The sequence below is a fragment of the Hydractinia symbiolongicarpus genome, chromosome 12 (genome assembly GCF_029227915.1).
Source record: "Hydractinia symbiolongicarpus strain clone_291-10 chromosome 12, HSymV2.1, whole genome shotgun sequence".
Taxonomy (NCBI): domain Eukaryota; kingdom Metazoa; phylum Cnidaria; class Hydrozoa; order Anthoathecata; family Hydractiniidae; genus Hydractinia; species Hydractinia symbiolongicarpus.
In genome coordinates, this window is record NC_079886.1 from 15,080,593 (window position 1) to 15,152,681 (window position 72,089).

The window sequence follows — 72,089 nt, forward strand, 5'->3', positions numbered from 1 at the left end:
ACAGAAACACTTGAGGTGCATGTCCCTTTTAATGAAGTATGCTTTGTAATAAAGTTTCAGTTTGTCTTTTTATATCCCAGAGATATTCAGAAATCAAAAATAAAATTTTAACGGCTAACGTTGATATATCACTTTTTTTAAAACGCGGTTTTACGAAACATGCATCTTTCCTCTCCCATAACCGTTAGAAATTCGTGGTGGTAACGTAACAGATGTAAACATTGATTTAAAAAAATTTTTCTAGGAGATACAAGCTGTTTCATATAAGAATCGTGTTTTTTGGTCTTAGCTTCAATATTCTTAACTTTTTTACAAATATTATATTCTTATAAATTTTTTATGAGAATATAATTTCTAAGTTCTTTAAATGTTTCTTACAAATACAACACGTAACAGAGTCTTTCATTTTATTGTAATCCAAGGAGCTAAATTCGTTGAACCATCGAGGTTGGAAAGAGCGGGTTTGCTTTCCGGAAGCAGTTTTTGGAAAAACAGTAACGTTGCTTTATCAATCGAGAATTGACTTTGCTCCGTGTTACTGGTTTCACTCACAACGATATTAGTTTCAACGTTAGTTTCTTTTCCAACGATTTCACTGCAAGCTGGTTTAAAATAATTTTTGATGCCCTTCATGTTGAATGCTCACGTCTTCTTTATCCTTTTTGCTTTTTCTTAATTCATCGAAAATTTACTCGTGTAACTTTAAAACAGAGATCTCACCCATGGGGTACTAATTATAACATTTTGCCAAATACTTCGTAAAATAAAAACATTTGCAACAGAGAGTCTTCTCTATAATAATAGCCGTATTTTGTCTGTTCAAAAGGGTTACCGATATTCCTTTGATCTTTCCACAAATTTTTAGAAACCAGGGGGGGTTGTTTAATTGGAAATCTTATGATTTATCAAAATAAATTACAGGAATTAATTTATTTCCTTACATAATTTAATTAATTTAATTAATAAACCTCTAATTTAAAAAACAAATTAAGTGATTAAAATGAATTCATTATTTAAATGCGTCATTTTTAATAATAGTTTACCCCCGTGACCTTAATCGCCGATTCCGCTCAGGAGCCCCAGAAAACAAATAGGATGGCTTTACTGACAGTTTAACTGACTTTGTTTTGACCGCTCGCACGTGTATACCAATCAAAACGCCTGATTCTTTGAAAAACCAATCAAGACTTTCGCGGCCTGGACATGCCAACGAAGAAACATGATGGCCATTTTGGTTTTTAAAGAGTAATGGTGGTCAGTGTTGTTTCTAAGCCTGTTTCACCTTTTTGTCTTCTATAAGCTTTTTATATTTGTAATATTTGTTTTTTTTATGTTCTAAAATGTGAAGATAAATATATTGTCACGTTTTTTAGCTACGTACAGATCTTAAACGCCCCAGTTTTAGGATTTTTGACTAGGAACGAATATTTTAAAGGCTAGCTAGCTAATAGCCTTACTTTTTACAAATTTTGTTTGGTATAAGAGGTTTTTCTGCAACCCAACATTTATTTTTATGTCGAGGATATAGCCATTTAGCTATCTCATATATTTACCTAAAAAGTGAGAGTATAAAAAATCAGTTTGGCTATCAATATCACAATATTCTCAGCAATAAATCTTATGCTAAATGCAGTTTATCTTTACTTATTTTCCTTAAAAAATTTTTTGCAAATAAAATGGCTGAGCAATTGCTTTAGCTGGAGGGGTAACGACAGGCTGTTTTCTGTGTTGTCATTTAAACCGAAGTTGTGATAAAGTGTTTTTGGAGAAGGGTACTGTTCAAGTCTGTTTAACTGTACTAAGCGGTCAGCTCAGTGTTAACAATAGCCTGTTTTTTGGAAAAGGCTGTTTCGCCTATGCGGGTCAGCCCACTGTGACAATTATTTTTTAAACTTTCTTGGGAATCACGCCTGTACGAATGTCCAACAATGTTTACCTGGTCTAACCGCTTAGCCCTGTGCAGGAAGCGAAGGACTGTTTCTTTTGTTTTTATTTAAATAGAGTCTGCAAGAAAGTTTTTTTCAAAAGGGTATTATCCCTATACACCCGTGTAACACCATTTAACTGTACTAAGCGCTCAGTCCGGTGTCACGATTATTTTTTTAACTTTTACAAAAACTTATTCCGCAAAATAAAATAATATTAACCGATTGTTTTTGCTATGACGGAGTCACAACGGTTGTAAACTGTGTTTTTATTTCAGCCTTTGTTGCAGGAAAGTTATTTTTTAAAAAATATGTTACAGTCGCAACACTATAATGGTGTGTGCGCTTCACTTGATTTAGGACATACTGCATACCTGTACTAAAGCGCTCCACCTGACTGTTTCGCACAGTTTGCAGTTCTTTTTAAGCGCTCCTTAGGGCATTCAACAACAGTTACTTGTGCCTCAAGATCGCAGTTTCATTTAAAACTACTTTTGGGTATTTTTGCTATTTGTTTACATGTTCATTCATCTATACTTTATAGTTAGCTAGCAAGCTAAGCTACTATTCAGCCACCTAAAGCTTTGTATTAGTTTTATTTGCCTCTTACTGTCAACTGTCACGTTCTCTAGCCATATATTAATCTTAAACAAAACCAATTTTAAGATTCTGGCTACCAACGTAGATGTTAGCTAACATTTCTGATTTTTGTGTTATCTTAGCCAATCTGATTTTTACTTGGTTGTGACTGGGGTTAGCCACCTCTAGCTATAATGTAAAAGTAACCAAATACAGTTTGCTGCAACAGAATTTTTAATTAATCTTTTTCATACTAAATGCAATTAAGTAGTTAGCTACCACTTTACTGTAATATAAACTTTAGCAAAAGTCAAAAGTTTATTAATGAGACACGGAGTATCTGTGCTATGTTCCTATCCCGTGTTGTTAAACGACGGTCTGTTTCCTATGTTTTTATTTAAACTGAAGTATTTTGGAAAAGGCTATTAAGCTTATATGCATGTGCGACACGTTTTACCTGTACTAAGCGCTAAGCTCAGTGTTAACAACGGACTGTTTTTTGGAAAAGGCTGTTACGCCTAGGCGCATGTGCGATGTGATTTACCTGTACTAAGGGGTCAGCCCACTGTGACAATTAATTTTTAAACTTTCTCTGGAATCACACATGTACGGATGTGCAACACTGTTTACTGGGCTAATCGCTCAACCCCGTGTTAGCAAAGGACTTCTTTTTGTGTTGTTATTGAAACACAGTCTGCGAGAAACTGTGTTTCAAAATGGTATTATCTTTATACGCCTGTGCAAAACCGTTTAAGTGTACTATGCTTTCACCAAAAACATTTTCCAAAAAACGTTTTCTCTGTTTTTATTTTAACTGTACAATACAGTGTACTATACAGTACTGTGCGATACATTTTTTTTGGAAAATAGTTTTATACGGCTTTTAACTTATGTGTGACACGGTTTAGCCGTACTAAGCATCCAGTCCAGTGTCACAATTAATTTCTTAATATTTACTGAAACTTATAAAATAATATTGACTAAATTGATTTTTTGCTATGACGGAGAAACAACGGTTTGTAAACTCTGTTTTTATTTCAGCTTTTGTTGCGGGAAAGTTATTTTTTAAAATATATGTGACAGTCGCAACACTACAATCGCAACGACATACTGCATATCTGTACTCAACCAATCAACCTGACTGTGTGGCACAGTTTACGACTCTTACTAAGCGCCCCTCAGGGCGCTCAACAACAGTTACTTGTGGCTTAACCTGGCGTTTCGACGCTGGGTCTGCCGGCTAATCAATCTAATATTTATCGTCGACGTGAAACACAAGCCAATATAATGTATATGTGTTATTGCACAGGTATTTATTTGGAAACAACAATTTTGCCGTATAATTGTAGCAAAAATACAGGGCATATGTATATATTGATCAATTAATAATTGATTAAACACATGATAACCTTATATTATATATATAGTTGGATAAGTTATTAATCTGTCATTTTAGAAAAAGAAGATAAAAAAGAGATGGTTTTTTACTTATATAGTTTTATGTTTTTTGGTATTTTGTTTACCTTTATGTGCAACCTTTTTTGAAAAAAAGAACACTTGATGACTCATATTGGGAGAATACAGTTACGCTAATTTAAAAATAAGAATGTAACAAAACAGTAGGGAGCAAAAAAATAAATCGTGTCCGTCTAAACAAGTTTAGAATAGTCCCAGATTGTCACATTAAAAGCAAATGGGGTTTTACCTTTAAAGTTATTGATAAATCTTTTCTCAAATCCTGCAGGATCTGAACCTTTTAAAATCTGTTAAATAGCAGTGTCATTTGGCGAGTTCTCTAAGATTTCAATTATACTTTTTTCAGTTTTCTATGTCTTCGGGGACGTTTCTTTTACAAATTGACATGAAAGTTTACAATAAATAAATTATTGTATTAATGCATCACACAAAATCTCATTTGATTTGACTTTCTTAACAATTGCATGTTGGTCAATGTTATACACGCTACACTAAAACACTTATGAGATAAAAGCTTTGCTTTTAGATAAGAATTACAATTTTTTTCACACGGCCACTAAAGATTTGTAAATATCATTATATATATTGTGGGAGTAATAATTTTTAAACAGATAGCAGGTTAAAAATAGTTTATTGTTTATTAACAATAAAAACATTATAGAATAAAAAACTATTAGTAAAATTATATAAGAAAAATTAGATTAAGATTAAGACCTTAGCTTGAAAGGTTTACTAGAAGTCTCCTTGAATTGTAACAAACTCTGCAAAGTTCTAACTCAGAAGGAAGACTGTTCCAGAGCCTAGGTGATCGGAATTTAAAGGATCTCCTAAAAAATCTGAACCCATTTGGATGCATCGTTAACATATAGTCTGAACCAGCTCGAGTGTTGTAACTGTGACTGGATTTTACAAGTGCAACTTTTTCACTTAAATAACTTGGGGCTGTTTTATGGATGGATTTAAAAATAGTAATGCCATGATTATAATTTAGTAAGTTCTCCAATTCAATAGGTGGTTTATTTATAAATGTGCTTATACTCTTGTACAACTTATCTGCTTTATTCAAAACAGATTTGTTAGCATTGCACCATGCAGAAGAACAGTAGTATAAATAAGGCATAACAAGAGCATTAACTAATAAATCTTTGGTGTCAGATGTCAAATTGGAACTAATGTATTTTACTAAGTTTGTGATAAGATTTACTGACAAGACTTTTTATCTGATTTTTCCAGCTCAAATTTTTATCAAAAATCACACCAAGATACTTTGCTGATACCAAAGGAATCCCATCATGACGAATAGCTACATCATTGCAAGACTTTAATCTGCACTTTTTACCAAAAAATATAACTTCTGTCTTACTAGTATTTATAGTGTAAGTTTAATTAACTTGAGCCAGTTACTTATATCTTTCAAATCCTGCTCTAATGACATTTTCAGTTCTTGGGTCGAGTCACAATTGCAAATGAGTATTGTGTCATCGGCATAAAGACGGAAAAAAGAAAGTTGTATGGCCGATTTCAGGTCATTAATGTACACAAAAAAAAGTAAAGGGCCCAGGACAGATCCTCCAAATCTTTAATTGATCTATTATTCTCCTTCTCTTTATCAGATCCTTGCATTATAGCCATAGCCATAAGTGGTAGAGAGATACCAATGCCAGCCATAAATATCATGACTACTGCATTTTCGAACATTTCGAATGTTGATTTACGGTTGCCTCATTTATATATGTTATTTTTACACAATTTTAACAACATATTTTTTTTCAATACACCATCAACAAATCGAGCTTCTGCAACAGCTCTCGTTTCTGCAATGGCTCCCGTGCACCAGTTCAAATCCAGGATATGATCCGGAACATAGTCGATCAACCTGGGTTCCTCTTTAACGGCTCCCATGCACATGGACTGACTCTTAAAATCATCTGGAACATACACGAGCATATGTGACATTCCCAAAACGGCCCGGGTGCACATTTCCTGAGTCTTGAATTGATCCGGAACATATGCGAGCATATAGGGATCCACCTCAACAGCCTTGTTACACATTTCCTGTGTTTTGCGATACTCCGGATAATATTTAAACCAATTCATTTTCTCTTTTTATTATATGAAAAAATTTGATCAATACATTTTTTTATTGAATCGATGCGGAACATACTTGATCAGGAGGGGGTTTTCTTGAATGGCCAGGGCGCACATTTCCTGCGTCTTGAATTTATCTGGAACATACATGAACATGTAAGGGTTATATTCAAAGGCAATGCTGCACATTTCCTGCGTTTTTAAATTATCTGAAACATGTGCGATCATATAAGGATTTTTTTTTAACTGCCTTGGTAAACATCTCTTTGGTTTTTGAAATATTTTCTAACAAAATCATATTTATTTAAATAATTATTTATTAATAAATTCAAAAAAAAATTTATTGATTACTCCCATCATTTTGAAATCTCTTGCTTCTCGTCCTCCGACATACACCAATCCCAATATCGACCTGGATGCCACGTTAATGGCATCAATTCATTTTTAATTTGAACCTTCTGTGCTTTACGCGGGTGATACATAGTATTGAACTATAGATTGATTTTATTATTAGAGAGATGTTCAGGTGTAATGAACTAGTATGGAATATACCTGAGTATATAGGGATCATTCATAACGGCATTATTACACATCTCTTTCGTTTTGAATTGTTCCGGAAAATACCTGAGCAACCAAGGGTCCTTTTCAACGGCCTCGTTGCACATACCTTCGGTCTTGAGATGATCTGGAACATACTGGAGCATATGGGCTTGTTCCTCAACGAGTTTGTTGCACATGTCCTGAGTCTTGAATCGATCTGGAACATACTTGATAATCCAGGGTTGCTCTTCAACTGCTCTAGCACACATGTCCTGAGTCATGAGATGCTCCGGAACATGCTCGATTAATCAAGGATCCTCTTCAACCACATTGTTACACATTTCCCGTGTCTTAAAATGTTCCGGGACATACTCAATCATATAGGAATTCCCTTCAACTGCTTTATTGCACAATTCCTGTGTCCTTAATTGATCCTGAACATACCTGAGCAGCCAGGGATACTCCTCGATGAATTGTGCAATTGTATTTATAAAAAAAAAATCATTTTATTTATTAATTTTTTTTGATCCATACATTTTGACACGGACAGAAATTGACACCTTGCGCCAGAACATCGTCACACTCTGTCGGAGATCATCGGACTTTTTTTAGCGCAAGCGCGGATTCTGTCGGATTCTGTCGGAGACCATCGGATTTATCGGATTTAGCGGATTCTCCGAATTTATTTGCGCATGCGCAGCAGCAGATTTTGATGACGTCATATGTTTGCTATGACAACAAAAATATTCGTGCAGATTTTACATGGAGTAGAGATAGGGAAATGTTACTTCTGGCACAGTCGCGCACGCGTACAACAGTGACGTCACAGCAAATCACAGCATAGTCCCTATTAATCCGGCACCATCCGATACCATTTCTTATTAATCTACATAAGACCTAGTATTCGACGACGTCATCAAAAGTAGAATAAGAGGTCCAATATTTTCTAACACAATTCCCTAATAATCAACACGCACATCTCAGGGAATTTCAAGCACCTCAGGTTGGCTATCGTTAAAATCTTTAGGTTTAGTTTCAAGAACATAAATTGCTAGAAATTCAGCATAACACATTTCGTCTAAGACAGAAAATTTTCCCCCTTTCAAATGTTTATCCGGACGTTCCATATATCTGTCTAAGTTGTTTCTTTTGAAAACATCAGTACTATCTTCTGGAAGTTGAGACAATTCATCTCTTGATTTACAAATTTTGTATCTCTTTTCTGGTAGGTCTGAGTTAGCAAATGCTACAACAGGAAATGTTTTTCTAAGCCAAAGCTCAGGCATTAATTGATAGACTGCTTCTTGCAAAGAACACTGTCGATTTGTCAAAAAAGCTATTGCCAATTTTTTCATCCGATCCTGATAAGAAAGATTTTCAGATTCTTTAGCAACATTTTTCATTGCCACAGAAGATTCAGTCTCATATTTAGAAAAATAAGAACACATATAGGTAACCGCCCTATAATAGTTAAATACTGGTTGTATATAAATATTTGCTTCCCAAGCTTGTAAACCAATTGTAAAATAGTTATTTAGAAAACAAGAATTTGGAGGTCTAAAAATACGCATTTCAAAAACAGAATCTTGAGAAATAGAAAGAGCCCAATAATAATCATCTTCTGTTATTCCTAATACATCTAAAGTAGCGGCTATGAAAGTTTCTCTATAAGATGATTTGTGGGGATCAAGATATTCACCAATATAATGCTTGACCTCTTTCAAAATAGCTTGACGTTTAGAAAGTATTGCAATTTTTTCATTTTCTGGAATTTATATGTATTTATATGTATTTTCGGCAAGATCGTGAATGACAATGTGCTTGATATTTGCTTACTAAATAATGAAATGGTCACTATCTTTATTGGGTAAATCTACTTGTACAATAGAATCAATGAATTTTACATACTCTTCTTTGGTTTCTTTTGTTAGCAGAGGAGTGTTTTTTACCCAAATAACACAATGAACATGTGGTGATCCCCTGAAAAAATTCTACTTTAATAGCATAATTTTAAACAGTGCCCAAAGGGCTTTTCTTGTGAATAATAATTTCTCTAAAAAATGTCTCCACTTTATATTGAAAGTGTCTAGCAACTAACACAGGATTGCTGTTTAATATTTCACATGTTTGAAAGTAATCAATTTCACTATTTTCATCTAAGTTTACTTTGTTCAATCTAGATATAATCAAAATCAATTCTTTCCATCGCAAATCAGCAGAAGACAATGTTAGAAAAAATGTTGGTAGTCCTAGTTGTGTTACCATCGCAAGAACATCATGTAAAAATTTTCCCAGTATGCAGGAGTACCTTTCACGGCTTTCATAAAAGAGTAACCTTTCTCTTCACATACAATTGATCTAACGGTTTCCTTTAAATTGTTATTTAGCTGACCAGCATTTAAACTACCCTTTACTTTAGTTGTAGCTATATTAATTTGATTAAATAAAATAAGTTGTTGCAAAATATAATGAGCGAAAAAGACATAATCACTATTTGAGAAAAACCTCTGAGTATAATTAAGCAGTCGTTGATTGAAATATTTGACAGTGGACAGTGAAACTTCTCTTGTTACTTGATAACCAAATCTACCTTTTGGCAAAATAAAAGATAAAGCTTGTTCTTCACAAAATTGGTCATTGAAAAAAGATTCATGGGCTTTATTTTGACCTGGAGCGATATCTAGCACATTTTGTGAATCATTATAAGTACTTGGAGTAACACACATTTCATCACTATTCGTTCGTTCCAAATCTAAGGGATTGCTACCTTCCAAATGTTCATCCTTTTTATTCTTGACAGCTATTTCAAATTCATTCTTTTCTACGATACTTTCAATATCAAATAAACAAAGAAAATCTCGATTAATATTATCTAGATCAATAAGAATATTAGAGTAAAATGAATTATGTTCCTTTAGATAGTTTAATGCAATTTCAACGAAACTTGAGGGAACACTTTCAAAATAAACATGTCCTATAAACTCTATTTTTCTTTTTAACTTGACTAGCACAACACCATCATCATCGTAAAACATTAGAAATAGCATCTGTATATTACACACAGCACCTCTTATTTTTGGTTGTTGACCTTTAGGCATAACCGTTATCTTTTTAAACAAAATTCTTTTAGAGATCAAGGTTTTTTTCTAAACGATTCAATGTTTCTAACACACATGGGATTGGATCTAATATTAATTTGTTGGTTACAGCTTGGGAGGAGTTTTATTTTTTTTGAGATGCTTATCACAAGTAATACAAATATATTTATACCCATCAAAACTTTCAATTTCATGAAATAAATCGCAGGAAACGTTATAATGTGTTGTCATAAATTTTTTTACAGATTTTTTGTAAAGACATCTATGACAGACAATACAAATATAGTACGGTCCCTCAGTGATAGCTTTTTTAAAACACAGATACTCTTGGAGAATTCAAATTCTTAGATACCTTACGTTCTCGAGATTTTTTATTTTCAACTTCAGTCTGTTTACGTTTTCTACTTTTTCTTTTTCAGTTTCAGTCTGTTTACGTTTTCTACTTTTTTCTTTTTCAATTTCTGTCTGTTTACGTTTTCTACTTTTTCTTTTTCAGTTTCAGACTGTTTACGTTTTCTACTTTTTCTTTTTCAGTTTCAGACTGTTTACGTTTTCTACTTTTTTCTTTTTCAATTTCTGTCTGTTGACGTTTTCTACTTTTTTTCTTCTTGAGTTTCTATCTGTTGACATTTTCGACACTTTTCTTTTTCAGTTTCAGTCTGTTTACGTTTACGACATTTTTCTTTTTCAATTTCAGAATTTTTCCTTAGATTTTCAGCTTCAAGCATGTAAGTAGATTTAGCATCAAAATTAGGAGCATTTGGCATTTCAATTTTCACATATTGAACTGCTAAACATACATATTCCTCAATTGTGTCCTTAAAATAAGTTTCCAAAATATGTCTTTCTAAAGATTTCCGAGAAGAAAATTTAAGTAAAACTGAAAATCCATCAGGACAAATTTTCCCATTAACGTCACGACTGTGAGAATCAAACAAAAAGTAATGCCTACTTATGCCAAGTAACTGACATTGTCAAACCTCTTAATGTAAATAAAAATAAACAGGATGAACACTATAATTTTGAAAAATGGCTTTAAATTGCGAGTAGTTTTTAAATGAAAATTGTTGTGGCAATTGATCCATTGCTACATATCCATCAATATTCAAACTTTTATAAAAGCGTCACCATTTTCAAGAATAAAATCCATATCACTATAATTCCACGTACCTTGACTTTTTATCCATGTAAATGCAACTGAAGATAACGCATTACATGTACATTGTCTACCAGCTGTTAATCCAAATCTCTCATTCCCTTGATTAAAGGAGCCTTGTACAGACTTCAAAATATTTGTTTCTGTTGACATCATTTTACTTGTTTGAACTAGTTTTTACTTGTTTTGTTTTGTAAAGTACTTAACCGTCCTGAGAAAAGTACTGTCCTCAGATAGTCCTTATGTGAGCTTTAAAGCACTTGTCTAAGACAAATACTGTTCCAGATATGTCAATATCTGAGCAAAATATAAACAGAATAAGATTCTCACAATCTTTAAATGGATTGAGAGAAAATACGTTGCATAGAATAATTAAAAAATCAGCAAGGATTTCCAAGATTTCGTGACATTTCAAAACCACACAAACTTCAGCTACTAATGGTTTCAAAGAGACCTTCAGAAGCGTTCAATTTTCGGATTCCAGCAACTTATCCAAAAAACGCCTTACGCCCACATAAGTCACTGAGCTATAAAATTTTTGTTAGTTATATGAAAACGGAAAATGCCATATTCACATAAAAAATGTAATTCATATAATAATATAATATGTAATTCAAAAATCTATTGAAATATGCTCTCCAGCATAGAGTAAGCCATGCAGTATAGAAAAATTTAGTTCTTAAAAAAAGCCTCCTGGATGGTGGGTTAAAATACTCAAGATTTTTTCACAGCGTGCAGAAATTTTAACCTCAACACGGTGTGCAAACCGGTCACTTTATGAAACATGTCATTTTAAGTAAACCTGCTTAAACCTCAGTATAAAACTGGCTTTTATATAGATCTGTCCCTGCTGGGTTTTCCTCATATTGGCCTTAATGTATTTTTAAAATTGGATTTTATGCGCTAAGTAAAAAACGCCCTTAAACGCCTTTTGTTCTTTTAACGCCCACTTCTTAGTGACTGGACTAACTTGTTTAAATTCTTGTATCCGCCCCTGAGTTTAGTTCACTAGACTAGAGATGGCGGGCGAAAAAAGACACAACGATAATGAAACTATTTTGTCGATAAAAGCAAAATTGTCAGAATATTACTGACGTAAACTCTATTAATCTGGCTTAGCTTGATTGTTCAATATTGGCGAAAGGCTTTTAATTTAGAAAATGTTTTGAAAGTTTGTTTCTATTAAAATTCATGAGCTCTAGCTAGCTGGGCTGTGTACTATATACTGTAGCTTCCTAGCTAGCTAACGTGACATCCTGACACAGCTTTACTCGACCACATATGAAGGACATATTAAATGGCTATTATTTTCCAGGTGGGTGATCTTGTTAAGAAAACGTTAGAAATTGTAGGAGAAGATCTGGGTACTCTAGTTACACACAAATTTTGCTAATATGCACAACAAATTTTCCTGTTTTTAAAATCAAAACTAAGAATGTCAGGTTGTAATGCTAAATTTATGGATTATTCTCGGATCCGGGTTAGTATGCTTGACACTTTCTCATCATTTTCAACCATAAAATGACCAACATTTAAATTTAGCATCAAAATTTATGGGATCTTCCATTTTTCAAATTTATACTTAAACTACCCCTATTAGTAGCAAAGCATTTAATGTTTTATAATGAAATCACTACTGATGCTTTTTAATGAAATGACTACAGAAATCAACTGCAGTGAAAATGGTTCACTACAGTTGAATATTAGTCAAACTCTTATAAAATTAAAAATATAACAAATGTGTGAGTTATTTTCTCCAAAAGTTTTTTTGTTTTCCCATTAAAATAATCATAACGGAGAATAAAAAAAACTATTTCTACCAGTTCTAAAATGTAAACATTTGCCATGTTGTTCTTAAATATCTCTATAATAATACGCTAAGTGTGTCTGTCTGTGACAGGAAAAGTGGATGTGTTAATTTTCCTTTGATGTCGCCGAAAAAGTTATGTCTTAAATGTTAAATTTTCTGACGTTACGGCGCTACGTCAATAACACTACTTTAACGTCAATATCTTACGTTAAGTTAATGAAGCCATTTACAGTGTATCTAAAACTTTGAGGCCAGATAACTTGGAAACGAGGTGGTGACGTCAATGATTTTTCACCGCATGGGTAACTAGGGACCACCTGGGACCAATTTGGGTAAATTTCCCAAACCTGGTTCCGGAATCCGTTTCGGAATTGACGGTTCGATGACGTCATCAAAAAAACCTTTAAAACTCTGCAACCGTTTGTCAAAAGTACATGATCCTATACATTTTCTTGATCAGCAACGGGTATAAAAATTTCTAGAAAAACATTTTTTGGGTTTCGACGGGCCATTGCTGACGTCAGCAAAGTTTTTAAACCCATATATCTCCTCTGGAGTTCGTCAAAAACATATAATCTTATACATTATTTCGATCAGCTATCCAAGCTCTGCACAGTAGAGGCAACAAGTGAACAAATTTCTAAAAAAACAAAAAATTGTTCTTTGAGGGGTCCTTCCCGACGTCATTGAAATTCCAGTGGCGGTTTTCTTTTCCATTGTTCTCCTGCCTAAGTGGATTTTTCCATGGGCTTTATCGACTATTATATATATAAACTGCCACCAAGACAAGAAACCTTTTATTGCGGATTAATATTTAGAGATTTTGCAAAACCTTATTTTGTAAAAGAGACAATATTTGATATCATTAAACGATATAAATAATGGGTTAAGTTAAAGCTGGTTTATTATATACGTGCAAGGTAATAATTCCAAAAATGCCATTTGTGTTTGGCCACGATATGTGAAAATATGCTGGTGGAGCATAATCAATCACTGGCCTAAAATAAAAATAGGACCTTTTTTGCCTTAGAAGAATTAATGTGTTCAAAAACCTTACTTGTTTATTCATATTTGGTCAAGATTTAAAAGTTTTGTTACAAAACCCTTATAGGCCTCATTTAAATTGCTCACATTCTGAAACCTAAAAAACTAATACAAAATCATTCTTTATATCTATCCTTAATTAGGAATAAAATTTGTGATATGACAAATTTATAAAAGCTTTCTTCATTTAAAAGGCAGTGCCAAAAAAAGCACAATACAGGTTACATTAAAGTGCCTCACTTAATGTACATTCCATGGGCCTGGTTAATATATCAAATAAGCTCATCATATTTACCTACTTATATACATGAGTTCCAATGTTTACATTTTTTAAAGATTCTTGTCCATGGCCAAAAAAATCAGAAAATCTACAGGCAAAAAAGTGCAGACTTCAGGTGAAGAAAGTCAAATTATGGTTAAAAACTTTTGTACTGTTTGTGTTCTAAATCTAAACTATATGCAAGTTATATACAATATTTTTAATTTCATTTTTAAAGTATTTCTCTACCTGAAAAAAAACGTTTGGAATGAATTGGCATACGGCTAACGTTTGCATTTTTTGCCTGCCTATTTACGTAAAAGGTTTAGGAATTATAAACAACACACTGTAATATTGTATTCAGGGCAGGATTGCAAAGAACGAGACAAGTATAAATGTATAAACAAGAACACATAACTTCGTGTGTTTAGGGGCCACTCACATATCGATTTTTCCTTTTGGTCTTTGCAGGGTATTTGCCCAGATGATAATATCATCACTGATGTTTCTAGCGTTTTTGCAATCTGTCAAAACTTGTTCAATTTGTTTTCTAAATTGCTCGAAGGCACTGTTGACACCATAGATTAGTCTCTTATACTGAAACAACCCTTTGTGAGTGGCAAATGCTGTTATGGTTCGGCTGTTGGGATGGAATTCGATCTGATGATATCCTTCTCTCAAGTCAATTTTTGAGAAGAACTTGGCTCCATGTAAGTCTGGAAGTATATCATCAATTTTGGGGATCGTGTGCCTTTCTCTGATAATGGCCTCGTTGGCCCAACGCATGTCGAGACACAATCTAATGGAACCATCAGACTTCGGCACAGGTACTACTGAATTTAGCCATGTGGTAGGGTCAGATATAGGTTCGATGGTGTAGTTAGCGAGAAGACGTTGCGCAATTTTTTCGCCAACCACAAAAAGTTTGGGTCGTGATTTTTCAATATTTTTTTATTTTCCCAGTATTTTGCCGATTTTCGACCCAAAAACAGTTAAACTACCGATTCAAATTATCATAACGTATATGTATAGTTAAATCAAAATCAAAATATAGCAAACAAATAATCAAAACAACAGATTACGCCACGATAGCGCACTTCAAGCGGCTTCCATATTCATTTATATGTATCGGAACTAAGAACGACAACAAACAGCATTTCTGAAATGGAGCGATTGTAATGTGCATGTCCCAGAGGTTCAAAAAATTAACCCAGCGTAACAATTAAGCAAGGCTAATGAGAAGACTAAAGTAGACAGTAAAATCATATTTTTTTTGTCTGACGAAAATGTAATAAAAATAATCTGCCAATCGACCGACCCTGAAACAAAACTACGAGTCGGAAAACGGCAAACTAACAATTAATTAAGGACGGCCTGAGCGCTACGCAACAGCCACACCAAACATTGGCACCATCTTAGCTAAGTTGAAACCCATGAGCATAAATACAATCAATTATACTAATCATTATAAACAAATATGGTGGCTGCTTGAACTGCGTTATTGCAGCATGCTCTGTCGTTTTCATTATTCATTTGCTAAAAATTTGTTTACAACATTTTTATTTAGCTATACTTCTACTTTAGAGAAAAATAATTTGAGTTAGTACAGTTTAACTCGTTGGGTCGTAAATCAGAGAAATACTGGAATGTTGAAAAATATTGCGTCGAACTTTTTGTAGTCTGCAAGAAATTGTGTAGGTTATTCAGAAAACAGCAAACAAGTAAGATTTTAAGGACAACCAATTCTCTAAAATGATACAAAAGTTGTGTCTGCCTGTGCTTGGCAAAGTAAATATTATTATTGAAGTCACCAAAAACATCTTAAATGTTATTTGTCAAATTGAATGTCATGACGTAAATCACATGTATACATTTAACACGAATAGCTTAAATTTAAATTAATGTAGCTATTACAATGTAATCATAGCTTTGAGGCCAAATAACTTTAAAAAGACGTAGTGACGTCAGTCATTTTTTACTGTGTTGGTTACTAGGAACACCCTGGGACCAAATTGGGTAAGTTCAGAATTGAAACTTTGATAAAGTCATCAAAAATGCTATGCATTTTCTTGATCAGTGTTTCCAGATTTTTAAGATGAAGGCAACAGGTATACAACTTTATTTGTTCTTTGAGGAGGGAATTTGCTGATGTCAGCAAAAATTTTAAATTTATAATTCTTTAACCGTTTGTCAAAAGCACGTGATCAAGATATTTTTTTGATCAGAGTTTCACCCTATGCACAAATGCAATAGGTAAACAAATTTTTAGATAAAGTTTTGTGTACATTGACTTGTTTTTTCTAAGTCAGCAAAAGTTTTAAACCCTTGTATCTCTTTAACCCTATTCGGCTTGGGTTTTTTCAAACATACTTTGACCAGGGGGCTGAATCTACCCCTCCCCTCCCCTCCCCCTTAACTTTTTATAGGCTTGTCCAAGTTTAATCAAACTTAGCACACTTATATTACGTCACAAAAGGAACAAAAGGAACAAAATGACAGGAATAAGTTTTTGCTTGCGTCAGCACATAATTTGTGGCGTCTTCAAAAATTTAAAAGTTGTTCAAAATACCACTATCTGCTTAAATTCTGATTATTGATTGCATGAAAAACTGCCAAATATTGCCGAAAATCCGCCTTTTCCGATTTAGAATTTAAAAAAAATTGGGAAATCTGATTAATGTCTTACTGTCCGGTGATGTTGAAACTAATCCTGGGCCTTACTCTGTTTTAAAGTCGGTACAAGGATCTTTTCATCAAGTAAATGTCAGGCTCGGAACTTTTATTGGCACACAATGTATGTGTAATTCCCTGTTTGCGATCGTTTGGTCGGTTATTAAAAGGTTTCTTTTTGGAACCCAGGTGATCTTGATCATATCCTCTGCGAAGGAACAAAAGCTGTACACGAGCCTAGGTCACACAAATCAGTACTTGAGTGTAAATGACCTCCTAAATAGTTTGACTGTTGAAAACAAGGTGATACAAATACAAAGTTTCTCATATTGTTACAGATAATAGCACTACTTTACGTACATTTCATAATTCATCACATTCCGATAAAGGACAAGGAATGTTGGGCATTATAAGCGGCGTTAGTTTTGCTATAATTTAGAGTCACCCACAAGTTTATTTATTTGATCCTCATAGCCAAAATAGTTTTGGACAAATAACAGAATGTGGTACATCAGTCCTTTTAAAATTTGATTCATTACAACAAGTTGAAAACTACATACGCGAAATATATGTGTCCACTGGTCAAGGAAGGTGTCTCGAGACTAAATATTTTAAAATACTGACAACTGAACGGATAACCGATAACATGCTTTCCATTCGTAAAAAGAGAAAACTAGATCAGAACAAAAAGTACCGTAAATCCGAGAGAGACCGAGTAAAGCAAAAAGAGTCAACAAACACTTATAGAAAAACAGAATATGGCCAAGCTAAGCTTAAAGGTTGGATAGGCAAACACGGAACAGGGCCAAGCGAGGTAAAGAGAGGCCATAACTAGATATCGTGAAAGTGAGCAGGGCCAAAAAAACGCAAAGAACTGCAAAGAAACGACATGAAGCTCAAGAGGGTAAAGAAACTAAACGTACGCGTGTTTACATTTTGCCCGATTCTAATGCAAAAATAAACCAATTTAAAAAATGCATTGAGAATGGACCATTTTATATTTGTGTCATATGTAATCGTTCTTTGTATAAGCGTTCAATTAAATTGTTTCGCCATGTCAATTATGCCGCCATTTCAGAAGAACATTTCCGTTTCAGAATACAAAGTTTTGATGGCAAAGAATATATATGTACAACATGCCATTTAAAACTTACGAAAGGAAAAATTCCTTCCCAAGCTGTATTTTCAAATGTTTGATCTCCCAGAATCAATGAGCACATTACGACGATTGGAAAAAATCGTTATATCCAAAAGAATTTTATTTAAACGAATTTACAATAATGCCTACAGGTCAGTGTCCTAAAATAAAAGGAGAAAATTTGTACTGTTCCAATAAAAGCTGATGAAATAAGCAATGTCTTACCAAGATGAATGGATAATAATGGTGTAGTGCAAGTTGCGTTAAAGAAGAAACTCAATTTCATATCTAACGTTTACTTAGAGTCTGTAAGGCCAGATGTTATTCGAGAAGTCCTTTATTATCTAAAACTAGTTAACCCTCTTTATGCAAACATTGAAATTAATCTCACAAACATACCACCTTCTTGGATTAATTTAACATCTGAACATGAAACTAGAGAAAGTGAAAATGAAATTAACATTGACTTTGCAATAGAATCGACACCAAGTAATAATGCCAGTGACGTAAAAACCAAGAATGAGGATTACTCGGACGATAACGAAGAAGAGAAAGAAAATCCGTTAAACGAACCTTGCTTGCCTTGCCAAGAAACATCTTTTGTTCCAACTACTCCACATCAACAAATTGACGACGGAAATATTGTTATTGCTCCAAGCGAGAATAAAATTCCCATACCGGTAATTTCTGATGAGCATTGTGCAGAACTTTCCCTCCCATATCTATTTCCAACAGGTAAATTCGGATAACACACGAAAAGAAAAGTACCACTTTCCCCAACCAAGTATTTCAACCAAAGATTACTGAATTATGGATAGAAGTTTGTCTCTAATAGTGATTACATTTGTTTGCTCATTCAGTGACGTAACATCTTAATTTGAATAGTCGCATAAACATCGCTATGCAAAAAATTAAAGCAGACGGTCTTACAGCAGGAATGATGTCTTTAAATTTTAAAGAAAGAGTTAAGTCGTTTATAGCCAGTGACGACGCTTTCACGTTTATGAACACGTTGAAAGGAACTCCTGCATATTGGAAACAATTTCTTTTTGAACTTTTGGCTATGGTAAAACAGCTAGGATTTTCAGCGTTTTTATGACTCTGTCTTGTGCATATTTAAGATGGAATGAACTGGTTAAAATCATCATTAAATTACAAGGAAATGACTGAAGAAGAAATTAACAATCTAAATCACTATCAGCGAACCGAGATTCTGAACAGTAATCTAGTTCTTTTAACAAGACATTTCCAATACCGAGTCGAGACCTTCTTTAAAACAATAGTTGTCAACGGACCGTTAGGTATAGCTACTACGCCATTAGAGTTGAATTTCAGGTCAGAGGAAGCCCACACATCCACTCTTTATTATGGGTTGTTAATACACCGATTTTACTAGCGATAATAAGGAAGAATATATTGCCTTTGTGGATAACATAGTTAAATGCCAGCTTCCTAGTAAAGAAAGCAACCTCAGTTCTTCACAAACTAGTTTCGACATATCAAACACATCCTCACTCCAAATCTTGTCGTAAATATAAAAACAAGAATTGTCGATACTCCTTCAGGAAATTTTTTACAGACCATACAATTGTCGCTGAGCCTTTGCCTGACAACATCTCTAAGGAAGAAAGGGAAACACAACTAAAGGAAAGGAAGACTATACTAGAAAAAGTAAAAACTTACATAGATTCACATTCGAATCCAAGATTAAACAATATTCTGCATCCAGATGAACCTAGTTATACCCAACCAGGTACAATTGAAGAAATTCTTTAAAGTTTAGCATGAAAACGCACTGAGTATATCCCCTGATAGTGGATTTCAAATTCACTTTCAAAGGCTTCCAAATTCCTGTTTTATCAATAATTATTTTATCGAAGGTTTGATGGCATGGGAAGCCAACATAGACATTCAACCTGTTCTTGATTATTATAAAGCAGTCTCTTACATGTGCGCTTATTTATCTAAAGCTGAAGACGAATCTTCAGAAGCAATGAAAAAAGCCGCATCACAAGCACTAGAAGCTGGCAATTCGTTGTTTGTACAAATGAAATCAATTGCAAATGCGTATCGAAATCATCATGAAATGTCAGTTCAAGAAGCAGTTGCTATTATAATGCCAGAAATATGGTTACGAAAGACATTTCATGTTGTAGTTTTTGCAAACAGTAACATTCCTGAGAAGAGATATAGGGTCTGTCGTAACGAAGAAAAGATTTTAAGTTTGCCGCCAGACAGTACTGATATTTTTAAACGAAATATGTTGGATAGATGCATGGATAGACCAAATCCAGATTTTAAAAGAAGAGATACCCTATGTTGGAACAAATGTGTTATGCTGAATTCTTGTCAAACTACTCTATGAAAATAAAACCGAAACCAGAAGATGAAAATGACAGCTAACCAGAAGTACTTGAAGAAATAATAGCTGATACTCACATGGAATCTCCTTATCCGAAAAATCTTATGTCTTTAAAAGAAATGTTGTCTTTACGAAAAGAAAAGCGTGTTCTAAGGTACCATGTGCCTAGTCGACAGAAAAATCCAGAAGGGTATGCACATCATTTGCTCTTTATGTTTTATCCTTTTCGCCAGGAAGCAGAATTGTTAAGTGAAAACTCGTGTACTTACTCAGAGAAATTATTACATCACGGTGTATTAGAAATTATAAATACAAATGAAGGAATAGCGAACCATTCGGTGAACTTGTTTAAGAAGCAATGATAAATTTTCACACGAATGTAAATAATCTTGATTCCTTCGCTGATCCAGAAAATGACGATGTTTATGATGAGATGAGCAATATAAATTACCATAGCAATGACAATGTTCCAAATGAAGTCGAAAACGTCACAATTATCGGGAACAATTTTTCATCGGTTAGTAATTCTGGAATTTCTGATGACGAACTCCATGAAAATATTCGAGCATTAAACGAAACTCAAAGGGAAGTTTTTGAAGTCATGAATGATTGGGTTATAAGGTACACAAAAAGCTTGGCATGTAACGCACACCATAAAATTGAGCCAATTCACATCTTTCTAACAGGAAGTGCAGAAGGTGAAAAGTCACATTTGATAAAAACAATTTCTGACATGCTAAATAAAGCACTTTCTTATGGTACAGGGAACTTAAAAAACGATAAAATTCTTATTCTGGCGCCAACTGGTGTTGCTGCTATCAATGTAGAGGGAAATACAATACATTCAGCCTTAGGTATACCAGTTGATAGAAGTTTTACTAAAAACATTTCTAAGTTGAGTGATAAAAGGAGATACATGCTGCCAAATAAGCAGAGCTTGGAGTGTGACATTATATTTGCTTGTCTCTGGTGGGAATGTAGGATTTATGATGTGAAATATATCTTGTGTCTAGACCAACAAGATGTAGTAGCAGAGCTTGTTTGCGATCATCAGATGCAATGCCAGAAGCTATGACAAAATATTTGAATGCTGGCTTCCATTTGGGCCAGCGTTGGGGTACTGAGCTTGGTACTTCCTTTGGAGAAAAAGGGCCAACAGTGGGAATTTGCACGGCCATTTCAGAGAAATAGTATTTTTGCCACGATTATGTACAATATTTACTTTATGCAAAATAATACCTTTTTGGTTTATTTATCATGATTTCCGTTATTATTGCCGGCAGACTAATATCTCTCTTTATTCTGCCGGTAGTTGGTTACTGCCGGCAGAATTAATACCCCCTTTATTCCGCCGGTAGTTGGTTACAGCCGGCAGAATAAATACCCTTACTTATTCTGCCGATACCGGCAGAATATCCACGTCCATAATATAGATTTAAAATTTGTTTTGATTTTTCTAATCACACACTGTTCTTGGCAGTTTTAGTTCTTGAAGTGAGAAATGATGTTTTGTATATAAACCAGCCTGCCCCGGTTATGTTCGTTCTATAAGTGAGAATTAATATAAAAGTGTTGTACATAAGCCGGCCTGCCCCAATTTAGTTCGTTTTATAAGTGCCAAATTATATTTTTTAACTGTGTTCGTACATAAGCCAGCTGATTATGATGGCCCGATTAAGTATTTTCTGCTCTGTTTTTAAACGGGGGAAGCTGCCGTACATAATCCGGGCAGCGTTCATAATCCAGGCAGAACAGTTGTTCCTCCATTGTTGGTCGCATAAATTAACGTATGACCTGGTCATATATTGGCCAAAAATCACTCAACGATATCAGATATTTTTCGTCGTCTTCTCTCAAATCAATAAGTCAAAAACCCTGGGGACGAGAGACAAATCAAGCTTTGGTTTTTGTAGCTCATTGAAGTCGAATAAAGATTTTTTTAAATTTATAACCTCCACAATGCACTTCAAAAATCAGGACCATAGTAGATGAATGTGGATTAATTGGTGAATTGGGCAAAGAAAGTTTTTTTCAATTGACCACGCCCACTTTTCCGTATAAATATTGCTTTTGTTTTTATAGTTTTTATAGTCATTCTTCACGAACAAGTAATTAATTTATTATTGTAGTAGTACTTATTAATTACTTTTTATATTCAATTAACGAAGAGGTTAGTTAACCTCGCTTACTCTCGTCGCCGCAATAGAAAAGACACAACGAACGCTAGCAACAAGGTTGAATTGAAGAATATACCCGAAGTATAACTAAAAATTAAATATCGGTTTTTGAAAAGTATTATAGAAAATGTTCATACACTTTATATCCAATGTTTATTTTCCTTCACATAGCTATTAAGTATTCTTGGATATGGATAAAGTGAAATTATTTTTTTATTACTAGTTGTACTACTCTTTAAAAAAAGCTAATCAAGGCCTGTAATACTTTTCCAGTCGCCAGATCCTGAAATTGAGGTTGTTACTTGTTATCACGCCTCCAACAAAAATACGTATAGTAGTATTAACTAACTCATGTTACAACAGTACCAGTAAAATTTGATAACCTCAATCAAATAATTACGGGTCCAGAAAATGATCCGAATTGCAAAACAAAAGACTGCGAACTTTTTCATTGAGATTACAAAATTTTTGAAGAATTTTAAACCTTTTACGTAAAAAAGTTTTGAATTCTAGTATAAAAAGGTTTTTTGTTGAAAAACCCGTCACTGGAAGTTTAATTAACAACGAATCTTATAACTTCAAACTCGTAAGGGATTTATTAGATTATAACATAAAATCATATTCTGCACGCTTGTTTTGCTTTAATTTCTTATGGATAATAAATATAAACGTGTTATTATTAACAAACCATAAAAATTTAAACAAAAAATTATTTAATATATCGAATATATATTACCAAAAGGTTATGTTGTTTGAAGTTTGTGCTAAATATTTTGCATATTTCTAATTTTAAAAACGCTATGAACATTTCGCGAACCGTTAACTTTTCCTGTTTTTTCCATATATGGCGTCTAGTCCAAGTCCCACAAATACCAAACCAACAGCAAAAGATTGTTGAGTTGTTATCGGATTACCAAAGAAAAGAATAGAAAATAATATTGTGAAAAGTTTTCGTGTTGTCGTCACAACGGAACAAGTGAGCGGACCGAAGTTTGTGACGGTAGTGAAGATGAAATTCTAAAAAATAAATAAATATATATGTTTTTGCAGATAGTTCTACAACCCCACCAAAATTTTGAGGCAATTGCCCTTCGGAAATTAACTACATACCTGGCCTAACGCACTTGCCACAGAAAACAACAACATGTTCCATAACACGTATGGGTACCGACCACAAAAAGCCACGAATTGAAACAGTTCTCCAGTAAAAATGATGGCTAAAAAGAAAGCTGAGAAAGTTAAAATACTACTTAAATAAGAGACAGTTCTTGAATAGTTATCCAAATTTAAACTTTTTACCAATGTACAACCAATATGTTAACGTTTCGCAAAGTATATAGCGGTGATCAGCTATACCATTGGACTAATTATGGGGTATTTAAATTTATTTTTTTTGCTTAAAGAAGAACTAACGATTGATAACAAGCTGTGCTTAACATGTTCATTACAGTATAAATACGAACTGTGTAATTTTTTTTATATTTGTTAGCTTTGGTTCTCAAGATATTTAAGGTGAAAGTGGTACTACGGTTGCCGCCATGACAGTGTCGATGAGGCATTTCTGTTCGGTAAATTACTAACTTGCATGACGTAATTCTGCGGGTATGTAAACAAACGCATTCTGGATAAACAAAGCGAGGGATAGTCTAGTGAACTAAACTTATCATTTTTCCCTTCTTAAAAAAAGCTGCTTTAAAATAAATATCTTTCGCAGAATATAATGTTTCACTGTCATAAATATAGTTTGGGGATGAGTTTATCACTTCAAAATTATAAGTATTACGTGTATTTGATTTTATGAAATTTTTCCTGTGTTATTTTTTGTATCAAAACATCCTGAAAGACGACTGGTGCTTTAATTTGCTAGTTTCGAAAACAGAAGTTCAAATAATTATGGGCAATGAAGTGTACTTGAATAGATTTTGTGAAAGCAAAGCAAAACAAAAACTTTTGTTTCTTCACCTGTTTTCGCATTTAAAATTCTTTTTTCTACAAGGACGTTTTCTACTAGAATTTAAATTGTCTTCTTCAGCGCTCGAATCTCACGATAAATTTAAATTACTCTTAAAAGAGACAAACAGTAAATATTTTTATGAAAGATGGTATTTTGGCAGATTTCTATTGGTGACATTTAGAATGAAAATAGGTTCTTTTTTAAAGCTTTGTTAAAAAACAATTGGCAATTCAGCTGGTGAGAAAAGACATGTAGCTAGCTAACTATCTTGCTAACTTGTCAGGGCGCTATCGGCCATAAAACTGGACGAGTACTTGTAGTTTTTGCGGACAAATTTTAAACATATAAAAATCAGTTCCCTACTACACAAAGAAAACAGATTTTCTTTTACTGGCCCTTTCATTTTTTTTGTGTGGTGAAAAAATAACAAAAACATTCACATAAAACGTGAACATAAATTCTCGCATCCAAGACATTATCTTTTTACACCACGGAAGACAGCTTTACTTTTAACTGCAAGACTGCAATTTCAATGCAGAATTACATGAACAAAAATAAGTAAAACGAACAAGCTCCTTATATTTTCAATGAAAAACAAGGTAAAATATTAAAGCTTTTAAATTTACATCCGACCACTACTTATTTTATAAAATGAAAACGTTCGATTTAAAAAATCGAATACCCAGGTTTCCAGAAATAAGGAGAAATCGAAAGTGTGGGAAGTGTGTTTCACACGAAGAAGAAGAAAGAAAGGCAGTTAGAAATGGCCGCCGTAAAATGCTTTATTCACAATATAAGGAAATTACTTAAGAGCATTCACAGAAACGTCATTGGAAAAAGTGAGAAAAGAGAGTTTTGATTATTTCATTTTTATATAACTTTTATATAACCAGACTTCAGTTGTTTATCAAATGTCAAGTCAGTTGAATAATGGGGGAAATTCACAATTGGGTTGTTCTTAGTTCTGAAACAACTTTACGCCTGTAGCTGTTATTTTTTTTTTGGTAAAGTCTCGTGTTCATATAAAAAACATTTTTATTTTGTTATCTTCATAACAGAATTGTCGTATTATTTTGCTGTAAGAATAAAAATTGTGAAATTGAACTTCTCCCGTTATCAAGAGAAATCTTTTCGCTTAGCGAGGTACTATCTGCACTAGAAACTTAAGACATCACATCTCTGCGATTTCATCAAAAATGTTATGATAGCTACACAGGTGATTTAAAGCAAGACAACACACAGCTTCTTGTCGACTTGTTTGGTAAGCAACGGAAAATTCATGTTATCGTGGTTACACTAGAGCTAGTAGAATCCTCTTCGATGATGGCAATATCATTGAAAAGCTTTCCCCGTTAATCAAGGAGACTGTTTCAGACAACAACAATGTAATGACATCAAATAAGAGGTTAGACAAATACAATTCTTTGTTGTTAACCAATTTCAAAGCCATATCAGACGCTAGACTTGTTATTGATCCTATTTTAGGGTACTTCGCAGTAGAGGTGTAGCTTCACGCGCCTCAATACGGTTGTGCTTTTGTATATAATGATAACTAATCTAAAGGACAAATCATCAATCGTTTCATGAAAAAGTTGAGGGTGGATACAACTGCGTCAGAAGCAACAGAAAAGTGAACTTCTAAAATGTAATACTAAATTGCCTTTCCCATTGACCTCATTTCTCACCTCGTTGCTTTATAACAAGAAAAGTCAAATGCCTTAAAGGAAAAATGTGATTGTCATCTTTGGGACAAGATATAATTTACAATGTCACAAACGCAAAGCATAAAACTATAAAGAATACAGTACTGTCCCTGTGCATGAAACGGAAGACTCGGTCTAAAGTAATTGTAAGATGGCTTAACAAATTTGGACATAGTATATTTTATTACGAGGTAGCATATGCGGAGACAACACTGGCTACAGATAAAATTGATAAACAAAGACTTCCAACCTACTGATCATCTTCAAGGTACACGCGCTCTTCTTTTTGTTTACTTTCTTAGCGCACACAAACCGGATATTGCGTAGTTATGAAGTAGTTCTATTTTTTGTTTATCAATACCTCTTATTTTTTTTATCGCAGGTTTATCACTTTTTTTTGGGATAATAACGACATCAATTCCGAAACTTTGACTGGTGTATCCATGCACTGACAAATGGTATTGTAATACATATGCGTAGTGAAACCAACTGCATTCGCACCAAAAGAACTGTAATTGTTAGAGACCAAAACGAAAACGTTCCTTTAATGCCTTGCATAACATTCAGGCTTCTTATGTTGTAAAGAAAAAGGATAGATCCGAATCATCTTTAAAATCTCGACCTAAGTTATTTGGAAGAAAAATAATTCCAAGCATCACAAATGGCTGATTTCATGTGGGTCTTGTGTTCTTCAATGTCTCTCGGTAACATTCCAAGTTGGACAGGATTTAACTTCCTACTTTACGATGATCGTAAAGAAGAAAGCGTACATACTATCAACTACCTTCATGCTATCGACCAGTGTTCAACAAAGCTAGATAATGTTTTAGAACTACTAGTATAATCTAAATGCAAGACTGAGAAATTAGGTTTACAAGATACTGATGTGGCGCTGGATTTTCTAAAGCCGTCGAAATTTTACAGAATCCAAGCCACGTAAATTAAAAGAATTTCACACTTCGTGCATATTCATCGCGGTTATAAAAATCGAGTAATCGAGTCAAATGTGTTAGGTATAATGTTTCTTTTAACTTCTAATACATAATTTTACATGTATGCTTATACTTCGATTCACGCATACTTGTCATGGTCTCGGCATTTATAATGCAGACAGAGGATGGCTATTTATTGGTGAATGCTCGGTCGATCGTATGTTGTCTGGCAAGCAGTACAACAACGCTGTTCGTATATTAAAGTATTTATATAACGCTATCTGCCGATTGCGCGTTGAACATTTTGAAAGTTAGTTATTGGACAATGAATATGGTGGGTTAAGTAATTTAACTACAAGAGCCGATTTTTTACGCAGGGTAAGTATTTTTATTTCTTTAAAAACTGAAAACATGACAATTTCTGCAACACACTGTTTATCAGTGTTATTTAGCCTATATTGGAAATTTGGGGGGCGTTTTCGATGACAGTGAGAAACTGGTGGAAGCTCTACAAGCGCACAATACAGCAATGAAAGATGACGGTGTATATGGACCAACTTGTGGATTCTGGAATTTGTTTATTGAAATGGTGAAAGTATATTTGCGTGTTTATTCGTTCGATAAAGATTGGTTAATGGGAATTGCACTTTGAAGCAACAAGAAAAATGCTGCCTCCGTTCTTTGCATACCACAGACAAAGTTATGCACGTTTTCTGACACTTTATTTGTCCGATATGGTGCAACTGCCAGAAACTTACACAGAAATATATGGGCAGTTCATGTAAGTGGATGTTTACGAATTTTTATATTGCAATTTAAATTGTTAAAACCTTGTGTTGTACTTTAGGGCTTTTGTGTAAAAAGATCTATTGGCATATTCAAAATTCCATCCGATCAGATCATCGAACAGACAATAAACCGAGACCGGAAATGTCACGGTGGAATAACTGGATACAGCACTTCTGCTATAAATATCTAACGCTGGGTCCTTAAAAGTCATACTCTTGCACAATGTCAATTAATCATGGAGGACTGCATTCTCGTAAACACAATATCGTCACGCCCTAAAGACCTTGGACCTTCACGAGTAAAGTTCGATGCAGATTGTGTTCAACGATTATACGATGTCCTGGTAGAATTGGGAGGGTCTTCCGAATATCGGGAATCACTTGTGAACCTCTGCTGAGGTCTTTAAGCTCCCCGCGACGTAGCCAATGATCTATTAACTGCTTGGAATCTTGGTCCAAGTGGGTGTAACGACTTTATCCGTGATCGTCCTTAAAATGGAGATACTTCTTTTTAAGTTCCCATAAAAAGGATAAAGTTAAAGTCGTTTCAGAGCCTGGTGGTAAAGAAAGTTGTCAAAGGAAATGAAAGTTGTCAAAGGAAATGAAAGATGTCAAAGGAAATGAAAGTTGTCAAAGGAAATGAAAGGTCTGTAACCATTGCCGCCGAACGAAGCATGTTTGGAAGTTGTAAGTTCTCGCCAAAAGCAGAGCTACCATCTTACTCCAAGACGTACTGTCATACTCCCTGAGTCAAATTCCTTGGCTATTGGGTCTACTAGATTGAGGAACAGTAAAAACTGTGAAGGCAAAACTTTTAGGTATAAATATTTCGCTTGTTATAAAACCTTTTCATTTAAACTAACCGCTAATTGCTGGTCGCATTTAGGAGCTGTAGAGAGAGTGCTATAAGTCCTGCTAATGATACTGAATTTGACGCATGGATATTTGATGGAATGGTCATACTTCAACAGCTAGCATCGGTTAATCTTTTAACATTTGGCGACGTTTCAAAGTTTGCGTTACGGCGAATCAAGGAGGCCAACGCTGAAATATAACCGACCAATATAATCAAAATTCAATTAAATCATTTGAAAGAGACAAGAACCCTGCGAGTGAGGATTGAACGACGCGAGCAGCATCGACCAAGGCAGTGGGCGAAGTTTATGAGAAACGATTTAACTTAAGCGAAATTGTTGATCACCTTTTACAGGATAGGTCACATGCATCTCGCTTTGCTAAATATTTCTCTGCGCAATCTGCTCTATATGTAAATTCCGCTTCAAAGTTTTACAAACTAAATTGTGCAAACGGAATGAACATTTGTTCGGAAGAGGAATCACTGGAAACAAGTGAGGAAGTGGCAGATACAAAGATTCTCTTACGCGCAAAACACGTCCATGCAAGCGGAGGCCATTCTACTTACATATCTACCGTTGGCAGTGACATTACAATATATGCATTCCATTTTGAAGAACAGATTAGTTTAGGTGACCACAGATCGTGTCAGATATTGTTCAGCAACTGGAACGCAATCTTTGCTGAGCACTTCCTGCACTTCATACATTTACCGGGAACGACTACACCAGTGCGTTTTACGGTATTGGAAAGGTAAAATCCTTTAACATCCTTAAAAAATCTATGGAGTCTCAAAGCGACTTTACAAGAATCGGAGACACGTTTGATTCAACACTGTATCCAACACTGGAAACGTTTTAGTGTCAGCTGTATGGTATTAACTGCAACAACACCAACGAAGCTCGTTACAAAAGGTTTTGCAGTAAGAACAAAACACCAGAGCCCCAAAAACTTCAACCAACACGTGACGCCCTGTTGTGTCACTGTAAAAGAGTTACGTACGCAAACTGCTTTACAGCCTGGTTTAAAACATTTTTTAGTAATAGTTTTCTGTTCTTATTTTGTTATATTTTGAATTTGACGCTATGTATTACGGATATTTTAAGTTATTTTAATGTATGATCTACATCTTGAATTTGTTTCTGGTCTCTGGACAAAGTTACCAAAAATGTCATCTTGTGTGCTAAATAAATGTATATCTTTTTCTCATATTACAGCACTTGTTTCCCTGATTATCTGTTACATCAACGTTTTTGGTAATATTAAAAAATGGTAATATGGAAATGAATATTCGAAATATTATGTAACAAGGGGTTGGGTGGTGCTAGATTTGTTACGATGGGTTACAAATGGTGAAAAAACATGGCTACTTTGTGTGTTACGTAATTATTAAATAACACCATAGCTATAAAATATATAACAAATTAAGTGAAAGAAAAGATTAATCTCTCTCTTGGGTCAGGCAAGGCAAGCTAAATTGCTAAGGCCTTTCTTGATCACAAATTTCTTAGCTGGTTGTTTTTAGCACCTAGGACCTTTACTTTACCAACACAGCAAGGGAAAGGTGAACCAGACCTTGACCCTTTGGATCATGTTCATCGGTAGTGAATTTATTCCTGATGTTGCTGTTTAAACGCAGCATATATTGCTTCTAGGAAAATTTTTACCATAGTTTAACTGAGAAAGTTGCTAGCTGAGGAAGGGAAAAGATCGCAGTGTAGCGTAGCGTAGATATAAGGACTGAAGGCTGCTAAGCAATATGCTAATTTTGACCAAATTTTAAACCTAATAATATTAACCTGGGTTAATTAATAAACAACTGTTTAGCCAACAACTGCGTTGGTATAATAAAAGTACAAGGTGCTAAAATTATTCAGCCAATTATTCAAACCAAAGCTATTCAAGCTAGCTTTGGTTTGGTTTCCCTGTCTAAGACTTACACTTTTTCCTAAAGAGTACTACACTTGTAAAATATAATAGCTAGCTAGCCAGCTAAATTGAGCTAGGTTATCTTGTATCAGTATATGCAAACAAAATAAGCTTGATAAATAAGGCTTCTTAGAATATTTAATCACTATAAAATATAGCTTCAGGGTGAACAAATAACTTGTTTTGAAATAAAATTTTCATGACATTGTTCCCACCTGTGTGAAGAACGAGGAGTCGATCAAATTGCTCTTACTAGCCGCAGGAACTGTAACAGCAAGACAAACTCATTAATTATTTATAGTAACCAATATACTGGTTATGAAAAGCAGCCTGTGCCACGGTCTCGCTTAGCTGTCAAGTAAGCGCTAGCGGCTTTGACATAGGGAACAAACCCGGAGGACGAGGATGCTTAGAAGACGAAGAAGTGAGTGAATCTTACTTCATCGTGTTACAAATTCAGTTGAGCTATGTACGTCGTGTGACGTCATAAATCAACAAAATATGTACGAACCAAGTTGGCTTTTGTTCTATATTGGCGGCGACCGTTAATGTAATTATCAATTTTTGGAGACAAAATTTGAACAAAAAAATAAAAATATTTAAATTTTTTTATGTTATGTTGTTTTCGTGATATGCAGAAATGTAGGTTTTGTACGTAGTTTTTATCGTTAGTTCCCTTTAATTTTAATCAAAAAGACAAATTTCGAGCGTCCTGCGAAGGGGGTCCCTAATACATTTAAAGCTCCCATTTGAGATATTGAAGGCGTGCAAGTACAGCAACTGCTCAACTATACAGCCTCCTAAGATATCAATCCTATTCTTGTGCTGAGCGTCAAGCAGAAAGGATTGATTCACACTTTAATAGTCTCTGGCATGACATGGCCAGGATTTAAACTCAAGACCTTCTGCACTGGAGGCAAACGCTCTACCACAAAGCCATCAGTCGGTATGAAAACACAACTATAATGCTACCATATGTCAAGATATTTTCATTTTATCTACGCTTAACAATAAACCAACCTGTGCCTAATAAAAACAAGGACCATTTATTAACGGAATACATCATTGCATGCGCTTGTGTCTTGTACTCTACACGCATTCTTTCCTGGCTTGCACCTGTCATTCCGTCCAATGCCAGTGATACCACCTGAAAAAATATAGCAACAAAGAAATAAGACACAAACCTAAAAGTAAATTAGGCCTGAAGACTTTCATAGACACAACTCTAGGAAAGTCTGCAGAAACGATAAGTTTTTCTTTATGATAATGATGGTATCTAAACTTGTCAAAACGAATAAAAACTTCACTTACGTATGAATGGATGTAAAATCTAACTTGAATTAAGAAAAACAGAGAAAGGTATTTCTGGATGAAAAGCAAAGCAAGCGAATACATTTTCTCCTAGAACTTGTTAATTTTTTTTTTACGGAAATGTCATACAGAGAAAACAATTGTTTTTTTAAAATCTGCACACCTGTAAATGGTCGTATGCACAGAACTAAAAAATTAAAACACCTACCAAAAGTAGTTCTCCAAACCCAGTTGATTCCACTGTTGATCCTTTTTTCTAAAACAAAAAAATACGTCAAGTTGAGGAGAATACGTAGTACAAGAACGACATATGCTCAAACCAAGAAACATGGCCAATTACTCTCCAACTGAACATCTGAGTAATTTTTATTTAAGTTTATTAAATGCTAGTATAAGACTTCAGCTAACAATCAGAAGTATATACAAACCTCCTTGAAGAAAAATAAAGCAACACCAGCAACTATCATCAAAACACATAAATACTTTATAAGAGGATATTTTTTTCGTGCTAACAGTACACCAAGTATCATCACTATAAGGAAATGTTTATGTATAAACAGTATATGACACATGACGAGATATGTTAATACATGCACAGTACTTTTCAATGCGCACAATTTTTGAAAAAATAATCAAATAATTACCTGGAATAGGCTTGCAAGACTTTCCAAGTACCTATAAAGAAAGTTAAATACTATCAGGGGACAAAAACAAAGACAAGTAGATGTAGAATATCGAGTAAAGAAGGAGATTTAAAGTGTGGACTTAAAACTGAAATATAAAATAAAGCATGCAAGTAAATTCATCGATAAACATAGTTCACCTGTGTTGGATAATTTACATATCGAAGAGACATGTTACTAGCCAGCATAGCCCCCATATACGACATTGCACACCAAATGTACATAAGTGTCGGTGTTTTGTCTTCAAATGATCTGTGAGTTGCTTTAATAACTAGAGAAATATGATATCTGTAATAATATTATAATAACTAGTTGATAAAGCCCCGTGGAAAAATCCACTTAGGCAGGATAACAGTGAAAGAACCTTTACTTAAATTTTAATGATGTCATCAAGGACCCGTCGACATAAATTTTTTTTATATATGTTTGTTTACTTGTGGCCTCTTTTGTGTAGAGCTCAAATAGCTGATTAAAATAATGTAGAGGATCAAATGTTTTGGACGAACAACTAAGGAGTATAAGAGCATAAAAATTTTGCTGACGTCAGCAAAGACCCGTCAAAAGCTTAAAATTTTTTTTAGAAATTTGTAAACCTGTTGCCTTCATTGTATAGATCTTGAAACGCTAATCAAGAAAATACATAGGATCATCCACTTTTGATAAACGGTTGCAGAGATATTAGGGTTTGAAGGTTTTTTGATGACGTCATCAACCCGTCTATTCCGAAACGGATTTGGAGACCCAGGTTTGGGAAAATTAACCAAATTGGTCCTAGGTGGTCCCTAGTTACCCACGCGGTGAAAAATCATTGACGTCACCACCTCGTTTCCAAGTTATTTGGCCTCAAAGTTTTAAGTGCACTGTAATGGCTTCATTAATTTAATATAGGATATTGACGTTAAAGTTGTGTTATTGACGTCGCGCCGTAACGTCATAAAATTTAACATTTGAGACATAATTTTTCGGCGACTTTAAAGCAAAATGATGATATCCGCTATGACCGTCAGATACACTTCGTATTATTATATAAGACTAGTCGATAAAGCCCGTGGAAAAATCCACTAAGGCGCAGAAGAACAATGGAAATATAGGTTGCTTTAGATTTTTTGCTGACGTCAGCAGTGCATATACAAAAAGAAAATTGGTGAAATTTAGACATTTGTTGTCTGTAATGTGTAGAGGTTGAAACCTTGATCAAAATAATGTATAGTATAGTATGTTTTTGACAAACGCCTAAGGAGATATAAGGGTTTAAAATTTTGCTGACGTCCGCAAAGTCCCTACCAAAAGTTTCAAAAAAATTTCTTCATAAATTCGTACACCCGTTGCATTCATTGTATAGATCTTGAAACGCTGATCAAGAAAATGTATAGGAACATGAACTTTTGACAAACGGTTGCAGAGATATTGGGGTTTGCAGGTTTTGTGATGACATCATCAACCCATCCATTCCGAAACGGATTTGAGGACCCAAGTTTGGGAAACTTACCCAAATTGGTCCCAGGTGGTCCCTAGTTACCCACGCGGTGAAAAATCATTGACGTCACCACCTCGTTTCCAAGTTATTTGGCCTCAAAGTTTTAAGTGCACTGTAACGCCTTCATTAATTTAATATAGGATATTGACGTTAAAGTGGATATTGACGTTAAAGTAGTTATTGACGACGCGCCGTAACGTCAGAAAATATAACATGTTAGACATGCATTTTTCGGTTACTTCAAAGAAAATTTCGGTAAGATCAAAGGAAAATGAACATATCCACTTTGCCTGTTACAGAGACACAGAACTGGCGTATTATTATAGAGATTGACGTTAAAGTAGTGTTATTGACGTCGCGCCGTAACGTCAAAAAATTTAATATATTAGACATGCATTTTTCGGCAACACAAAAAGAAAATGAACACATCCTCTTTGCCTGTTACAGAGACACAGAACTGGCGTTTTATTATAGAGACTAGTCGATAAGGCCCGTGGAAAAATCCACTTAGGCAAAAGGGCAATGAAAAATAGGTTGCTTTAGATGTTTTTTTGACGTCAGCAATGCATATACAAAAAAAAATGTTCTCAAAATCTTACACAAAATTTCAAATGCCAAATCGCATTAAATCCTCCACATAAATCTTACACAAAATAAAAAAGAACATCTTCCAAGGTGTAAAATCTAATTGATGAAAAGAACGACACTCACAACATCGACACTCACAACACCAAACCCACAAAACTGACAGTAAGAACACCGACAGTCACAACACGGATAATAACAATGTTAAAAACAACGCATCTCAAATATGCACATCTTATAAGTGATTATGTTGAAAACCCTCAGTATTTTATTCTGAAATGTCAAAAAGGAGGTCTGCAAGAGTTCGCAAAAATCAACAAAAATAAATTTTTTACACATTTTAAATATTATCTTTCCCTTAAAAGCTTATACAAAAATATGAAACAGCCATAGTTTGGAAAATATCAAATTTAAATCTACACAAGAAGCCCTGGGGGCTCTAAAAATTTCCGCGCGCTACCAAAATATTTGATGAAAACCTGCTAATTCGTTGTGTTATTGTGCCAAACATTCGAAGGGGTTTGGTGCATGAACCTCTGAAGATAAAGCACACCAGCAGGCGCGGATCCAGGGTTAGTCAGATAAGTCGCGTGACTAAGTGTAAATTTGACGAAAATGTTAGCCAAGCGAATAATGTCGACGATCTAGGTGTTGCAGACGGAGCGCGTTAAAAAATCAGAAATAAATTTATTTACGGCGAAAAGCCATGGTTCACAGCCCTCTCCATTTCGCCTATGGCGATGTTCATGTTGTGACGTCGCTACCATATAGACTGAGAGGGTTGCAAATTATAGCTTACAGATTCTGACTGATTCATTCTGACTAATCAGTCACTCAGTCAGTCAAAATTCAAATAGCTATGGCCCGCAACCCTCTCCATCTCACCTAAGGGGCATGTGACGTCAAAGTCGTGACGTAATTTTCACACTCTATGCGTAGTCCAACAATATGTGGCCCACAGCCGGCGTCGGAAATTTAGGTTCCGTACTGCGTGGTTACATATAACCTGTTAGGCTATAGTTTTAACTCCCATCCATCAGGATTAGTCAAAGACTCACGCCTTTTGGCTTGGATTCTTTCCGTACTATCATGGCTACTGTAGACATGTTGGCGCGGCTGCTTACAGATTTAAAGTGTGATAAATGTTGAATATGTTCGTAAAATCCAAAAAGAACTTTTAGAAAGTGTTTATTCTCGGACATTTTTGTTGTTTGGGGATATTTATCCCTTGATTGGTAAAAGTCTTCATCGGAATTCAGGTGCAGATATATACATTCCATCTGTTTCCATCTGAGGCGAGGTGTGAAGATAAAGGAATTATTGCTTTAAAGTGAGAAGTATGTTTTTTACTCTCCAACACGCCGTACATTTATTTAAAGGTTTTCAGTATATTCGCTACGAAAAGCTGGTTGAGGGAGAGCTTTTTACAACAGACTATTAAAAACAAATAAAAAAGATTTATTTAGCTATAGCTAGCTGGCTAATTGTTTTTGTATTATGAGCTTTGAACAGAATTTTCAGCATTGTGGAGGAGTTCATTCTCAATTAATATTTGTGTTGTTATTAGAAGCAAGAACTTGACATCTGGATAAGTAAGGTTGGTGATGAAAATAAACAACTCTTCGATTGGCAATTAGAAAATCAAGTTTGTTGAGTGAAAGGTCATGGTAAAATATATTATTTTTAGATCCAATCCATCAGGAGACTGTCTATACAGCTCAGCATCGTTGGTATTGGTAGGTGATAATTCTCTTGTAGATGTTTTGAGAATCTTATCCATAGACCTTTTCTTGCATCCTTCCTTTTATTTCAATCATCCTTGTTTTCAATTTGGTTTTAAAAACCAAAAGGCAAGTATCTGAAAAAAGTTTATTCAGATTTTCCCATATTGTTTGTGATATAAATCTTTCTCCTGAGGAGGCAGTTAAAGTGGAAGCAATCAACAACGGCACCCCCAAGACATGGTCTCCTTTTCTATCAATACCTGCCTTGTCAACAGTAATAAAGAGAAAAATTAATACGTTTTACCCACAGTTCGGCTTGTTACGGTTTCGAACTCTCTTTAGACAGTGTATTTTGCCACGCCCATCTATTTTACCTGATGAAGATCAGTTAAAAATTTTATTTTGTTATGAAGGTATTGTTAAGTCTGGTATAGACTTCAAGCCAAATCATTACGTTCCCCTTGTTCCAGGTTGCAACTTTCTTAACCGAAAGTTGCATTTTCCTATTTCAGCATGCAATAAGCAGGAAATTGACCTTCTTAATTCTTCTTTTAAAGTTTAAACGAAACTTGAGTTTAGCCCTATGAATAAACAAATATATCTGAACGAATACATGGGTTAAGGTGTGTATGTACCATATCACACGTATGTACATTTCATCTTCATTATCCTGATCTTTCCATATTCTTATTGTTTTTGTTATGATTGTGTTTTATTTTGCTGTCCATGGCTGGTGTGATCATTTGATTCACCTAGTCATGCTGATGAAGCCTGATATTGGCAGAAACAGCAAGAGTTTATAAATATTGAAATATATTCACAATTGTTTCACTTTATTGTAGTTAATCCCTGTTAATTTTAGTGCTTTTATCTATTTAAAATAAGACGTGTAAGACGGAGAGTTGATTCTTATAAAAAATGTTCTTGGAAATTGTCTTATAGCTTAGCGTTTCTTTTCATCAATTTTATTAATAACTAGATAAATCGGAAGACAATTTTCATCGATTTTTGTACCCGCAAAGTTTAAATTAGCGAAAGATTCTGACCCCACCTGGGGGGGCTTACAGCGCCCCCAGGACCCCCTGCTGCTAAATTCAAGACTTAGTCCAAATATTGCTGCGCAGCAGCAATATTTTGACTAAGTCTGATAAAAGTCTGGATCCGCCCCTGACCAGTGACATTATATCTTACAACAAACGCAAACAAAACGAAACGTGTCATTAAACTCACATTGAAAAGAAATTGCTAACAAAAAATACAGCCTATCATTCATGGTTGAAAGTCTTGCGATTGAAACGTTTATGGTCTTAACCAGCATTAGTTGACAAAAAATTAAAATTTTGATGTGACCATCATTTTCAGCATACTTTTTTTATTAACTGTATCAATTTTTGTCGAAAATAAAGCAGTTTTAATTTTTGGATAAATTTTGGCCTGAAATGACATTTAGGTGACAAAAAATCAAACTTTTGTACCATCATCATTTTCAGCATACTTTATTGGTTAACTGTGCCAGATTTAGCCAAAAATGAAGTTGTTTTAATTTTTGGACCAATTTTGGCCTAAAATGACATTTAGGTAACAAGAAATCAAAATTTTGATGTCACCATTATGTTCAGCATACTTTTTTTTGTTAACAACTTTGCCAATTTTTGTTGAAAATAAAGTAGTTTTAATTTTTGGACCAATTTTGGCCTGAAATGACATTTAGGTGACAAAAAATCAAACTTTTGTACCATCATCATTTTCAGCATACTTTATTGGTTAACTGTGCCAGATTTAGCCAAAAATGAAGTTGTTTTAATTTTTGGACCAATTTTGGCCTAAAATGACATTTAGGTAACAAGAAATCAAAATTTTGATGTCACCATCATATTATTATATAGACTAGTCGTTAGCCCGTGGAAAAATCCATGGGGTCGCCCGTCCTTTTTATATCACATTTCGTGTTTCCGTTATGGGACGCGGTAACCTTTTGAACACACAGACAAAATACGGCTAATATAATAGAGATAACAGATTAAATAATTTGCTGTCACGCAATCCTGTGGTTTCTCCACATAGGGTAAAGATTAGATGTGAGTATTAGACTAAGATAAATCTTACTTGTTTTGGCAAATATCGCATTCACAACACACTGTACAAACACTAAAGTTTGTTGATATGTGAATTTTTCTTGCTTCCCACCATATGGTACACGCGTTCTAAATGTATAGTTAAATTAAAATATTATTTTGAAAACAAAACAAAAAAAGGTTTGACAAGAAAACAAGAAGTGTACTCTTAAAATACTTAACAGATTGCAGAATGCAAAGTTACAGGGCGTTAAACATTGCTATATTTATTTTAACGGTATGGTCCTCTGAATGCATCACAGTAATCAGCTTTTACTATAATAGTAGTAGGACAGAATAATGAAAATACCCCCAAAAAATTATTATAAAGTTGAAACTTGGTACAGAGGTAGGTTATAGTGTTAGGATTCACAGGAAAAAAAGCCCCATTGACTGAGTCCCAGCAACTCCCAAAATTGGGCAAAATTCATAATGCTGTATTTGGGTATTGGTCAAAAATTCGATTTTTTAACATATTATCATGTTATACATCGTTGGAAAGAAAATTTCATACTGAGTAACATTTCAGCACGGGTTGGCCTTAATCAGTTATGTTTTGAGAGGCCTCGGCTACAGTAGGTATTTCTTAATCATGATGAAGTGTTTCTTTTTTATAGCGCAACTATGTATACTTCGAATAGTAGCAGTAGTATTTCGAATAAAGTATAGAATATTGGTCGAATTAGCATGCTATGTAATGCCATCATAGTAGATAGATAAATAAGTAAAAGTTTGTCCCGCGTTGTTGTTTGTCTGATAATGATTGTGTTTTTTTTTTAATTAAATTTAGAGATTATTTGATCAACAATAACATATTTTTAGAAGTAAATACATTTACATGACACTAAATAATTTATGAATTGTGGCGAAATGGAAGTTTGTGCACTATGCAAAGAAAAATATGAGAATGAAGCAATGAACATGGATTAGATGAGTTATGCAGGTATATAGATAATAATCTTTTTTCTCAGTATTTAGTAAATTTATTTATTAAGAAAAAGCTTGGAAAGTTCTTTTAATGCCATTTGAAGTATAGTAAAGTATTGGTTTTAATTGTTTTCATATATTTCAAAGAGTTCGCAAAGCAGTTCAGCCTAAAGTTCTTGTGCATCATAATTGCAGACGGAAATTTGTTGATACTAGAAAATCCACTAGTTTAGAAAAGCCTAGTAAGAAATTAAGATCATCAAGTACTTTTAGTTGGAAAACAAACTGCTTTCTTGTATGAAAAAAGCAATGTGAAAGTACTTAACTGTTGCCAGAGTAACAACGCTACCATTGATTACAACACTTATGATTCGATGTAAGAGTAGAGGAGATACATGGTGAAATACTGTTCGCTCTATATTGAGGTCATTGTTGCAGAGAGAAGTTCCAACTGGCACCTACACATCCAAACAATCATGAAAATGATAAACTTATTTGCAGCTTCGGGTCATATAAATTATGCTAAATGCTCACAATTGTACAGTCAAGAAATGCTTTGCCTATCGTAGACAAACCCATGGTTACACAACAGTTTCAGGAAGGTCGCCATGCTGTACGACGATCTGGAAGATTCTGGGCAGGATTGTGGTCTGACCTAGTCATCAAGCAAACTTTCATGCGCTCCATAAAATGCACTGGTGGTCTAACAAGGGGAAGAGGTTTTGGAGATAATGTGAGGAATCTATGGATAATAAGTATCACATTGCAGCTGTTCATGAAAGCATGATTAAACTCTCAGGTATACCCACTGGCTTGAGGGATCAGAATTTTGAAATGGGAACAAAATGACAAGAACGTGATAACAACGTCTGCCAAAAGTTTTACAAATGGTTTGAGATCAGAAATCCATTCTGTATGGAAGATGGAAACCTCCACTCACCTAATATACAAAAAGTCATCAGATGTAATTGTTAATCTTCTTCAAAGAACACATGCGGAACCAATATTTGTTCATGTACAAAAAAATGGTTGAAATGCATGTCTGCATGTGGTAGTTGTTGTGGAGAGGACTGTAATAACAAGGCGGTAAGTTAAGTGTACTACATACAATGTGCCCAAGTTGCATATTAAAAGACAACAGATTCAAATATAATATTTGTATTTTTAGGATGTTTATGGGAGAATCGATGTTAGTGATGACGAGACCGATGGACATGATGAAGAAAAAAATGCTTTTGAAGATCTTTTTTAACCTTGATTTCTGTAAATGATTGAATTACAATAAACTATTGCTCAATAAGCAGCAAATACTTTTTTATGATCATTTTTAACCTTTACTTCCAAAGAAAATATTGCTCAGCATGAAATTTCCTTTCTAACGATGTATAACATGATGATATTTTGAGAAATCGAATTTCTGACCAAAACGTAAAACCGCCATTATAAAATTTGTCAATTTTGAGAGTTGCCGGGACTCAGCCAATGGGGCTTTTTTCCTGTGAATCCTAACAGTATAACCTACCTCTGTAACAAGTTTCAGCTTTATATTAATTTTTGGGGGGTCATGCTGCTTTTTTGTCTAATTCTATTCTACTATAATTAAAGTTCATGGGATCAATATTTGGAATTGTGTATTTTGAAGATTAAAAATTGAAAGATATTACAATGATATAATTTTTTATTAACATGTTTTAATGGTTTAAACATGGGAGAAAATTGCAATCCCAAGTCATTGTTTAAGAATAATATTGTGGAAAATTGTTATCAATTTTGGAAATTAGAGAAATCAAGTTTGCTTTCAGCATTTACGAAATATATCCTTTTTGTATTAGACATTTTACAGATAGTGAAACTGTTTATGGTGACTAGTTTTCATATACAGCAAAACTGCCTGATGTAAGATTGTACGTGTTGTGTCATGTTAAAAACTTTAAAAGCGTTTAAGGGGGCTAAGGATTTAAATAAATGCTTTATCATTAGGGTATTATATGTATACTAGTCGATAAGGCCCGTGGAAAAATCCACTGAGCCAGGATAAAAATGAAAAAGAAGCGTTATTTGAATTTTGATGACGTAAGCAGCCCATCCACAAAAAAATAATTCAGAAGCTTGTTTTCACATTGCCTCTATTGTGTAGAGCTTAAAGCGCTGATCAAGAAAATGTATATGATCATGTGCTTTTAATGAGCGGTTAACGAGGTATAAGGGTTTAAAATTTTGCTGACGTCAGCAACAGCCCGTCAAAACCTAAAAATATTTTTTTGGAAATTTGTATACCTGTTGCCTTTATCGATTAAATCTTGAAACACTGATCAAGAAAATGTATAGGATCATGTACTTTTGACAAGCTGTTGCAGAGTTATTAGGGTTTGAAGGTATTTTGATCACGTCATTAACCCATCCATTCTGAAACGGATTTGCGGACACAGGTTTGGGAAAATTACCCAAATTGGTTCTAGGTGGTCCCTAGTTACCCACGCTGTGACAATTCATTGACATCACCACCTCGTTTCCAAGTTATTTGGCCTCAAAGTTTTAGGTGCACTGTAATGGTTTCAAGACACATTTGAGACATGCATTTTTCGGCAACATCAAAGGAAAAGGAAGACATCTACTTTGATTATTGGGAATTAAATTAAATTTTTAAATAGATAAAATGGTGATCTTCTTAAATTATTAAATGCTTCTATTCTTAGTTGTATGCATCTTTTTGACCAAACAAAATAAAAAAAAAACTTTTTTGTGTCTGCAAATTGGTTTTTTTAATGAAGTGAGAGTGTTTCAAAAACGTCTCTTTATTTTTTACAAGTTAAGAAATTTCAAATTAATTTTGCACTATTTGATAGGTAATAAAAAATACTTCTTATTGATGGATTAATATAATTAAACTTTGATTTATCGTTGCTGAAAAAAAAACTTTCATGCTAAAAGGGTATGTCATACATCCTTAACAAAAAAGTTTTGCAAACAAGTACAACTTGTAAGCTCTCAGGAGTGTGAAAGTTTGTTTTAACTATGATAGCAGAAGTCAACCTGCTACAAAAAAAACATACATATTATTACTAAAATTATTTACCCAGGATAGCATCTTCAGTTCTTTTTGGAACTGCTATCAACAAGGGTCCTGCAAAGGGATGTCCTAGTAAACTTAAAGCACGGCAATTGCATATAGCTAGACAAAATTATTAATCCTATTCTGCTGAACCCTAAGCAGAAAGGATAGATTCACACGTTTATAGTGTCTGGCATGACTTGACCAGACCTTCTGCACTGGAAGCAAACGCTCTACCACAAGGCTACCAGTGAGCTTTGAGTATTATATACTAAAACTGCCACTTTCAGTATTTTTATTTGTGCAATGTTTGTATCTTTGCTATTTTTGCTTGATGCATATTTATTTTCAAAAAATAATTACCTTTCTTATAGCTAAATTACAGACTAGTTTTAAAAACCTTAAGTCTGTAAGTTGGAAAAATTCAAGATCAATTTAAAAAGTAGCTGGGGGCACTATTCAAAAAGATTTCTAGATACTCCGCATACATCAGGGTCATTCCATGTCAAAACAGCTCTAAAATGATGAGTTTGACACCCACCATCTCAGACTTAGCTGATTTTTTGCATGTAAGGTAGGATTCTAAAGAAATGAAAGTGTACTAAATTTAATTTTAATGTTCTATGGGAAACACTGTCAAAAGAATTGCTGAAATCAAGATTTTTCTAACATGATTGCTGTTTTTTAACACATTATGCGATCTTTCAGTAACGTTAAGCATGTGCATTTCAGAAGAAAGATCTTTTCAGAAACCCCATTTTTTAACACTAATAAAATAGCATCAATGATCATGCAACTCCTTTCAACAGTTTATTTGACAAAGTGAGAAGAGAAATTAATCATATTTGCTACTCACAGAAACAAACAAGAAGTTGGCTATTTCTAAATTTAACGAAAGAAAGTTTTCATTCATGTTTACAGATGTTAAAGGGAAAGATTTTCATAAGAAATTCCCAATCACATATTCACTTTTTGTTAAAATAGTGAATTGTTTCAAGGGCAAGGGTGATGCATTAGAAAGGGGTTACTATAGAGGTTTGAAGTTGGTTGATCAAGTAATGAAAGTTACTGAAAGAGTGATTGATAAGTTACTTAGAGAAAGAATTGATATAGATAAGATGCAATTTGCAATTGCAATTTTGTTCCAGGGCGTGGCACTACAGATGCAATATTTTTACTCAGACAGCTTCAGGAAAAGTATTTAGGAAAGAGAAAGAATCTCTAATTTGCCTTTGTAGATTTAGAGAAAGCTTTTGATAGAGTGCCACGTAAAGTTATTTGGTGGGCTATGAGGAAATTAGGTGTGGATGAGTGGCTAGTTACGATGGTACAGTCTATGTACAGCAATGCTAGAAGTCGTGTCAGGATTAACGATTTACTTAGTGATGAATTTAGTGTAAATGTTAGTGTACATCAGGGTTCTGTACTTAGTCCTTTGTTGTTTATTCTAGTCTTAGAAGCACTGTCGATGGAGTTCAGAACAGGTTGTCCATGGGAGTTATTGTATGCAGATGATTTGGTTCTCATAGCAGAGTCGATGGAAGAATTAGTTGAAAAGTTTGAGAAGTGGAAGAAAGGACTAGAAGAGAAAGGGCTGAAGGTAAACACAGCAAAGTCTAAAGTCATGATAAGTAGCATTGCAGCCAAGTGTGACCTTGTAGCTGGAAAGTGGCCTTGTGGAGTTTGCAGGAAAGGGGTTGGTAGTAACTCAATTTTTTGTCAGACTTGCAAGCATTGGGTACATAAAAAGTGCAGTAGTATTAGCGGAAAGTTAAGAGCTGACATATAGTTTGTATGCAAGCGTTGCAAAGGTGAGATTATAGAGAATGAAGTATTTCCAGCTTTAATGATGTACAACAGTGGCTCGTTAGAGATAGTTAAGAACTTCTGTTACTTAGGTAATATGTTGGGCAGTGAAGGGGGTGTTGGAAAAAGTGTTACTTGCAGGATAGGTTCTGCTTGGAAAAAGTTTAGAGAGTTACTTCCTTTATTGACTAGCAGAGTCCTGTCAATTGAGGTAAAAGGTAGGTTGTATGAGGCCTGTGTAAGAAGTGTTATGTTGTACGGTAGTGAGACATGGGCAGTGAAGCAGGAAGATCTTGACCGTTTAGAAAGGAATGATATGAGAATGGTTAGGTGGATGTGTAATGCCAGTCTGAGAGACAGAAAGAGTTCAGATGAGCTAAGAAGCAGGCTAAGTCTCCGTAGAATTAAAGATGTTATCCAGATAAGAAGATTGAATTGGCTGGGGCACTTGGGAAGAATGGAGGAGGATAATTGGGTAAGAAAGTGTAGAGGCTTGATAGTTCCTGGGGCAAAGCCCAGAGGCAGACCGAGAAAGACTTGGCAGGAGGTTATAAGGACAGACTTGATAGAGAGGAAGTTGAGTTTAGATCTAACACAGTCTAGATCAGATTGGAAGAGGGTCATTAATATACACCGTCCAACCCATGCTAGCATGGAAAACGGACGTTAAGCCGAGAATGATGATAATGATGATGTTAAAAGTTCATGTAACCCCAGATATCATTTTTTAAATATTTGTTTTACTTGCCGCCTTGATGGCCGCTTCAATCTAGCTCCAGTCCTTTTCAGTGGCACGTGACCCTATTACATAGTATTTCAGTAGCGCTCACAAATTAATGACTTTCACTCGCAATTATTAATGACTTTCATAGCCAAAAACAATTAATATACTGTCGCAACAAAGTTAAAAAAATCAACATACTTTCCACATCAATCTCTGTACAAATGATTTTTTTTTAAAAAAAATAATTCAACATGATATACTAGCCATGTAAGCCATACAACAAAAAAATAATATATTAGCAGCAGGTGTGTGCATGATTTCTTTAATTTCAAATTTAAAAGAATTTATTTCAACAAACAGGTTGTAAAAATTACTGATCCATAACCTGTTGACCTAGGCGGGGTATGAAGCTCAAGTGAGCATTGCCAACCTTGTTCTCAACAATCCTTGGGGAGGTTGCCAAAGTTACTTCTGGGTAACGAAAGAATGACCCAGTGGATTTCTAAAACATGTGACGACAATCTGGACGGAGAAGATGGCTGGAAGCAATTGATTACATTTTTGGAAAAAGACATCAAATTCCAGCAACAAAAACTGATGAATCAAGAAACATGGGATAAGAAAGACACAAAAGCTGACATACAAAGCAAGAAAAATGCTAAAAGATACAACCAATCAAAGCAAATGTTTTATTTGTGGTGAGGCTGACCATATATCAACCAAGGGACCAAATACTGTATGAGATTAATGTTGATATTAATATGTTGTCTCCATAATATAGACTGTAAACAATAGTGAATGTTCTTGATGGGGTCTCAAGTGGTTGTGCAGTTGTGTTGATATCCAGTTGTGTTGTTGTGTTACGGATCAAGTTGTGTTGTTGTGTCCCTGCTGGTTGCGTTTGTGATACCGCTGAGTAATCAAGTCAGACAATCAAAGTAAGTCATTATTGTTACTTAACAATTAATACAGTATTTTTCTTCAGTATTAATACAAAAGGTAAACATAAAAATGGTGCCTGTAAAATTGACTTTACATGCAAACATATTAACCATCAGAAATACCCTACGAAAAAGCATGTTTTAGTATGAAAGGGATAAAAATGAAAATTTACTAATCGAGTATTGAAACAAATGTATTCTTCGTTAGCCTGTTGACCTGTGTATATTCAAAAGAAATCAAACTAACATTTCATGCATCTTATATACAGTACAGTTCAAATGTAAGCTTCCTCGTACATGCAACTTGCATAAATAATTATTTTCAAAATAGACTATTGTTTTTCCGAGAAAATAATTACATCGCAAGAAATTGAAAGGATCGGGAAATTTCTTGTGTGAAAACAGAATCGAATTACGGTGTATATAGTGTGAAAATACCGCTACACAATGGTATTGAAGCATTAATGTCTTGAGTATGTTTTCCAAAAATAACAACGTCTATCCCCTTTAAGGTAAAGTGGAAGATGATATACGTGTCTGTTATGTGGAAAGGGGTGGTGACGTAAGAAAGCTGCCAAAACTTCCCAAGTTTGTTGGTGAGAAAACAGATTTCATAATAGGAGTCAGGACTGTCCATATATCGTTCCTTCTTTAAAAATGCAGACAGTGGAAGAGGTGTATTAGGAGGTCCCCATGACGTGTTTAGTAAAATAGAGTCAACGCTTGGCAACCCAAATCAGTTTTACCAACTTTATAAATTTGGTTACCATGTTACCTTAGATAACATCCTGCTAGAATACAGTAAAGATTTTCTTAATAGTTCAATGCCTGATGTGATAGATAAAGAGGATGACAGATATTCGTACATGTCAACGGTCAAAAGGTTAAAATTATTTAATGAAGTGGAAAGTGCCGGTACCGTGATTACCTACAGGTGCATAGAGTGTTGAAACTGCGAAAACTGCAAAATCTACGACAATATAACACTAAGGACCATAAAAGAGGACATTAATTAAGATGTGATAAATAAGTCTGTTAAAGTCGATATTGTCAACAAAGTCACCTCAGCGTATCTACCCATGCTACACAAGCCAGAAGTTAAACTTACCCCAAACAAGCAGCATGCTCTTCGGGTATATCAACAGCAAATAAAGAAATGGATATCCACAAAGCAAAGCCGAAATAATAGAATTGGAGAACAAAATGCAATCGTTGGGATTTATGGAGTATGTGAAAAATTTAACTGATGAGCAACAAAAGCAGCTGAAAGGTAATCCAAATCAAAATTTTATACCTTGGCGTGTAGTATGGAAGCCCAACTTAGTTACTACTGCAAGCCGATTAGTATTTGATGCATCACGACCAATCAATACAATAATTAGTCCAAATGACATACTCGCCAACGGATTAAACAATATGAATAAGTTGGTCGAAATCGTTATTCTGTGGATGTTGCATTTCTCACTAACACCAGGAAAATGTACAACACAGTGTGTCTCCATGAATCTCATTGGTACCTTTAACGCTTTGTCTGGCAACAGGATTTAGGCATTACCAAGATACTTGAACAAAAGATCATCAAAACACTAATCTGTGGTGTCAAGTCTAGTGACAACCAATAAGAGAGAGCTTTACGAGAAACAGCAAAATTATCTGCAGACGAATACCCGGAAGTCAACCAAATTTTGCAAAAGGATATATATGTTGATGACTGCATAACCCGTGCCGAAACTCAAGAATTAGCCTTCAAAAGAGCACTCATGATGGATTTAGGAGTATCATTTTCCAATAGTAAGCCGCCAGATAATCTTTCAGATGACAGTGACCAAATCAGCATTGCAGGAATGAAGTGGACCCCGAAGGATGACACGATATCTTTAGATATTGGTGAGTTAAATTTTTCTAAAAAATCACGTGGGAAAAAGACAACATCCGGATGAAGCAAAACCATTCCATACTGATTAACAAGACGTCATTGTGTCGCCAAAGCAGCTGATATCTTCCACCTGACGGAAAAGTTCACTCCGATAACAGTTGTTATGAAAATTGATCTGCATGAATTAGTTAGAAAAAAGATGAATTGGGATGACGTCACATATGGATATGGATCTCTCATTTTGAAATGATGGGAGAAATTAATACAATCAAATACAAACGAGGAGTGGTACCAGAAGATTCTGTCAACTTGAATATATCAACAATTAATATTGGGGATGCAAGTAAGAGTGCAGCGTGCGCAGCGATATAATGCTTAATTTGAAGGAAAAGATGGTACCTATTCGTGTCAACTTGCATTCAGCAAATCTAAGCTTGTACCAGAAAAGGTGATCTTAACAAGAGCCAAATTGCCTGCTGCAACATTAAATGTACATACTGGTGAAGTAGTAAAAAGATCATTTGACCAACTTCAACAACATTACAAATTAATCGATAGTTCAATAACGTTGCATTGGATTCACTCTGATCAAAAGCCTTTGAAGCAGTGGGTGAAAAATAGAGACATTGTGATCAGAAGATTTACCCAACCAAAGGATTGAAAGTTTGTGCAGAGCAGAAATATGATACAAAAATCAGAACTCGGAAAAGTGCAAAAATAAAAGATGTTGACAAAAATTCAATTTGGATAAGGGTCATCTACAAATTTCGAATGACATTTTATACGAATATATACGAATTTAATCGTCTACAATTTGTATAGCGTTAATTAGTTATACGATTTTTAAAAAATCCTACACGAATTTTATACGATTTTCATACGAATTTTATATGATTTTCATATGAATTTTCGTACAAATTTTCATACATAACTTTTCGCTATGCAGCTAGCCGGGAAATAAACATTAACAATTTCTAAACGCCGTTCTTATTACTTCAAATGATTAGAACTTACAAACAACCATCTCTCTAAACTCATACGAACTTAACTCATACAAATTTTTTAAACTCATACGAATTTAATTTAAAACTCATACGAATTTTATACGATTTTAGAAAACTTTCATACGAAATTAAAGGGGAATTAAGCCTCAAACTTAAATAGCATTATTTCGGTTAACATTATATGTTCGTTTCCCAAATTATGGTCAAAATTTTGAAAAATAAATATTATTTGGATTGATTTTAATATAAAAGTTACCCCTTCTATGAGCGAACGGTAAGCGCCATTTAAATTTTCTGAGGCCACGGCTGATTCTGGAGACTGTTATATCAGGACGTATATTACGCTGAAGAAGCATAACCTTGCGCTGAGCGAAAGCAGCGAGATATGGAAAATTCAAGCTCCTGCTCTGACTCTCCTATTTCAGAAGTAGAATATTCAAGTGACTCTAGCGAAACGTCAGTAACAGGATGTTACATGAATGAGCCTGAATACTCCAAAGCAGAACTTGAAAAAGTGACTTATAAATCTAGTACTTTCGCTAAAATAGTTATAATACAAGCGAAAAACAAGACAGATTATTGTCGTAACACCCTCCTTCGTAATGTTTAATATATATGTTTAAAATTACGCTAGCTACACTGTAATACAGTCAATACCATTTAGGAAAAATAATTAAAACAAGATAGAATACGCTTGTCGTAACACCCTCCTCCGTTATGAATTTTTAAAAAAAAGAACACTAAAATTGTTTGTTTTATTATTATAAGTAGGAGAATAATAACTTGCTGTATAAGTTTCGAAACAGCTAAGTATAACGTGCCGTAAAACTTTCAAAACAATACAAGTATATTCTGTACAACTTTCAAAACAGCGCAAGAATAATTCATGCTGTATAACTTTGAAAACAACACAAAAAAAATTCTTGCTGCAAAGCTTTTAAAAACAAGTTTTTTAGCATGAAAGTATTTTTATCTTTTCACCTTGAGAACTAGTTACATATTTTTTAGTGAGACAAATTATTATTATTTTTTCTTCGCAACTAAAGCTGCGTGTGTTGCAAAAATGCAAAAATACATAAAAAAACGGTTGTCGTAACACCCTCCTCCGTTGTTATTCCGACCATACATTCTTGATAAAATTATTTTTATTTCGCCGACGGACCGTAAGCTAGTATCAACTTCGCCTAATTAAATTGGAGTCGCCTAACTATATATATATATAATATTTGCTGATCTATTATTCACGCATTCAGATTCAACGTTTTTTTGATACACAAGTGAGAAGCCAGAGTCAGAGCTCTTAAAACATTTATTCAACTTCTAAATCAAAATCAAGGCATTTAAGTATTTTTGTATTAGAAGATTTATTAAGTTTCAACTTTCAAGTATTTTAACTAAATTTCAAGCTTTTCAACCATGCGTTAAAGTTTTTCACGTTGGTTATTTTGCTGTGACAAGCTGGTACGTTTATACGATTTATTACGTTTGTACTACTCAATCTATAAATTTCATTCTAAATTGTAAATATTTATTTGTTTAGTTTGAACATCATTATCATCGCCAATGTTTTACAACATCCGCAGTAAAATGTGTAGTTTAACTTGTGCGTAAGGTCCTAGGTACCTGTGAAACCTAACAGGTGGTTCGAAATTCCAAGGTTTTTTGTTTACATGATATGGTGGCTAAAGATATGATCAATCTGTGTGTTTGCAAGTAAATATTAAATCTTTTTATAAGTATTTAAAAAACATTTTGTAGGTGAAAATTTGATTTTTGTTGTTCCTTTGATAAATCAATATAAAAAACATCAATAAAGTGAAGAACTTGCGACAGTCACAAGAAGGTTTATACAAGATTCAATTAAATTTCAAGATTTAATAATAACTTCAAGCCACAACATCTTAAGTGGGTGTTTTCAAATTAATTTAAAGTACTACCCCAGCCACCAGAACCATTATTTTTATATCTGCATGATCTCATGATCAAGGACATCAGCAGATGATTTAGTTTCAGATCAAATCTGGTTTGTTCTAGTAGCACAGAAATCACCTTTCTAAGTTATTTACATCTCCAATAAAGATACTTTGTGATTTGTGAAGTCACTAAATATCAGTACAACTAGATATGCTTATCTTCTTAGCATTTCTTAGACTAGTTTGTCTCTGTGCCTGGCGTTATTCTTTATGGTGTTCCATTATCTAGTGTTTTCACACCAGCTTTTTCATAAACACTCCCTTAAACTTGTACTCAGGAACTGGATAGTATTTTGAATATTTTTTATTGCTTTTATCTTTGTACATGATGTTATTCACTATCACATGATGTTATTCACTATCAATCCATATCAAATTGGATTAACCATAAATAACATTTTTATATATACATAAAATGTATAAAAAATTTGTGTTCACTATATTGTAAATCAAATGGTGTATATTCTAAAATAAATACAATATCTACATTTCTTGATGAAAACATTTCCTTCTTAACAAACCACGTAAAATAATCCTTTCGCATACTTTTTTATTGAAACAAATAAAAACATTTCTATCGCCGCTTTTTATTTTTAAACTTTTAAAATGCAATCTAAAAAAACATTTCTATCGCCGCTTTTCGTTTTTAAACTTTTAAAACATCATAAAAAAGATTCTTCGTTCTTAAACTTTTAAAAAGCGATCTAAAAAAACATTTCTATCGCCGCTTTTCGTTTATAAACTTTTAAAATGTGATCTTAAAAAACATTTAATCGCCGTTTTTCGTTCTTAAACTTTTGAAATGTGATCTTAAAAAACATTTATATCACCAAATTTTAAATATGGTTGGGCAAATGAGATGGCAAGGGTTTACATATACAATTGATATTTATCGAAGTTAATTTATATTAAAATACTATTTCAAATTCAACTCCGATGACTAATTTTATAATGAAACACAAACAAATAAACTTCTATACTTAATTACTGCAATTAAAAATTTCAAAAGAGTTCGCGTAAAATAGATTGCTAAGATTGATCTTGCAACCTATTGTGATTAAACAATCGATCGCGTCATGGCATTGTTTGTTAAAAGCTATCGCAATGTTATTGTTCTGTGTAAACTATTCATGCAAATTTCATGTCCGCGGTAGATTACATTCTGACTGTACTGTACATGGTAAAATAAGAATGTGTGTAATGTGTGTAATTTAAAATGATGCGCATAAGTTTCACTTGAACGTGTGTCACTTACAAGAGTTGCACGACACTTGAAAAGTTTGTTAGCTAAAACTGGGAGAAACATGGGAATTGGTTTTGTGATCGGGAAACTAATAAAATAAAAAAGTGGTGTTTAGCCTGTACACTACAAATTTACTTACTTTTTCCCAATGAAAGATTTGGAAAAAGCTACAATGTTCTTGAAGAACAAGTATAATTTGAAAATTCTTATGTGGATAAATGCCAGGAAACACCAAAACTACACTATTCACTCTTTTGGGATAGATATTTTACAAGTTTTTTATTAATATTTTTCAAATTTTTAGTTTCACGAACCTTGCGAGCTTTTCAGGCTTGTCGCTGTCTGCCTTCTTTGCTGTGTCTTGATTATCCAAAACGTTTTAGCGATCCTTACCAATTTGCTGGTAACCGAAAAAGTTCCGCTCAGATTCACGCTATTCAAAATCAACAATCTAGGCACATTGTTATTTATTAATTTTTTGTCGTTAACGTTAGATTAGCATTTCACATAAAGCTAAAAATGGTAGCATGCTAGTAAAAAAATGGAAGTCTTTGACAGATGTTTTAGAAGAAAATGCGGTGGAAAAAGCTGTTTTCAGGCATCTGAAAACATGGAATTTCAAAATTTTCCATAAGGACGCCGCAATGAGGCGTCCCCCAAAAGATCCACAAGAAATTTCCAATTGAGGCCTAGTGGCCTTAAGTGAGAATTTCTAGCTAACACACTGATTGTTGTGACATTGTTTTTCATATATTAAAATTACACCAGTACAACACAAGAAACAGTTTTTTCAGGAATATTTGAGTAGGTGTGCGAAAATCAAGTAACATGTGCGATGTAAGGGATCGTCTCAAAATGTTCGTATGTTTTTTTCGTATAATTATACGAACGCTACAAAGTACTTCGTTTCGTGAAACGAATATCAGGCCTCGTCAGGAAGAAAAATGCTGGCGTGCGAGCACGTCATGATACTTCTTAATAATTTTAAGGTGTGCGTTGTTCGCACGGCATAATCTTCAATGGCGTGCGATGGTGTGTGCTCATTTTTGTTTCGTTTTTTTTCCGAATAATCATAGAACTCGCATACAGCAACACTAATTTTGCCATGTTTTAAAAAAGCAGGTAATTTGTTGCGATGAAACTAAAATGTGCGATGCGTTCATTATTTATTATTTTTGAAAAAAAAAGTATACAACGTAGCAACAGAACGAAGAAAAATTATACAACATGCAAGTTACAGTCATAAAACTCTTTCAGGTAATAACTTTTTTGTAAATATTTTTTATTTTTATATTTTTCAAAAAAATATATCATTAAACATTAAACTGTTTTTTTATAAAAAAAATCCCTCATGTTATTATTGTTGCTTTAATCTTAAAACATTCCCCCCTAAACAAAACAATAACAAGCTTTGTGACGTCCTGTTTCTATGGCGATGTTTTAAAACTATACAGATTGTTGTCTGAGTTGTAAAGCAATGATTGTTGAAAATATTCAGAAAGCAAAGTCTGCATGTGGCAATTGATCACCATAACTATAATTAGATATCATGCTGACTCTGTGCTTGCGAAAGAACATGCAGGAAGTGATTTCTGCGAAAGAACATGCTGGAAGTGATTTCTTATAACGAAAGTAGCGAAAGCATTTAAAGAAGTAAAAGACGGAAAAGTTGAACTTTAAAATTTATTTATTAATTTTAAAAGAGCAACTAAATTAAAAAAAATTAAATGGTGAATTAAAATTAATGTCTTTGTTTTTCTTTAATATAACTCGCGAGTAACATGATATATTTTTTTAAAGATTTACTTGCGAGTAGTTTAATTATTGATTACTCTTATTTATTTTACTTGCACTCGCATTGTACTCTCACTCTGAATTATTTTACTCACATTTATTTGTACTTGTACTCTCAAAGATGTGTAGCTTTACTCGCGATCGGCACTTTATATTATTCCTGTGCTCCTTCATTGAACAAAACATTATTTATTTTGGTGTGCGATTAGCGCACGCCTGAGGTATTTAGTGTTTTTTTTGGCGTGCGAAGATCGCACAGGAACATTCAAACATGGCGTGTGCGCGTGCGATCGCACGCCATTTCTGACGAGGCCAGAATGTCATACGAAGTGCTTCGTTTAAAATAAAAAATGTAAACGAAGTTTATACGAACTTTTTTAATAAATGATACGAACTTAAACAAAGTTTTTTTATCGTACAAAATGAAATGATACGAACTTTGAACAAAGTAAATTGCTATGCGATCTTGAAACGAACTTCAAAATACCTGCGTAATTGCGCATAATTATTTCAATACGAAACCAGAAACAAAAGAATTAAACAATTTTTTTTAAAAAACGAAAAGAAATAATACGCACTTTAAACGAAACCAGAAATAAAAAAAGTAAAATATACGAGGTTGACTTCTTTGAAAAGACTAGTAAAATTGCATATTCATAGGTTCAATCTACACAATCTACAGCGATCTTTTCGCTTTCTATGATCCCGTTTTCATGAATTTTAAACGATCTACGGCGATCTTTTCGCTTTCTACGATCTTGTTTTCATGATTTCAAATGTTCCACAGCGATCTTTTCGCTTTCTACGATCCTGTTTTCATGATTTTAAACGATCTACGCCGATCTTTCCGTTTTCTAGGATCCCGTTTTCATGATTTTTAAACAAATAAATTGACTTTCACGATGCATCGTGATTTTCGCGATCCATATCGCGACCGTCATGACACATCTTTAAACATTATAAAAATCATGTAATTAATATCACGAGAGAATAACACAATTAAATATGAATAGTTGTTTTTTGTTTGTTTCTACTTCGCCCGTAGAATAAGTAATTAAGTTGGAGTCACCTTATTTCTAAAATCCAATTTCTAATAAAAATACAAGATGCAAAAGAACTTTTAAATGTAAAAAAACAAAAACAAAGACACAAGATTACACATCTATACACATCTATTGTTTAATATTTTTAATGTTATTCACGATCCATCGCAACAATCACGATTAATAGTGACGATCGCGATAGCATCGTTATTTTTTTATACATCGCGACTATCGTGAAGCTTTTCATTAACATTTTTTCTATCGCGATGGTCACGATAGGATCGCGGATCGTTCCTATCGCGCATGATACGCGCTCACAATGTTAGGTGTCCTGATTCCAGTACTGTAGAAGGGAAGCATATTGTCATCGAGCATCGTTTTAATGGGTATGATAGGCCCAGAATATGAAATTTTGTTGGTTGATGTAGGTATCAATGGCAGAAATTCTGATGGTGGAATTTGGGGTAATTGTGCTCGAAAGGTTGCGTTGAGTCCAATAGTACTAATCTCCCTGCTTCCACATCGTTGTTTAATGATACCTTTTTGATTTCTCTGCTCATGCACGTACAGAGAGATTGAAAAGTTTTTTCAAGTACCTCTATTGTATGCTTTTCATCAAACAAAGAATATAAACTGTCTTTTACTGCTAATCTTTTCTGTTTAATTGTTGTGATCTGGATCGTCATTTTTCCACAGTACTGGATTTCTCGATAAAAGTTTATGAGTTCTCGTTTTTCTTGCTTGTTCATTTTCAACTTTTCTTCCACACAACAACAACAATTCTTGTATTATGAACTTTCCGTTATGATTATTCAGCATTATCCAGAAAATGATTGGAGAAAATACCGTATTCTGATTGGTAGATTATTGCAGCAAAAAAAATGTTGCAAACCATGGGAGACGAAGCAACAACCTGAAACTTTGCTGCATGTTGTCTGCAACATTCAACAACAAAAAAATGTTGCAAGAAATCAAATCGATTTAATTTTGTGCAACAATTTTTTTGACAAATTTAGTCGCATTGCACGAAAAAAATCCCATCATTTTACCCGGCTCGACGATGCAATTTTTTCATCCGCGTGCAATGCAACAAAATCGTATTGCATGCGGATGGAAAAATCACATCGTCTCCCCAAAGCTTAAAACATTTAAACATCTTCTAATATCTTCCAGTTTTTACAATAAAGGCCTTAAAAAATTAGCCAACAAGGTGATTTTGCGCCTTTAACGAAGTTATCGTCTAGTCTTGATAAGTACAGGTATGTTCGTGCACCAATATGGTCAATTGTCGCGTGTATGGCATATTTTTACACCATATTTTTTTCAATGTGTAAATTTATTGGGTCCATTCTTTTCAATCCTCTAGTAGTGTGGATAAGGAACTGTTAACAAGGTGGTTAAAGGATGGCACCAAGTATGGAATTCCCACAGAGTTGATTGAATTTTATCTATTCACAACTTTTTATGAGAGTTCCAAGAATTTTTGAAAAAATATTTTGTCAGTCATTTTTAATGTGCAGAGTCTGCGAAAACTTTGAACCAATATTTCTTGACAAATAAAGTGGAAATACTTTTGTTTTTTTTTAAGCTAAAAGGTTCTTAAGTGTTTCAAACAAGGAATTAACCTAGCATGGTAATAAATAAATGCAGTATACACAATTTATACATAATTTATATCCCTGGTCGTAATTGGGCGATGGTTGTATATGGGCGAACCCACTCTTAGCTAGTTATAGCTAGCTAGCGAGATAAAATAGACTTACATTTTTTCCTGTAGTATTCCATAATAAAAGTAACAAATAAATATACCCAAACAACATCCAATTAACTTTTGAATTTCGCTCATTCTTGTATTTAAAAATTCAAAAAGCGATGGTTTTTTTGTAGTGATTATAGGCAGATTTATGTCCACAAAAAATTCCTTCTGTATGACCATATTATTTCGATGAAAACTCTTTCAATGTTATTCAAATTTTTCTTGGAAAGCGAAAACTCCCAGTTGGCTATCATATAAAATACAGGTTTTTGATGCCAATACCATCTTAATTTTGCTGTGCCAGCATTGTTTCACTGGACTACTTCATATCACTTGATTGGCTAATACGAGATTATTACCGGAACAGTTTAAAGCAAGATCAATATTTGGCGGTTAGATGGGATATGTAGTGGTGGGGGCGATAATAATTCAGGAAATAAAAAACTCAGTCCATTTTTCGAGTTCTTCTTTCTATGGAAGGTCGTTCATAACTATTCAACACGTTCTCTAGGCAAAAATATACTAGTATAGTATAAGTGTATTCTGTCCTTAATAATACATATGCGGTATATTTACGGACAGGTTAATTTATACATACACGTATATTTACGGCAAAATCAATTAATACATACACAGTATATTTACAAACGGAAGGTGCCATTGTGGACAGCAGGATCAACAATCTTGCCGGCGTAGCTGTTCTGCCCAACCTTAGGACGCTGCCCAATCTTTGGACATAAATTTGCCCAGTTTCAAGACTGGTCAGAGAATGCAAAATGTATGTTCTGGGACAGTCGACGGACGACGACGACGACAAGGGAAATTCCTCAAATCCCGAATTCCCCGAATCCAACAAATACGACAATTCCGGGAAATCCGATAAAATCCCACGCATGCGTAATAGCGACTAACAGGAATAATGCTGACATCAACAAAAATAGAGATTGCGCAAATGGGAATTCCCTTATTCGATGGTCCCCACCAATGATCCTGGATAGGGTACCCCTTGCTGCTCGAGGATGTCCCAGATCATGCAAAGACCCAGGAAATGTGTACCAAGGCGGCCGATGAAGATCCCAGGGCACTCGCGTTTGTTCCAGATTGGTTCATGAATCGAGCGATGAATAACGGCATCAATCCCTAAGTGCTTGATGCATATCAATCAAGAACGATGGTAAAGGCCAGAATTGGTTATGAATTAGCTCCAATAACGTGGCATCCCGATAGAGTCATTGATTGGTGTTTTTCAGAGGATGAAAAGACAGACCTTGAGCTCTTGTGGAGTAAATAAACGATGAAGGAACAATGCGACGACTGTGAAAAGATACTCGACACCTATGACAGATGCTCCTGCGGACGGAGATTCTTCATAAAAGGTAAACTGCCCTGCTGGTACTGCTGGCATGAGTATATCACGTATAATAGTGGTAGCTGTCCGTGTGATGCTAGTTGAAGTTTTGTTTCCACAAATAAAAGGATGTTCAAATTCGATAACGAGAATGTTAACTCAAGAGACTTTTATGCCAAAGTGACTCCACTAAATATCGAAGACGTAAACGTTGAAAATATCGTGCTAAGCGACCCTATCCCATCAAACAAGGGCAAAGATGAACGCTTCGTTGTTAGCTATAAAAATAGTGACAACAAGCTATCCCCTCTATTGATCAAAACACCTAAAAAGCTCTATTCCGATGGTGCCTAGCGTTACGATGAGGGCTGCTCTCTTACCATGTCATTCGACATCTATAACCACCCCGAATGGTTAGAGAAGTATGAGAGTATCCTGACCAAGGTAGAGTCCTTGGAGGGTCATTGATTCACCACCGCACCTGTAAAATAAGGTAAATACATTACCACCAAGGTGAAGGAGTGGGAGAGCAAAGTCAGAACCGACTTCCATTCCAAAAAAGTACCACTAAAACAAAGCTGCGAGTGCAAAGCCATCATCAAGTTATATGGCATCTATAAGCAAGGTTCAAATTACTACATGCAAACCTACTTGGAGGAGTGTAAGTATAAGGTTGTCGAGTTTTATGGCTCCCGCTACCTTAGTGATTCCGACTCTGATGACGAATCCTTCGTCGTAGTAGACTTTTGGTATGTTGTTGATCCAGCATGCCAAAACAAACATGAACGTTAACGAACTGAAAAAAGCTGCGAAAGCACTAAAGGTCCGTAACTATTCCACTATGAACAAGGTCAACCTTTTCGAAGCGATCCGCAAGGCCAAGTACAAGGACTCTTCGACACAGACGGACGGTCCTTATTGCGAACCTTGAGCTAGGATCGCCTGGCAGAACAATCTTGAGCACCTTCTGGAAGATCTCGCTCAAAGGCAGCGAACTATCATACACGATGGTGAGTTGCTGATCGATGGTGATACAGGTGAAGTGGTTGGCATAGCCTAGTAGAGTTTTGTGGGAGCTTATGCAGGAGCTACCTCCAACAAAACTTACATTGAGTATGCCGGTGGTTGTTCTAAGTAGCACTTACATATTGTGCAGACTGAAGTTTTTTGAGAAGTTCCTCCCTAGCCTCCTGTCTCCCTTGCGCTGATAATTTCGCGCGCTCGTTATCTCGTTGATCATTGTCACAGCCTTCTTAGTCCTCTGGCGTATCTGCTCCTTTAGCATCATGTAGCGCTGTTTCTCTTGTATAATCATGGTGAACTCGCTGTCGGAGATCACACTATCTTGTATCGCTTTGGAGATCTTGTCGAACACGGTGTCCAGCTTGGACTCCGCTAGGAGTTTGATACATTCATGTTTGTGGACCTTAACACTTATGCGTTTGGACGCATTCTTCAAACCTAGTTGCCCCATGCCTACTGCAAGAGCCGCTTCTTCCAGACCTATGGCTATTGGAGCTCTGAAACCCGTTGGAAGTGTGGCAATGCCAGCTGTGGCGGTTATCATAGTTACTTCGATCATTCCATGATCTGCATATCTCAACCCTATCCCCCAGACTTTGAACTTTTTATACAGCTTCTCCCGTTCTTTGATCTTATCACGGAAGAACGCTTCGATCTCTTCGATCTTTTTCAACCGATAGACCTGGCTCTCTTCTCGGGTATTATGCGTAGGCTCTTGCTCAGGCGCACTTGGCGGTAAAGGCGGGTAAAGCTTACCAATATCAGCCATTTATTCTATGAGCAAATGCATAGTAATTCCAACGAACGAAACGTTCTTATCGTGGTGATGCTTATCCGTGAGCATAAACTCCAGCCTGTCTGTTGAACCTTTAAGAGGGAGGTATACTGGGTTATCGAAACTCCATGTAAGCATGTCTCCCCATGCGTTTATCTCTTTGGTAGGAAGCATGGCAAAAATCTTCGTTTTTATCCGTTAAGCAGGCAGTCATCCTCATCTAATTGAGGGCAAACGAGTCGTAACCTATGGTATACGTCAGTCTTGTAGAATGAATCGTAGTCACCCTTCATATAGTATTTTTTACTGGGATCGTAGGGTAGACCCAAGAGCTCTTGCATATGTCGATGGATCACCACTGTTTACCCTTCATTGACACGGAGCCTGCAGAGTCCATTTTTCAGGACAAACAGCTTAATCTTGTCCTCTACCTGACTGTTGACGATACTCGCTAAATCCTCGATCTTGTACAATCCATTCATTATTTCAATTCGAGTAACTCTTTGATTAGGCCCTACCTTACGGATGGTAAACTCCCTGTCACTGAAGAGGTTCAGCCACGTAGGGTAGTCCTCAAATATCGTAGGTTTCTCTATATCTGTGACATACAGCTGTCTCATGTTTCTTTAAAGAAACATAAGCATATACTCGTATAACCCAAAGGCAAAGTACAAGTCCAACAGAGGTTAGTGGCCTCTCGGTGTAACTAACTTGGAGCATCAGGACCTCTACGTGTCTACGACTTAGCACATTTCCGTGGCCTTCCCACAGTTCACCAAGTACCCCATCAAAGTTCCCACAAACCTGTTGAACGATCCTGTGAGTGTAAATTGGGAGGGGAAAGCCTTGGACTATTGGAACATCCAGGTGAATTTCGCTTGTCATTGCGCGACAACGGCGTTGGGTATCTCTGCCAAGCACATGAGTGGCTCTGTACTCCTCGTTCAATCCATTTTCAGGTTCCACGTGTACTACCACATAAGACGTATTCTCGCGAGAATGAAGGTACCTATGCCCTACGAAAGAGGCTTTTCCCAGTACGAGAACCCCTACTCCACCTCGGGGTATGCGCAAATATGTTGTGAGTACGGCGCGGACCCCAACGCTTTTTACAAGTTCAAAGCCCTGGTGTCATCGTTGACAAATGGTAGATGGTGGCCACAGGTTGATGGGGATTGGGCCAAGTTTATAATCCCCACTAGCCAGGGTCTGACATCGGAGGGCCTGATGAATCTTAGCGAGAGTATTCGCGTTTACATGATCTTGCTACTAGGATCCCAAGCGAGTGCCAAGGCCTCAATCCTAGGCTCTAACGCCGATAACTTCACGACTAGACAGATCCTCCTGCAGAAATTCGAGGCCATGGTTCAACGTGAGGAAAACGTAGGTCAAGACATCACCGAGTTTCAAAAGATGCTCCAGTATGCACGGACTCCAGTAAACTTCGCCGTGATGTCCAGCGTGTACATGCTCCCCTCATGGACCTCCGCATTGGAAAGATTGTGGGGTATAACAACAACGTTCTAATCGCGCCCTCTAACATAGGTATAGGTGTGGAGCTAGATCTGAACACCAAAGCCATGGCCCATGCTGTCAAGCATGAGACAGCCTTCACCACACTTTCTAGACAGACTATCAAGTCGAATAAAACCACGCCTCATCCTGACACCAAGGAAGCCCACAGGCAGCACGAGGATACCAAGGCCACCGTAATAACGGTGGGAGTAGGGCTCATCCTCGCATTCATTCATACTAGAATCTCAGTGCGATTTACCCATACTCCTCCTATTACCTACATACGCAACAACAATACCCACAGCAGCAGCCAAGGCCATGTACAAGTGCTTTGCAGCGAACTCAACAACTCTCGCTGCCACTCTGAAAAAGAACGACACCACGCTGCCAATGATCCCTGGTAAGGCTGAGCAAGCCTTACCTGCTAGGTACTTCAAAAATCTCCCGAGTTTTGCTGTTTTTGAACGAAACCCTTGCCACCAGTACTTCCTCCAGTTGCAGCAGCTCCTCCGCCACGTTCCACAGCGAGTACGATGGTGGATATTAGCAGACCGATAGCCGAGACGATACTCGCTATCGTCAAGCTTTGTTCCTTGAATAGAATCTTGAGCTTTTCCACGAATGACGTATCATCCCCCGCGATTTTCATCAGAGTGTCTTTAATGTGCTTTAGTTGGCTCTGGGTATCTGAGGAAAGTAAACCGTGCGCTTTTCGTGCTTCTTCCTTCTTATCCTTTAGTTGTTCTAGCTCTTTCCTCGCCTTCGCGATGTCCTCGTTCCAGATAGCTAGTTGTTACTCAGATGCTCCAGGCGTGGCTTTATTACTCTCGAGATGTTTCACCTTAGCCTCTGCTTTGTCTATTTCGCTATCGTAAAATATTATCTTACCCTTCAGCTGCTTCAGGTTACCTCGCAACGTTTGAAGCTCGAGGTTGAGCCCTCTTCTTTCACGTTCCGTGAAGCTTCCATCCCCGCCAAAGAAAGTATCTTCGATCAGGCTCTCCCTCTCATCTAGAACATCTCCGAGCAGTGGCAGAATCTCGATGTCATCAGCCCTTTCCTCAATATGATTCAATTGGTTCATAAGTTTCTGGGCCGCTGCTTTACTACCCTTGTGTGGTGTGGTATAGTCGGTAAAAACCATGGCTTGCAAACGACTCGACCCAAACCTCCGTTGTATCTCGGCAACACTCCTCAGTTCAGCATTCCTATTTGCGAGATCTACATTATCGTAAAGAAGCTGGTTCCCTTTGACCTCAAACTCGTTGTAGTATCTAGCGCTAGGCTGCCCCAGCTCCTCAAAATGCTGGTAAAGGCTATCAACCTTCGACCTCAGTAGTTCCCCCCTTGCCGTGAGAGTCGTGGTGTCAGTGAGGCCACCTCGTGAAGGTGTTGCGGGCGTGGTGGTAGACCCGGAAATATCCTCAGGTCGAAGGATCTCACTCTTGCTACTAAACTCCTCAGGCTCGTCTGAAATGTCTTCCTCTGGCGTAAAGTCTCCTTCGTATATTGGATTAATCGTCATTTATTCAACCCTCTACAACCTATTAATAAATGTACGGAACTAAGCTAGATCCTCACAAAGAATTAAAAACGATGCTGGCCATGAAAGGCAAGAAGCAGCGTGTTAAAGTCTCGCATAACCCCAGTACGATTAACCAAAACGAAGACTTGTAAATCGACGTCCCCAATTTGGGTAAAGATGATGTAATTTTCCCGGGCTCTCTTAAACTCCTCTTTGACTTAGAGCTTACTGCTACCAACACCAAACGCACGATCGTCAGCAACATCGGCAAGGCCCTGGTTTAAAACCTTCGCATAAGCCTGAACGGTCACGAAGTGCAAAACATTTCGGACTACAACACCCTGGCAGTGCATCAGGATCTATGGATCCCAAAGCTTGACCAAGAGAACAATCTAATTCTAGAAGGTATCAATCCCAATGATGGTACCATCAGAGCGCTACAGGTAATTTGCATCCTATGACCAAGTCATCAAAGATGCTGGTACGGCTGCTGCTGGAAGCACGGCAGCTAAGCCCGCTGATGGCGCTTAAAAAATTACCAACATCTGCTTCGAGTTTGACAAGGTTACCAATGAGGGTCTCGCAAGCGCTATGATGTCTCGATACAGCCGTCTCGCCCTACTCCATGAGCGTGTACTGCGCAGCAAGGTTATAACGACGAAAAAGGCTGATACCAGCTATAATCTCCAGATCGACACTCCTGCCAAGAGTTTGAAAGGCGTCTTACTACTATTCGTAGACCCCTGGAAAGTGAAATCTTATGCTGGCGCTAACGAGGTCTTCTACAACCCCAAGATCGAGAAAATCGCAGTCACGGTAGAAGGTGAACCTAACGAACTCTACTCGCATGCTATGCTCCCGAAAGATCATATCGAGCAAATTGTTGATCTCTTTGGTAGCCACGACTCGGAGGTGACGATTGGGCAGTTCATGACTGAGCGTTACGCCCTGTTCATCGACTTCCGCAGTAGACCAGATCACAGTCTCCATGGTTCTGGCAGACCCTTGCAAAGGCTTAGCGATAGGATCATCTTACATATGACCAAGAAGGCGGATGGAACTGGAGATATCAAGTGCTACGTCTATCTATTCCAAGATGCGCAGCTGAACATCACAGGCGGGCGGTTTCATAGCGTAGAAAATTAAAATAAATATACATGGCAACTATTGATGTACTCGTGGCAGGTGCAGCGATTAACGCGTTGGCATTTAGTGGTTCTAATTTCCTATTTTCAGAACTGTCGGGGCATGGCGACGAAGAACGTAAGAGGCACAATAAAGCAATCGAACAACTCCAAGCTGCTCAAGAACAGTGGGTAAGTGACAGACAGAGTAATATTGATTGGTACAATCAGCAACGAGAGCTTTAGCGCCCAGCTGGCGAAAGTTTGAAAGAGCTTGATGAGGGTATGAGAGACTATTACATCGCGACGATCGAGAAGGCCCCTAAATTATCCGACTTCTACACACCCAGCAAACAACAACAAGACGGTGAGCTGACGTTCATCGTAGGGTCCTTGGCTCTGCTGGGTTTCACGGTGTACAAGTAAATGTAAGGAATGTTTTTGACATCTAATAAATGTCAAAAGCACATATCCTCACAGAAGAAGCAGAAAAGCTAAGTCAAATCTATTATCAACCCGAACATCTCTGGACTGGACGCAAAGCCATTGAACTACTCTCTGAGCAGAGTGGTCTCTCTAAGAAGCGTGTTACTCACTGGTTGACTCGGCAACTTGCTTGGCTCAGACATATTGGAGGGTCCAAGCGTATCAATTACCCTCATTTCACAATTATGTGAATGCACCAATTTGGCTTGCTATGCCCCATGACAAAGTCGATGGAAACACCTATAAATACATCCTCACAGGCATTGACGTGGCATCACGGTATAAGGTTGCTAGACCACTGAGAACGAAAAAGGCTGTCGCTGACATGCTCAAGGATATTAACAAGGCCGGACCTCTCCGTTATCCGAAGACCTTTCAGTGCGATAATGGTTCAGAGTTCAAGTCAGACGCGAGCAAGCTGCTAGAAAGTAAAGGTGTCGAGATCAAGAGGGCAACTACCAAGTATCACCACACTTTCACGGCGTTCGTGAAATCGTATAACAAGGTGCTCGCCGGGAAGCTGTTCAGGCCTTAAGATGCCCAAGAGCTTGCCTCTGACGAAACTAGTACCACATGGGTTAAACACTTGTACACTATCGTGAAAAGTTTGAACAACACCAAGACCCCCATGATTGGTATGAAACCTTCGAAAGCGATCAAACTTCAGGAGGTGCCGCTTGCGAAAAGCGAAGGCCATCCTGAAGAAAAGCCTCTACCTGATGACGGCCTATACTTGTACTGCAGCCCGGAGAAGAGCATGGTGATGCTAAAAGACGTGCAACGGACGCTTGGTGGAGAAAAAAGACGTATAGACTGGACCGTACTGTGACAGGTACCCGTCTCCTCTAATATTTGGCAGATGGGCTTGATCGAAGCTTTGTGGCGGAGGAGTTGATTTTAGTACCCGAGGGTGTTAAAGTACCTCCCGAGCATGTAAAAGAATGGTAAATTTCTCAATTCGGATGGCCATTTCACTGGTTCCCCCACAGCGGGGGAACCGCTCAGTTGCCTGCTCTTGCAAGGCGAACTTGTAAGCGTATTTAATGTGAACCTGTTGTTCACATTAATGCCTCCATATACAAAAAAATGTTCCGTATCCCTGGAGGAGGTTAAGGCTTAGTAAGGAGTATTTCCAAGAGTACCTCTGAAGGTTTATCCTCCAAATCTTTACTCGGATTCATTAAATATAGTAAAGGGGTCTCGGTATAGAACGGATACCCATAGACGATACCGCAAATAACATCAGGTTCGATATCAATGTCGATGTCAAGAGGAAATTTGAGTATATCGCTTATGTTTGTCAGATCCGCCAGATCCAAGAGCTGTAATTCCGGTTCCTTGATAATCTCGTAACATAGCACACCCCGCGTGTTCACGTTATTGGAGACGATATGCAGACCCCGATCTTCAATATCGACTTTGAGCACTTCATCTTCGAGATCCTCATCTATATATTCCGTCGGGATTGTCGCCCATGGTTTTTCGCCCGAGGCTACTCTGTCTAAAAGCTCGTCATCATCCGGATATACAAAACCTTCATAGTACTCCCCATTTCTAAATCTAAAATTCTCCAGGCAAGTAGAGCAATAACCGGTAGTAGATCCTACCTCGATGCAGCATCTCAGCACAGGTAAAGTTTCTAAGTTGCAAGCTCTGTACATAGGCCTCCATTTTTCTTTGACATTTAACTACCTTTTAACATACAGCCGAAGTGGTCAAGCAGCGTCTATCAGGTGTGTTTTTTTGTGGCTTTTGTATAACCACAAAAAAATGTGCGCGCCTACTCCATATCGATGTCAAACATTCCCTCGAACAGCTCACGCGTATCATCGTCAGGCAAGCTGAAATGGTTTCGGAGAAAATTTTCTCATACTCATTTCAGGATACATGACCCTTACCGTGCCAATCCTATCTCTAAGCACTCTGCGCTGACAACGTATCATGTAGTGGCGATGTTTAATTTTTTTCCACGCTCATTAGAATCGTTCTTGTCAACCACCTGGAGTATCGTATCGTAGGGGTAGCGGTGCGGGACATGTCTTTCTCGTAGCTCACCAATTTCTTCCTCCCTCTCCTGGAGGTCGTCCTCTAGGTTGGCGATTGCCACGTCCCTTTGCTCGAGGTTGTCCTCCAACACTACAAGCTGACGATCCTTATCCTCGAGGTCATCTTCAAGGATTGCCAGAGCTTGACGCTGCTCTTCGATGGCCACGTCCTTTTCTTTGATTAGCTTGCGCTGCTCCCTGACCTCATCCTGCAATTTTTCAACACCCTTTTTCGCTAGCCACCCCATAAGCTCGACGGCTTAGGGCTTTCTAGAACGACGCACGATATCCAAAGCACCGTCCAATGTTACGAAAGAATCATGAGGATTTTTCGCCTTGCCAAGGGTGTCATTACTAATTACACCTACTTCATGACGTGAAATGGTCGGGATATCTCGATACAACTCTCCAATTTTCCCAATACCTAAGAATCTTACAATGTCATCACGTTTACTTGTTTTGAGTGCTCATCAAATAAGCTCTTGATGGCTCCCGCGGGCACGGTATTAAACAGGGTAATTTGAGACATTTTTCTTGTAACCTTGGAGCTCAACGAGCATCATCGTCAGGCGGACTCAGCCTCAGGTCTGCCACACCTCAGGAGGAAGCAATAAAGGCCGGCTTCCGTTAGTAAAACTGTATGTGGCTGGGTGTGGACAGATCTGTCCACACCTTGGAGATCAGTAATAGAGGTATACTCAGATCTGAGTACACCCCCGAGATCAGTAATAACGTGTCTTGATGAAGCAGGTCAATATTGACCTGCTTATGCAGAGCATTTTTAACATCTTTAAACCGTATCTGGCTGTGGGTACGCATCTAAGTACCTCTTGGAGATCAGTAATAGCGTCACCAAGCCGCATTTTGTACTTCCCGATATCATAAGGATTTTTCCCTCCTACTAGCATACCAGACCGGGTGGTCTTACTACGACCACCCACTTCATGACGTGAAATGGTCCTAATATTTCATCATATAGTGGATCATACCAATAGCCAGCGACAAGATGCAGGCGATTAAAGTGACCCGGTCATTGTCTTTATCACTCTGCCACATCTTATACTGCAACTGATTATACCTCACTTCCAAGTTCTCGATTTTTTCCTCCAACCTCCTCTCGTGATTTTTCGATACAAGTCAATTATTTAATTGAAAGTCAAGGCAAAAATGCTCCAAATTTCAGTTGTACCCGCCGAGTACAACTGACGTCCGCGTCACTCCAAAATTTTCCAGGTCCGAGGATGCTCCAATCTCACAAACAAGCACGCATGTTTCGACTTCCTGAGCCGAGTCTTGATGCTCTCCCAATCCGAGATCATGTTGGTTTCCTCATCCACCAGCGTCATATCTGACCTCTCTTGGGGATACCACATAAACAGCTGCTTCTTCTCCCGACGGAGATTTTTAGGCAAGGCCGTATAACTCTGCGGTAATAACCACAAACTGTGTCCTCGATGCCTCCCCGAGACAGCGAGCTCGAGCAGGGGTTGACGCTTCTTGTCGAGACTTTCATCGCTTATCAAGTCATCAATGATGAAGAGCGTCTCTTCTCCCGCTAGCAGCTTTGATAGTTGCTCGATCCAGTAAAAGAGTTGATCACCCAGCTCTATAAGGAGCATGTAGTCATCTTGCCACAGAGTGGGTCTATCGAGATAGGTCCTATTTCACCGAATCGTGGGGCAAAGTATAGCTATATTGTTGAAATAGTACCTGTATTCATTATCAAGGAGATCCAGGACCCTCTGCGTTTTCCCGCAGCTTGTAGGTCCTGTGAAGATTGCGGTATGCGGGTCTTTTACAATATTTAGAGTCATTTATTTGTGTTTGGCAGAGTGGCAAACACAAACCTTCTAGGTACTTACTTAGGTTTTGGCACGATGGAGACGGGTATCCCCTTGCTTACAGCCATCTCACAACTTCCACGCCAGGCTGTTAAGTACACCACCATCTTCATTACATCGCTGGTATCTAGCTTGGTGCTGGGGCTCGTTATTCCGAGGAATCTCTTGCCAACCATGGCATATGCAAAGGTAAATCCCAGGTCAACGACAGTTTCATGGAGCATGTCGATGATTTCTTTCTCTTTGAGGGTCATATTAGAACTCATGTTTATATTATAGATTATCGCATGTGAAAAACGTCGGTAGCGGGCTGCGCTCTGGATTTTGCTGAGGCGCACGTACTCCTCCGGATCCGTCATTCGATGGCTCCGGTGTTTCGGCGGGCTGCGGAGACGCTGTGGGCTTTTTACGGAAAATATAATATGCCCCTCCTACACAGGCGAGTATAGCAACAAGGCCTCCACCAATGTATACACTGCCTGACTGTACAGAACTCACCCCAGAAGAGGTTTTGACTGTAGATTCTACTGTACCCTGTTGCTTCAGATCTTCCTTCCTCTTCTTTATCAGTGCCGCCAACTTTTGACCTTGTGCGACTCTCCTTGGATGCTTTACTGGTACTGTATCTACTCTCTCTCTTCTTTTTGAACAACGCTCATTTATTGTAACTCGAGAGAGTTACACAAATCACTTTACTCTGGCCTTCAAACCACTGGCGTATCTTATCTTATTCATATGTGGAACCCTCATTAAATTACATGCTTGTGGTAGAAATCGATCAGCCGCTGGTGTCAAAATCACTAGACTGCGTGCGTAACAGTCTCCGTAAACAGCGCACCAGTCCGTATACCGCGCTCGTACTCTGCTTTTGCACAGGACCTCATTGTTTGACCTATCAACTATTTCACGATTGTCCATGTGTATCTTCGATTCGACAGTTTCTCATTGTTTTGTTGCTCTTCATCATCTCGTTCTTCATCTACCTTGGATATGGAGAGTTGGCAGTGGTTTACAGTGTGTGCAGCAATAAGCAGAGGCGCTATGAGCTTTCCAAAAGTTGAATACACGAGAATATCCCCAAGTCAGCCATACTATCCCTGATGATGGGGTCCTCCTCGATATCTTGCCTCAAGCCTTCGGGGCTATCGAGGGTCACTACGTTACTTATAGCCTTCGTGTACATGCTTATCGCATGGGTTGACAGTACCTTTTTCCTGGATCTCACGCTGAACGTACTCAGAGTACACCTTGTCGATAACCTCGTCTGATGCTTTGTCAATATAGGCTTCTGTACACTTCTTTGGTAGAAGGTGTACCTTACCTTTACGTGCATCTTTCAAAGCCTAATGCCTGTCTATAGGTTTTTCACGTTGCTCAAGCACTTCTTTCGGGGTATCAACAACATCGAAAATTTCAGCTAATTTAGACATCTTTATTATTAGTCGTTTGTATCTCAAGTAACCGAAGATGATCAAGACGTATGGGAGGAGTATAGCTATCAGTAGCAGAGCTTCCATCATTTATTTGCCGTTAAACGATAATGACCCCTGGCGAGCGTTGTGATCTGCTCTGCTTGCACCTGCCGTTTGTCATCTGCCCTGTTAAGTGCCAGCTTATTCACTTCCTGTGTGTAGTTAAGGCTTTGTATGCATAGGCCTTCGCTCTCAATGTTATAAATTCGGTCATGACCTTTCCGCTTAATTCATCCTTCATAAGACCTACCACTTTTTTGTTTTTGCCGATGGGGAGAGGTCTGTTGTCATCTTTGCTGTAGGCACTCGTATCGAAACGTGTCTCAACATCATCGGCAATATCACGATAAAAGTCCTCTGTTCTGATGTGGTATACGAAGGAATCGGTGTCCATATAGCAGATCCGCAGCTTGCTACCATACTTTGGCTGCATATAGTCGTAATGAAACTCGTACATGACGGTTTTTGACTGATCTAAAATAGCTTGACCAATATACACGGGCTTATTCATCTTGATTCCCGTCCTACTCATTTCCACACCCATGAGGTTCTCGCTAAAGCGGTTCCCACCTCTGAAGTTTGGTTGCATGACGGGTTTCGTATAGGAAGCTTCATTCGTGACTAGCTTGATATTCCGATGATTACGGATATTCCCCATTGTTTTCCCAAAGACCGAGAGGTTCATCAGCTTATAAAAGTCCTTCTCAAAGTCGTTCTTGGCGGCAGTTCTCAGCCTCGTGTTATGGTCTATATAGTCACGGAGGCAAGGCGTTTGGTTAAACTGGATGACTCTATGGACTCTCTTGAGCTAAAGCCCGTGTTTCAGGGCTTGATGAACAGCCCCGATGTGTACCACGTATTTCCGTTTATGTTCGAGATTTGGGATTAGTTTTTCGACCCTGTGAACCACCTTGCGCTCCGGTAGGAAAGGCAGCTCGTTGTGCTTGTCATGCAGGCTCTTCGGATAATCAATATGAACCTCCAAGATGTAACCATGCTTGTTGTCAGTCACGAACTTGGCGATCTCCTTCTCTGTAAAAGCCTCGATGTTGGAGAGCCACTTGGACCCGTCAGTGGGCAGATCTTGACGCATGACCCAGCCGTACAAATTGTTGGCATCGAGGTACTGTAAGTAGGAGCACTCTTCCTCAGGATTATACTTGTCTCCCATATACTTGTTGTTGGCCTTGGCATAGCGGTGCACGGCTTGGGTTATACCACCTCGAATACCTTTTTCAAATATAAGGAGCATGTCGGGGTCCGTAAGGAGCTCCAGCTTAATTTCAGTGCACTTTAACGCAGCTTTCCATGCCAGGCCTGGTGCACTGTAGAAGAGGGCGGGGTCGAGCTTGTAGTTCTCTAGGCACACTACTCGAAAGCTCTCGAATATGTTGGCCAGGACGTCTGTGACAAGGTACATATCATGGTAGTCACCCATGGTAGTCTCAGAGTCCTTCGGAGTGATGAAATTCCAGACTTTTTTTGCGTGTTCATAGTCGTTGTCGCTAATTCCCTTCATATTCAACTTGCTATAAAAGCCTCCTTGGGAGGTAGCTCCGTCTCTTTGAATCGTCGCCAGCTATCCATGTATTCGTAGGGATAGACACCTTTTCGAAGCATCAGCCTGAAGAAATCATCCCCGGAGATGAATCTTGCCATGGCTGGTACGTTTGTCTTTACCTGCTCCATGTCCAGCTGCTTCGTGGTATTCGAGTCACAAGCCTTGCACCAAAAGCTTGCCACATACTCGGCGTCGATGCTCTGAAACATGTATGTGCACACTGCTGACATTTCATACCTGCCGTGTTTGTACCGATGAAGCTGCTTGCCAATTTCTCCAAGCTTGATGCCATGAAGCGACAGCTGTCGATGAACCTGATCTCAATCTTCTTATACGTTTCATCATCACCGTACCCCATACCTCCAATGGGTACCTTGATTTTTATGTTGAAGGAGATGTACTTTTCGGTGTTTTTAGCGATGCAACCAATATCCTTAGTATCATACTTCTGCCCCAGTTTTCGAATGAACAAGTGGGCGCCGTACCCTGAGAGGTTGTGGAAGATCACGGGCACGTGGCTGGGTATCTTGTACTTGAGATTGCATTGTGTATGCGCAGCGCCTCTGTATAGACCCGTGTAGTGACAGTGGTCCCTGACTTTGCAGTTGTCATCATCATTGAAGGATTTCATGCAGATGTGACAACGCGTGGCCTCGTCGTGTTCTCTTTGTAACACCTCCGGGAAAGTCGCGTAGAGTTGCTTTACCTCATCCTCCAGGTGTTGGACGAACATCGTCACACAGTCCTTACCGTGGTGTCTATACAAGGGATATGATATATCGCCATAGGCGAAGGTACTATACGTGCACCAGCCACATGGTACGTGCTTGTTCAGATTTTTCGTCTTGGTCTCCCTTG

General features: G+C 36.5%; 1 protein-coding gene across 1 annotated transcript; it reads right to left on the bottom strand.

Moving 5' to 3' along the window:
- Positions 1 to 22,416: 22,416 nt before the first annotated feature.
- Positions 22,417 to 56,730, bottom strand: LOC130622687 (solute carrier family 35 member B1-like). Its single transcript, XM_057438177.1, has 9 exons — positions 56,524 to 56,730; positions 38,370 to 38,467; positions 32,618 to 32,748; positions 32,439 to 32,469; positions 32,223 to 32,326; positions 32,003 to 32,050; positions 31,504 to 31,630; positions 23,433 to 23,539; positions 22,417 to 23,339 (listed from the first exon to the last, which is right to left on the bottom strand). Exons 1-9 carry the CDS (start codon positions 56,694 to 56,696, stop codon positions 23,142 to 23,144), a joined length of 1,017 nt encoding a protein of 338 aa, XP_057294160.1. The 5' UTR covers positions 56,697 to 56,730; the 3' UTR covers positions 22,417 to 23,141.
- Between the last annotated feature and the right edge of the window lie 15,359 nt (positions 56,731 to 72,089).

Coding starts and splice junctions, on each gene's coding strand:
- LOC130622687 (XM_057438177.1), bottom strand. CDS start 56,696: ATGGTCATACAGAAGGAATTTTTTGTGGACATAAATCTGCCTATAATC. Junction 32,749..38,369: donor TGCGATATTTGCCAAAACAA/GTAAGATTTATC, acceptor ATATTTCTCTAG/TTATTAAAGCAACTCACAGA. Junction 23,540..31,503: donor CTTGTTTTTATTAGGCACAG/GTTGGTTTATTG, acceptor CTTTCTTTTTAG/CCATCATTTTTACTGGAGAA.